Source organism: Pinus tabuliformis, chromosome 2_2 (genome assembly GCF_031772625.1).
Source record: "Pinus tabuliformis cultivar Carrire ecotype Pingquan chromosome 2_2, CPIR1, whole genome shotgun sequence".
Lineage (NCBI taxonomy): Eukaryota > Viridiplantae > Streptophyta > Pinopsida > Pinales > Pinaceae > Pinus > Pinus tabuliformis.
This window is the reverse complement of record NC_142300.1, coordinates 943361224-943433312: the sequence shown is the minus strand read 5'-3', so window position 1 is coordinate 943433312 and position 72089 is coordinate 943361224. Positions and strand designations below refer to the sequence as shown.

Below are 72089 nucleotides of genomic sequence, written 5' to 3'. Positions count from 1 at the left end.
AAAATGGAAGTGTTAACTGGATCAACAATATGGTCAAGTGTTGTGATGCCAGCTTGTTCCAAGAAACGAATGAGGCCAGGAGAGAGGGAGTGAGCATTGCCACAACCTGACCATGGATCTTTTCCAATACGAACCTGTCTGCCTGATCCAATTCTCCAAGCCAATCCATTTCAAATGTAATCAATATAATTTAGAATACAGTGAGCTTCACTGATGTACGATGGATCCACTCGATGGGTCAGAGAGTACTGATATATTTCTTTGTGACTTTACTTTACTTTGTATTTGTTTGATTCTTTCTTAACTTTTCTCAGTAAAATGAAATGCCTTTATATCTAATTCACCATTGGAGTTATCACTTGATTCATGCTCTCTTTCCTTCATCTTATTTGATCATTTAAAGGTTATTTCTTACTTTGACGGCTTCTATTTCTCAATCCTCATGTCATATAACATGAGAATCCTATGTAATTCATCCATTGTCAATTTATCATGATCCTTCATTTCTTCAACAACAAAACTTTAACATCAAATCTTAAGTGGATTGACCATGAAACCTTTTTCTCAATCACTGATTCTTCAACCTTATCACCAAGTCCTTTGATAGTGTTGACAATTTTTTCCATATAGTGAGATAAGACGCAACATTCTGTTTTTCTTTAATTTCTAACCTCTCAAACAAAATTTAATGAGATTGGATATTGTCCTTGTTAACCTTGTCATTTCCTTAATAGATATTTTTAATTTAGTCCCAGATACATTTTTCCAATTCACAAGGCATCACCTTGATAAACCTTGATTCTGATATACTAGACAAGATATAATTCATGGCTTTTGCATTATGTTCACAAGCCTTCTTTTTATCCTGATTAATTGGTGGAATTGTTGGATCTTTATAACTCGTCACAACAAATTTCCAAACGTCAAAGCCAAGAGCCATTATACGAGTTTGTATCCTTATGATCCAAAAAGCATAGTTTTTCCCATTAAACAATGTAGCTTTATTTCCGGAGAAATGTTCTTGAATAGCCATGTCTGCTTTTCATATCTACCTTCCAACAGTTAAACTATTTCTGAAGCAAAATTATTTGATACCAATTGTTGAGAACACACTTATACTAGGAGAGGATAAGGTGGGAATCAATGTAAGTGAATTAGTATAAGATAATTTTTAATTACTTCAATGTTCATGCACAATAAGAAAATAATCACATATGAGATCTATCAATTGTAGAAAATGGAACATGAGATTTATGTGGAAACCATTTCAAGAAAAAAACCATAAAATGTCTTTTTATAATTCTTTGCAGGAACCAACTTATTTTTACAAATATTTGTAGGAACCAACCCATTATAGACTCCAATCCCCACTACTACAAATACTTGTAGGAACCAATGTACTAGAGATGTGAATCCCATGGGGGCTTCATTTAATGAAACTCTAACATATCATGTGCATTCATGTCATACTAAACAATACCCCTAATTTGGCTACATATTGGTAAATATCTTTAAAAACCACATTATTCAACCCCCTGCCAATATGAACCCATTACACCTTCCCAATTTAAAAATCCCCTAGATTCACTAGATATTGTACGTGTCCATTTTTTCATTAACATTTTTTATACCCCTTTATATCTTTCCATTAACTTTGATCTCCATTTCTTATACTTGCCAATATAAAAACCATTTACCCTCTATTATATGCTAAATATATTATGTCATTTTTTATTGAATATATGTCACCCCCATATGAACATATGTGGTATGGTATTGCTTCTCCAATAAAGTCCCCATGGCCAATTTCCACTACTAAAAATATTTGTAGGTACCAACCTACTAGAGACACCAATCCCCAAAGCCAATAATCGATTTAATAAGTGATTTCAATCCCTTTATTTGAGAAACTACCCTTAATTACTATTCTATATTATATATAACTTCCTTGAAAGATGATAACATTCAAATTACCTTAATCGAGTTTGCTTTCTAGTTCTATCTTTAATAGATCCACTCACTGCATTGGCCTTCACCAAGTCTACTTGTTTGTTCTACCTTCATAATACTTACTCATTCCTTCTTCCTTCACTAGGTTTGACCAAAATTTGAATCTCCATATGAAATTTATGGCATCTCTTCTAAATCTTGTTGTTTTTCACCCCTTTCTAAGAGTGAACTTGTACCTCAAGCCATGTATTAAGTTTTTCAAATCGACAATTTGTGGAGTGAACAAGTCATTTTAATTTCAAAATTAAATTTGAAACTAAGATGACTTGAATCTAAATTTCAACTTTCCTTCCAAATTTTATCCTTTTATTTGTTATCACAACCCTTGATGAAACCATATGTTAATTAAAATGTTCACATGAATTCATTAATTAAATAATCAATTCCCCTCATTATTTTAATTTTTTGAATATTATGGGTAAATACCATGGGAAAATACCATCGACTTCCTAAACATGGGATTGAAACCATCATTTCACTTATTGACTTCTCCTTTTTCATGAGAACCCCCATTTTAATATAGTTGGATAATTATATAAAATATCAATGATATAAACCCTTTGACATCAATGACAACAATTTCTTCAACAAAAAGATGGACAAAAATATTTTTTCTGTTATCAATTTTTTTTATTCTTGTTTTCCTTTTATATGATAAATATGTGTTAGACAGCTTATCTATTAGGGTTATATTCAATAATATGAACCTTCGCCAAGCGCCTAAGATACCTTGGTATATGACTGCAATGGTCAGAATGATGTTTTAAAATATATATCGTATTAATGAAAATGCAACACATGCTTATCATTATTCTAAGTTCATCGTGTTATCTCTGCTATATTCTTTGATACTTGATAGATCAAATTAGGTGTTGAGCAGTGTTGGTTTGGTTATATAAGGTTGGCAGCAGTTTTTCATGCTTTCTCCTTCATTTTCCCTTTTCTCCTTATAACTCCCACACCTCCGTCTCCTCCTTCCCCTTAAATCTTCTTTACTCTCCTTTAAACCCTTTTCCCGGGCGCCCACGCGTTTTTTTTTGTTGTATGGCATTACAAAACCCCACTTAAACCCTTCTTTTACCGACTGCCGGGAATTTTTTGATTAAACACTAAAAACCCTGTTAACCCGTTTAAACCCCATATAAACCATTCTTCATTTAGTCCCGAGCGCATAGTTAAACTTATAATCTTGGATTATATAACCGTGTGCATATAAAAATACTTTCGGCGGGCCCTCACCTGTCACATCATTTAATAAGCGCGTACGATTAACCGTGATCGTCTGATTATCCATCAGCATCATCCGACGGTGTTCGCTAGTCATCTCCCCACAAGTTGCGCATGCGATAGCCTGTGGGGAAGACAGTTTCCTGCCAGACCTACCTGCCACGCGGCACTTGCTTACTGGATTACGCCCCGCGGTACGAAAACCACCACAGCTTCCGAAGGGGTGTGCGGAAACTGTTTATTGCCCTTCCTATATGGCTCCCCGCTCGTTAACTCGCACTCACCTCTGTCGCCCGATAGTTGTCGGATCTTCCCTGCTGCGATTCAACGACCCTCATTTGTCTGATCCTATTGCCTTCCGATCTCTTTCGTAGATTGATCTCCGTCGTCCGCCTGATTCATCCAACAGTCCACATTTGATTTCTGTTTCTTCCCAATAACCATTGCAAAATGTTTCCCGTTGGCAATCCATGTTGTCTAATGATGGATTTTCCTCCATGCTACGTGTGCCCACTACCTCTGCCATGCATCCGAGGGAAGAAGGAAATCACCTGCGAGTGTTCTTCACAGTTGAATCCCCAGCAACCATATTTAAAGAGCAGCACGGCCAAGGACAAGAAGGACGATCCTCGAGCAATTCAATTACTGTAGTAGTTATTGAAATTCATTCAAATCATACTTCACCTGTCCAGGAAGGACAACAAAGTACCAGTAAATGTCAAATTGATCCATTAAAGCAATCAAATTGTATCAAAGCCCATATCTAATTGTAAATGCAGTTGGTGGTCAGTTATGACCCCTCCATGCATAGGTTAGCAGAGATTTTTTGCCTTCAACCTCCATATATACCCACAAAGAGGATGTAATGAGGTTGATGAATGTTATTTTGGTGTAAACTTCAACTTCTGGAGACTGCAACTATTGTGACACCTGTAGCTTCTGGTCTTCACTTTCAGCTAATGCAAGCTTCTTTTGTTGTTAATTGCTCACTTTCCACTTCTGTTCCTTTCTTTCAGGCTATGCCTGTTATGCATTTATTCATGTGTTATAGATGCTTTAGCATTAGAGGGGCTGTCATCCCACCTTTGTGTTAGAATCTAGTTCGTATTATTGAATGTGTATGCAGGTTTCTGTTGTTTTAATGCTAGAGAGCTGTCATCCTGTTTGTGTATTGGGAAACAAATTTACAGACCTTTTAATTTGTTACAGCTGGCCATCACAGGGTCTTCTGCATCTGCTGGTGTGATCAGTATTCTCCATCTTCACATTTTCCTTAAACTTTGAGTAATTGGTGGTCTAAAGCCCTGTATTCTTGGGGTGTTCACCCATGTCTGGGGTTAAGCATAGTAGAAGTGGTTATCTGGCTTTAATATGCAGCATTTCTTTCATTCTTCCACCATTTACCAACATTTTTGTTGAGTTTGTAATGTTCTTGAGCATCTCTGATATACAACCTAGGAGAGTTTCTTGGGGTGATAACATAAATTGGCGTCGTTGCTGGGAGAGGAGAATTGAAGCTGAGCTTCCCTGGGAGAACGACACAACTTCAAGCTTTGATGATAGACAAGGTTTGAACACAGTTTCTAGTTGTAATCATTTATCTGGTGACTCCACTAGAGGAAGACCATCCTTTGGTGACTCCACATTGAAGTTCTAGCTCAGTTTGTGAGACATACTCGAAGAAATCCTCAGAAATCACCAGATGAACTAGTGCCTGAACCTGAGAGGACTATCAAATCGAAGAAAGCATCACAGAAAGGGGCATCAGGATCAGGTAAGCCTAATAAATCAAATTCATCTCTGAAAGATAAAGTTGTAGCTAAATATATATAGATTGGGGATTTAGAAATCAGCACTGCTAGTAAGGAAATTCCTTCAGAGATTAAATCAGCCCCTTGTGTAGTTAGTTCCCCTTTGAATCTCAGTCCAAAGAAAGGTTTCCATTCAGTCCAAAACATCCCTTTGTCGCTACCATTCATCACATTACTCCCTACCATTCAATCTGCTAGTATTCTTCCAAATATTCCAGTCATGGTAGGCCAACAAGAAGCCATGAAGATTGAGAAAATTGTTGCTGCTAGATATGGAACTTTAGTCTTGCCTGTTCCTTTAAATCCTATGCCTATGGGAGAATATCAAAAATATATGCATAAACTCACTAGAACAGAGGGACTGACAACAAAAGAACATCTTGAAGCTTTTTACAGTTATGTTGATAATTTAGATATAAGTGAAAATGATGTGTGGATGAGAGTTTTTGTCTAGAGCCTTGATGGAGAGGCTAGGAAGTGGTTCAAAGAATTACCCCAGAGATCTATAACTGATATTGAAGCATTAGATGATGCATTTTTGAAGCACTGGGGAGATAAAAGAGACTTGTTGTATTACCATACTAAGTTTGGTAATCTGAAGAGAGAAAATGGTGAATATTTGCCTGATTTTAATAAAAGATTTAATTGTATGTATAGTAAGATACCAGCTGAGGTAAAGCCTACTCCTACCTCTGCCAAACTCACTTATGCCAATGATTTTGACTCTGATTTCTTCCTATTATCAAGAGAAAGAAGATGTGCCACTCTAGCTGATATGCAGGATGCAGCATTAGAAGTGGAATCTAACATTATGGCTGCAGAAAAACTCAAAAGTCAAGCTGACAGGAGGAGGTAGAGAGGTCAGACTTCTACTTCCTCTGCATCATCTTCAGATCCTAAATTGGACAAAATGACTAAGATGATAGAGTCATTGGCTACCGAAATTTCTAAGTTAAAGGTTGAGCAGAATTCAGGGAAAATAAGGCAGCAAAACACATTTGCTCCAAGAAATCAGAATCCATTCAGAAGAGAAAATGAGTAGTTACAAATTATGCAGAGGGGTGAAGAATCAAAAGAAGATCAGAAAGTTAAATCTCCTTTCCAAAATGTAGTCATGGAGGAGGAACAATTTGAAGAATATGGGGATGAAATTCACTGCATGGAAGATAAAGGTAGCGCTGCATTTTTTACTTTGACTGCTTATGAAGAATCATTGCTGCAGGAACAAGACAGTCAAGAATGGGATAGAGAAGCTGTCATACAATCTGAACAGCAACAGAGGTACAACCTGAGGTCAAATGCAAAAAATGTCAAAGAGAATCCTGTACAAAGAGCTATTGTCCAAACAAAACCATAGAATATCAAGTAGAGAAGACTAGGAACTGATCCAGTCATCCTCAAAGCTCTAGTTCAAGAGGTAAAAAGTTCTGATAAGTCATCTTCTTCTTTCACCTTTGAGTCAGAAGTTCAGAAATTGAAAGTATCTGTGCCTCTGGTAGAGTTTGTGAAGGGTGAAGTATTTAGAAAGCCTATCCTTGAAGCCCTTGAGCTAGAAACCACACAAATCTCCACTGACTCTGTCAATTTTCAAGATGACAAGCCTGCCATTGTGCTCAGCCCCATGATTGATCCTACTGATAATAATTCTCCATATTTTTATGTCTCATTGACCATTCATGACAAAATCCTCCGCAATTGCCTGCTAGACATAGGGGCCAGCCACAATTTGATGCCTAAAGCTGTCATGGAAGAGTTAGGCCTTAATATCACCAGACCCTATCATGATTTATTCTCTTTTGATTCAAGGAAAGTGAAATTCCTAGGATTAATTAAAGACCTGGCCATTACCTTAACTCAGCTTCCCATGAAGAGTATGATGATGGATATTGTGGTGGCAGATGTCCCTCCTAAGTTTGGCATGTTGTTGTCCAGAGGGTGGATTAAGAGACTAGGTGGGACATTACAGAATGATCTATCTTATGCCACTGTCCATGTTTTTGGAGGAGAAAGCAGGAGGTTATATAAAGAAGAACAACTAGCATACATCATCAATGATGAGAAGAATCCTACCAATCATCCCATATATGTGGTGGACACTGATTTTGGAGCATGTATTCTCCAAATAGAAGAATCTCAGAAGGCCTCATTATAGATCAGGAAACCAACAGTTCAGGCTAAGGAAGAGAAAGGAAGTCAAGATTGGGAAATGTTCTTTGATGGAGCATGTTCCGTGGAGACTGCAAGAGTAGGGGTGGTGCTAGTGTCTCCAGAGAAAGAAAGCATTCAGCTGTCTTTTAAGTTGGTTTTTCAAGTCACAAACAATATAGCAGAGTATGAGGCTCTGTTGTTGGGCCTTAATGCAGCAAAAGACAAAGGGATTAGGAGAATAAAGGTGTTTGGAGATGCTGATTTGATAATTTAGCAAGTAAATAAAACATTTCAGGCAAAGCACACAATGCTAAAGGCATACAGAAATGAGGTATGGAGAATCAGAGATTCTTTTGATTATTTATGTATTTCATACATTCCTAGAGCCCAAAATCATCTTGTTGATTCCCTTGTTGTGTCTGCTAGTCTATTTAGCCCTCCAATGCCTCTGAGACTAGTTTATGAAATGCAAATGAAATACAATCCTTCCTTACCTGATAATTTCCACCATTGGAAAGTTTTTGAAGATGATGATGAGATAAATAGGTTTCTACAAGTTATTGATGAGTTTTCCAAAATGCAAATTGACCAAGAGAATGATGCGTTGCAAGAAAGCCCCCAATCCTAGCTTAGAAATAAAATTGGTAAAAACAACATTGTCCAGCTTCCTAGTAACCATATTCCTAAGGGTCTAATTCCTCTTGAAAGACTGTTTGACCAAAATGATGTGCCTTACAAAGCTGCCCAAAAAGAAGGCCAATCTGCAATCTGTAAGCATGATATATGAAGTCCAGGCTAGCCTAGATATGTAAATTTTTCCACTCGTTTATTAGCTTATCAAAGTGCTAAATACTGCAATTTGATGAGGCAATTTGTTGATGTGTTTGCCTGGGAGTATAGTGATCTAAAAACGTATGATAAGAACATAATTCAGCATAAGATCCCTCTGGAGAAAGACACCATTCCTTTCAAACAAAAGCTGAGACCGATAAATCCCATGCTTCTACCTCTAGTTGAGAAAGAAATTAAAAAATTGTTGGCTGCCAAGATCATTGTTCCTCTTAGATATTCCAAATGGGTTGCCAACTTAGTGGTAGTAAGGAAGAAGAGTGGAGAAATCAAACTGTGTGTTGATTTTATAAATTTGAACAAATGCACGAAGAAAGATAATTATCCCCTACCGAAAATGGAGCATTTGCTGCAAAAGGTCTCAGGAGCCACAGTAATGTCCTTCTTGGATGGTTTTTCAGGCTTTAACCAGATTGTTGTGCACCCAGATGATCAAGAAAAGACTGCATTCACCACTCCTTGGGGCACTTTTATGTATGCTAAGATGCCTTTTGGATTGATGAATGTTAAAGCAACTTTTCAGAGAGCTATGGATATAGAATTTGAGGGAGAGAAGGACAAATTTGTGCTTATCTACCTTGATGATATAATAGTGTACTCCAGTAGCCATCAAAATCATTTGTAGCATTTGAAAAAAGTGTTTTTGAAGTGCAAGAGGTTTGGAATTTTAGTCAATCCCAAAAAATCACAATTTGCTTTAGAAGAAGGCAAGCTATTAGGACATATTGTGTCTGATGCAAGTGTTCAGATTGATCCAAAAAGAGTCAAAGAAATACAGACTTTGTCTATCCCTAGATCAAAGAAGGATATCCAATCCTTTCTGGGCAAAGTTAATTTTGTCAGGAGGTTTATGCCAAATTTTGCTGAATATGTGAAGCATATTACCTCCATGTTAAAGAAAGGGGCAGAAATCAAGTGGACTGATATAGCAAAAAAATCATTTGAGTCTATCGAGAAAGCCATTATGGAAGGTCCCACACTAAGCAGCCCAGATTATAGCAAGGAGTTCCATATTTTCTCATTTGCCTCTGAGGACATCATTGCAGCTATTTTATTGCAGGCAGATGAAGAAGGTTCAGAACATCCAATAGCATTTTTTAGCAAAAACTTGAGGGATGCTGAACTGAGGTATGATATTATTGAGAAACATGCATATGCTCTTATCAAATCCTTAAAAGCTTTCAGAGTTTATATCTTGCATTCAAAGATAGTTGCATATGTACCCTCTGCTGCAATTAAATATGTCTTGACACAACCTGATGTTGATGGAAGAAGGGCAAAGTGGATTGCAAAGATGATAGAATTTAATATAGAACTAAAGCCCACCAAGCTTGTCAGAGGTCAGGGGCTTGCCAAGTTATTGGCTAAAGAAAATTGCAGGTCTTTAGATATTGATTTCTTGTGCACAATTGCAGAAAATGATCAGGCAGAAAAAGAGGAAGCAGCTGAAACAGAGAGGAAGCAGTCAGTGGCCGAGAATCTAGCTTCTTGTAATTGGTATTCTGCAATAATTAAATTTTTGCTGAAGCTAGAAATCCCTTCAGGCTTAAGCACAAGTCAAGCCAGAACTTTAAAACTTAGGGCAGCAAAATATTGTATCAATCAAAATCTGCTCTACTGGAGGGATCCGTCTGGAATATTTCTAAGGTGTCTGGACAAAGAACAATCAATAGAAATCATGCAGCAATTTCATTCCAGCATGTGTGGAGGGCACCATTATTGGAAAACCACAACCCATAAAATTCTCAGAGCTGGGTACTATTGGCCCACTTTATTTTTTGATGTATTTGTTTTTGTTAAATCTTGTGATAGGTGCCAAAGATTTGAAGGAAAACAGCAGTTGAAATCCCTGTCCCTAAAACCAATTAAGGAAAAAGGACCTTTTCAGCAATGGGGCTTGGATTTCATTGGAGAAATCAATCCACATTCTAGTGGCCAGCACAGGTGGAAATTAGTGGCCACTAATTATTTCACCAAGTGGATTGAAGTAATTCCTACCAGTAAGGCTGAACATAATGTGGTCATGAAGTTTTTGACAGAGAACATCTTCAGCAGATTTTGTTGTCCACATAAATTAGTCACAGACAATGCAGCAGCTTTCAGGGCAAAAGAACTAGTGGAAATGTGTGATTCAATGGGGATTCAACTTGTTCATTTCACCTCATATTATCCTCAAGGAAATGGTCTGGCAGAATCCTTTAATAAAAGCCTGATCAGGATAATTAAAAAGCTGTTAGAGGACAATAAAAAGAATTGGGACTCAAAGCTCAAGTCTGCACTATGGGCTGACAGAGTGACCATTAAAAAATCTACAGGGAATTCTCCTTTCAAGCTGGTATATGGTATTGAAGCTGTATTTCCAATTTAGCTAACTCTCCTTGTGGAAAAATTCCTTCAAGAAGAGCAGAATGAGGAAGAAGAAATGGCAAACACGATCACTGATTTAACAGAAATACATCAAATCCAAGAACAGCTGGCTGAAAAGGCTGCAGCACATTAGAAAAAGATCAAGGAAGCCTCTGACAAGAAGGCAAAAACAAATAATTTTCATATTGGTGACTTGGTTTTGAAATGGGATGCACTAAAGGAGAAGAAAGGCAATCATGGGAAATTTGATGCTTTTTGGATAGGGCCTTTCATCATTTCACAGGTTCAAGGGAACAACACCTTCATACTAAAAAGTACGAGGGCAGAAGCAGTTTTTGATGGCCCAGTTAATGGGCGGTTTTTGAAAGTTTATGTTGTTTAAGGTCTTTGGCCTTAAAAGTTGTAAATATTGTGTTTTTATCGGTTTTAGTATAGATGCAGTAGACTCCATGCCTAATGGAACACTAGGAATTTTGGCTAATTTGTTTTTAGCTGGAAGGCATTGATCTGCATGTTCTTGAGACCTCATAGGGAGGATCTCATCCCCAGAAGGAGCCAGTGTTAGCTCTGCTATGTTCTTTGATACTTGATGGATCAAATTAGGTGTTGAGTAGTGTTGGTTTGGTTATATAAGGTTGGCAGCAGTTTTTCATGCTTTCTCCTTCATTTTCCCTTTTCTCCTTATAACTCCCTCACCTCCGTCTCCTCCTTCCACTTAAATCCTCTTTACTCTCCTTTGAACCCTTTTCCTAGGTGCCCGCGCGTTTTTTTTTGTTGTATGGCATTACAAAACCCCGCTTAAGCCCTTGTTTTACCTACTGCCGGGAATTTTTTTGATTAAACACTAAAAACCCTATTAACCCATTTAAACCCCACATAAACCATTCTTCGTTTAGTCCCGAGCACATAGCTAAACTTATAACCTTGGATTATATAACTGCATGCATATAAAAATACTTTCGGCAGTCCCTCACCTGTCACATTATTTAATAAGCACACGCAATCAACCGTGACCATCTGATTATCCATCGCCATCATCTAACGGTGTTCGATAGCCATCTCCCCACAAGCTGCACACACGATAGCCCGCGGGGAAGGCGGTTTCCCACTGGACCTACCTGCCATGCGGCACTTGCTTACTGGATCGCGCCCCGCGGTACGAAAACCACCACAGCTTTTGAAGCGGTGCAGGGAAACCACTTACCGCCCTTCCTGTATGGCTCCCCACTCGTTAACCCACGCTCACCTCCGCCGCCGATAGCTGTCGAATCTGCCCGGCTGTGATCCGACAACCCTCATTTGTCCAATCCTGTTGGCTTCCAATCTCCTCCGTAGATTGATCTCTACCATCCACCTGATTCATCCAACGGTCCACATTTGATTTGTGTTTCTTCCTGATAACCATTGCGAAATGTTTCCTGTCGGTGATCCACAATGTCTAACGGTGGATTTTCCTCCATGCTGCCTGCGCCCACTACCTCTGCCATGCATCCGAGGGAAGAAGGAAATCACCCACCAGCGCTCTTCACAGTTGAATCCCCAGCAACCATATTTAAAGAGCAGCACAACCAAGGATGAGAAGGATGATCCTCGAGCAATTCAATGACTGCAGCAGTTATTGAAATTCATTCAAATCATACTTCACCTGTTCAGGAAGGACAACAAAGTACCAGTAAATTTCGAATTGATCCATTAAAGCAATCAAATTGTATCAAAGCCCATATCTAATTGTAAATGCAATTGGTGGTCACTTATGACCCCTCCACGCATAGCTTACCAAAATTTTTTTGCATTCAACCTCCATATATACCCACAAAGAAGATGTAATGAGGTTGATGAATGTTATTTTGGTGTAAACTTCAACTTTTGGAGACTGCAACTATTGTGACACCTGTAGCTTCTGGTCTTCACTTTCAGCTAATGCAAGCTTCTTTTGCTGTTAATTTCTCACTTTCCACTTTTGTTCCTTTGTTCCAGGCTGTGCCTATTATGCATTTATTCATGTGTTGTAGATGTTTTAGCATTAGAGGGGCTGTCATCCCACCTCTATGTTAGAATCTAGTTAGTATTATTGAATGTGTATGAAGGTTTCTATTGTTTTAATGCCAGAGAGCTGTCATCCTGTCTGTGTATTGGGAAACATATTTACAGACCTTTTAACTAGTTGAATCTGGCCATCACAGGGTCCTATGCATCTGCTGGTGTGATCAGTATTCTCCATCTTCACATTTTCCTTAAACTATGAATAATTGGTGGTCTAAAGCCTTGTAGTCTGGGGGTGTTCACCCATGTCTGGGTTAAGCATAGTAGAAGTGGTTATCTGGCTTGAATATGCAACATTTCCTTCACTCATCCACCATTTACCAACATTTTTGTTGAATTTGTAGTGTTCTCGAGCATCTCTGATATACAACCTAGGAGTGTTTCTTGGGGTGATAACATAAATTTGGGGTGAAAACACATCCCAATAGTGGTATCAAAATAGGTATCACTCAAAAACATGTCATATCTATCTCTATAGATTTGTTACATCTTTTAATGTGAGCAATCCTAAACCCCATGTTGTTTCTCTACCTAGTGTCAATTTTTATGTCATTTTTTATTTCTTTAATCATCATGTTGTAATTGTGGCCATTCCATCTAATCAATTTTCTATCATGCTTAGTTTTCCTAATCTTGTTTCACTCAAATTTGGTATCTATTTTATCAAAAATCCATTATTAACCACCAGAATGGTATTGTGCTAATGATGAGCATCATGGGAAATGAGAAAAATGTAAAGCTAGTTGAAATATATGATTCCCTAATTGTGAGCATCTTGCAAAATGCTGCAAATTCAAGTATAGTTGAAATGTATGATTCCTTTATAAAATCATGGAGGATTCCATGACATATTCCATAGGATTTGGTTATAAACTATGAGATTGTGTTTTGTGCTAGTTATTTCTAATGTTTATTGTAAGAATATCCTACCAGTATACCCAATATACACTATTCTATTATCAAAGATCGAGGAGAAATACAGACATCGTTCTCACCATTACTAGATTCTTTAGTAAATAATGAGAATCAAATACTTTGTCACATCACTTGTGCATCCTCGATTCTAATGATGTCATCCTGACATGACATGAATGGGTTGATTATTATTTGGGAATTTCATGAAAACTCCTAAAACTCTTCATGGTTTTTGGAGGATACTATTGAGATTCTTAGAACTCTAAGGGAGCATTTGGTGATGCTTTCTGTCATCAAGTGTGAAGGAGTGGGATATTATATGTGCTTCATATAAATATATGGAATGGTTGTAGTGTTGCATATTTACTATTTAAATCAAAAGTTATGTAATTAGCTTCCCAACTATGAATTAGAACTCAAGGAAGATCACAGCATTGATAGTTTGGCATTTCAACTAAGGCTCAATATGATCACATGTAGCAAAGTACAAAAGGGATTAAAAAGATTAGATCATCAAGTTCAAATACTATATACTACCATTGAAGTATCAAATTAATTTAGTTTCATGTGGTTGTATTATCTTTTCACAAATGATTAAATGTGTATGCGTTATTTATTAAAAAGAAAAATCTCTTGTAAAGAATGGCTGATTTGAAATAATTGGAGGTTGTCAATTCTCATTATTTTGCAATCATATAGAAGATTATGAAAAGTAATTTTTATTTGAAATATATGATCAATATTGTAACATAGAATTCTTGGGCAATATATTCCTTTGTCTAGCCATCAAAGTGGCATATTTACTTCCTTGGATAATTCTTTTTGTCTAAATTGTGTTTTCTCTTAGGCCTATAAAATTTCAATATTTTTCTCTAATACGACTTGTTTATGGACTTGGGAATAAATAACTAGAAAATTAATCAATTATGAGAATAAAGAAATAACATTCATATAGTTTTATCTTTTATTCTTACTAGTTAGATTACATTTTAAGTGGGTTCATTTTTAATACAAGTCAACACACTCATCAATTTTTCCATAGGGAGAATCTTATTTTTTTATGTTTATCCTTGTGATCATTATGTAAAACAAAATCTGATAACCTTGTATTTTATGAGGAATAATACGAATAATTTACTGTGAGGCTTCTAGTGTTAAATATCTATGAATCAAGTATGTAAAAGTGAGTATTGGCCACAACAAGAACTAGATATTGAAAATTGAGCTAGGTTGAAACCTATATCCAAAGCCAAAGCCAAAGCTGTAAGTGTGATTTCATCATTCAATAAAATACTTACAAGAACTTCTGCTAAACAATAATTTGAGGTAATCTTAAAATAACAATTTATTAGCACTTCCAATTAGCATAAGACATCAAATTCTAGCTAAAATAAAAAAAAATCTCTTGGAATTACTAAGCCTTAGAACTAAGTTTGAAAGTTGGTTGTGAGCCTCAAACCAACATTTAGTAGAAGACATTAGCTTCTGCTAACCATTGGATTTATGGTTATCCCAAAACCAATATATTTAGAGAACAATTTCAGCCATTGGTAGTTATCATAGTCTTTCTTATCACACTCACAGAAACCCTTTGAATTAGATAGGGTTATGGTGAAGAATATGAACCTCCATTTGGAGTCCAAAAGGCCTTAAAAGATAAATCAAATAATCACAATAATATATTGAAATATGTGATTGCACTAAGAGGCGCATTTTACAGCCGAATATGACCCCAATGTGTAAGTATGCCACATTCTCAAAAAATAATAAAAATAATTTTCGCTAATGTCGGCCAAAAAATTAGCTTGAATCTTAAATTATATATAACTTGAATCCTTAGATATTATATATAACTTTTTAATCTTATTAATAGGATAAGATTAATTATTAAATTATAACTATGCATTATTTATATAATTTGAATGGATAATAAACTATATCATCTATTAAATAGTTCCTTTATCATATAGGTGAATTTGAATGCATCATAAATTTACCTTTAACTAATTTTTTTACCAAATTAAAATTCCAAATTAGGTAAAATTTTAAACATATTTACTCTTTACTAAGCCAATATAATTTCTTAAATAAAAGGAAAATGGTTAATTCAACACAAAGAATTAAAATCCTCATCCAAAATATTTTAATATTTCTTTTAATTAAATATTTGTAAAATAAATATTCAAAAGGAACAACCATATTCTGTGGATATATTAAAATATTTAAAGACATAAATATTTCCACATCAAAATTGTAATATATGAAAATATTAATTAGATGTAGTTTTGTTATAAATTTTGTTATCATGCCATGGTAAAAGAATCACTAAATTCAATATTTATATTAAAATATTAATATTAATATTAATTTCAAATATAATATTAATATTATTAAATTTAATAACTTTGGATTAATACAATATTAAATTCAATATCATATTCAATTTATTATATTATAGTATATATATATCATGATATATATTAACTCTGGATATATATGGAGGAAACAACAAAGACACAAAGTGATAGAGGTGGAGAGATAGATGGAGTGACAAGGGAGAGACAAAAATAAAATGAAGGCGAGGGGAGAGGAGGAATGAAGAGAGAGAGAGAGAGGGAGACACAAAGATGGAGTGGGGAATGAGGGGGAGATAGAGGAGGAGAGAGGGATGGAGATAGTGACAAGGTTGGAGAGAGAGAGAGAGAGAGAGAGAGAGAGAGAGAGAGAGAGATGTGGGGAGAGAGAGGGAATTAGGAGAGAAACAAAGAGAGGTGAAGGAACAGAGAGAGGATTTGAGAGAGAGGAGGAGAGAGGGAGGGATAGGGATATGGATTTAGAGGGGGATAGATAGGTAGGTAAGAAGAAATACATAGAGAGAGAAAGGTGAAGAGAGAGAGAGGGAGTGATAAGGGAGATAGAGAGAGAGGGAGATAGGAGAGGAGGATGGAAGGGAGATAGAAGGGGGAGACAGGGAGAGAAGGGGAAGAGAAAGGGAGAGGGAGAGAAGGGGAAGAGAAAGGGAGAGGGAGAGAAGGTGAAGATAAATGGAGAGGGAGAGGAAGAGGGAGGGAGAGATAGATAGATATGGAGAAAGAGTGTATATGTTTTGGGGGTGATATAGAGAGACAAAGGAGATGCAGAGGGGGATAGAGATATAGGTGGGGGGTGAAGAAAGGGAATAAGCAAGAGATAGAAGGAGGAGGGAGGAAGGAATAAATAGATAGGTATGGAGAAATATAGTGTGTTTGTTTTGGGGCGATGAGATAGAGAGATAAAGAGGGAAAGATGGAGGGAGATATAGATAAACATGGAGGGGGGACAAAGGAAAGAATATTTCTTGCACTAGATGCACTGATTTGAGTGTAGACGCAATTATATTTAAATGCTTGCACTAGATGCATCGATTTCATTGTAGATGTTGATTTATAATCCTATTTGATTTCTTATTCTAGATGCATTGGTTTTAGTGTAGATGGTTATTTCTAATTCTATTTGATTGTTTGCACTAGATGCATTGATTTCAATGTAGATGTTGATTATTAATTATATTTGATTGCTTGCACTAGATGCATTGGTTTTAGTGTAGATGTTGATTTCTAATCTTAATTGATTTCTTGCATTAGATGCATTTAATTAAGTTTAGATGTCGTTTTATAATCCTATTTGATTGCTTGAATTAGATGGATTAGATGTTGTTTTTTTTTTTTTTTCTAATTAAGGCTAACCTAAGTACCCATGGGGATTTGAACCGGTGACCTATCGCAAGGAGTGCCTTAACAAGGCACCCATTCACCATCAATCCAAAGCCCCATGGGCTTAGATGTTGTTAATATTGAGGCTATAAATTATTAAAAAAAAATCAAGATTAGAAGGGGGGCGAGGGGAGAAGGAAGAATATTTCTTGCACTAGGTGCATTGATTTCACTGTAGATGATAATTTCTATTCCTATTTTATTGCTTACACTAGATCCATTGATTTCAGTGTAGATGTGGATTCCTAACCATATTTGATTTCTCACATTAGATGCATTGATTTCAATGTAGATGTTGATTTCTCATCTAATTTGATTGCTTGCATTAGATGCATTGATTTCAATGTAGATGTTATTTTCTAGTCCTATTTGATTTATTGCATTATATTAATTATATATTATTAGTCTTGAGGCTATAGATTATTAAAAAAATCAAGATATATTTAGTGATACCTCGAGGGACACTGTTAAGAATTAATTCACTGTAAAAGGTTGCAATACCTAGAATTAAAATGAAATAGATGTGCAGAATCAATCCTCCTGCAAAGTGCAAATTAATCCTTGACAAGATCATCTCCCTTCTTCATCACAAACTATAAAAAGTGTAAATTAATCCTTGAAAAGATCGTATCCATTCTTCATCACCAACTAATTACTAATAGACAATTACATATATTAAAAATTACTAATAGGTAATTGCATACAACAATGTATTCAAAATATTTATAAAAGGAAAACATGTATTTATAAACATTCAAATCAAATAAAAATATCCTTGAAGGAGATGTGATAATTCTTTGGAGAAACAAATAATGTAAAGATTTTATAAATCTAGCCATTCATTAAAAAAAAAAAAAAAATGCATTATTTCTTGACTTTACAAAATAAACTATAGATAAAAAAAAATCATCAAAATATGTTTGAAGAAAATAAATTATTTCAAACATTAGCAAAGAAACGAATTATTTCAAGAGTAATCTTGACATAGTAAATTATTAAATGTCAAAATTTGTGATACCTAAAATTAAATGAAATAAATGTGCAGTGTCAATCCTCTTGCAAACTATTGATGAGATTGTCCACCTTCTTCATCACCAACTAATTACTAATAGACAATTACATATACATATAAAAATATAACACAACATCAGTAACATTCACAAACATTACCATCAAAATCCAAACACATAAACACACAAACCACTAAAAGAAACTCAACATAAATGTACAAACCATTCAAGCAAACCAAAACACACTAAAGTAAAGAAGAGAATGATATGGTCATCCAAAGCAAAGAAAATATAGTGTGAATTTTGAAATGAATCTCAAACATATACATAATAATGATAATCTAAAAATGTGACATTATTTCCCTCAACTAGAACCAACTTGGATCCATCTAACACGAGATCTATCATGCGCTGAGAGGGATCAGATTCATCAAGGTGCAAATATTTCCTCAAGCTCTACATTCAAAAAGAAGGTTTTCACCTCGAAAGATTTGACCCTCCCATCACATGATAAAACTGGTGTTAGATGGACCTAAGTTGGTTCTAATAAAAATACAACTCAAGTCCCCACGGTGCAGTTCAATTGGCGATGACCATGAAAATGAAGTTTTATGTGCCAGGAGGTTTGAGGTTTGAATTCCCCTGATTTATCTATGCTGGTAGAAAGAGCCTACCTAGGCACTTAGAAGTTTTAATAGTGAGCTGGAATAAACATATCACGAGTGTATGGGACAACTGAGTTATATATATATATATATATATATATATATATATATATATATATATATATATATATATATATATATATATAAGCCTACCTAGGCACCTAGAGTGTATGGGACAACTGAGTTATATATATATATATATATATATATATATATATATATATATATATAAGCCTACCTAGGCACCTAGAAGTTTTAATAGTCAGTTGGAATAAACATATCACGAGAGTATGAGACAACTGAGTTATTAATTGCTATATATATATATATATTTGTGACATGTCACTTGTGCATTCCTCTAAACACTTTTTTTATATATATATATATATATATATATATATAAAACTCGTTTTCTCAATATGACACATCACTACATGGCAATAGTTACCGATATACATTTTAACATAGCAGTTGTTACTCACAAATACATTTTTACATAGAAAGAGTTACTCACACAAACATTTTGACTACCTAACTTTTATTATAGAGTTTCTCCCTTAAAAATACCCCAAGTGTATTATTGAACATAAAATAGTGAAAAAATACAATTTTATAGATAAAATGGAAAAGAAAATCTTAAATTAAAGTGAAGTTGAAAATATAAATTCTGCAAAGTCTAATTAAAAAATCTAATTAAAGAAAGATGTAACATGTTTCCATTCTAGATATATAATCTAATTAAAAAAAGATGTGACATGTTTCCATTCTAGATATATAATCTAATTAAAAATTCTAATTAAAAAAAGATGTAACATGTTTCCATTCTAGATATATAATCTAATTAAAAAATCTAAAAGATGTAACATGTTTCCATTCTAGATATATAATACCTATCGAATTGATTTATTAATTTCAAATTTGTCAATTCTAAAATCTTTTCAATAAAAAAATCTATATAATCTTTAAAAAATAAAATTTATATAAATATATAATTAAAATTAAAAATTTTTATTAAAATTATAAAAAATATAATATACGTTCATTTTTATTTAAAATAATCTTAAGAGTAATTTTGTACATGAATGTAAGAAAATCTAAAATCTTCCAAACTATAAAATAAATAAATAAATAAAATGAATATTTTAAATTAAAATAGAGTTGAATATATATAAACATTTATTATACGGATTACTAATTATATTTAGAAAAAGAAAATATATGAAGGAAACATATTACATTTACATATATATTATTCAATCTATATATATATTTACAAATTTAAATTTAAAACTACGTTTTAAATTACATATTAAATTTATCATTTTTATTTATAGATTATTAAATTTAAAATTATTTAAAAAATACTTAAATTAAACTTATATTAGAGAGAAATACATATTATAACTAAAACACGTCTCTTGTAAATTGTGCTAAATCAATTTAATAAACATTAAATTTCAAATTATCTTTTAAAAAATAACTAGAAAAAATAATAGATGGGCATCTCATCATTTGTCCATTACTAACATTATAGGTTTACCCATTTCCTTTACTTTTTCATTACTAACATTTTATGTTTAGGCATTCTCTTTACGTCCTACAAATGTAATTAGTATTTTTTCAGTGGGGGAGAGAATCCCCGCTGAAGAATCATAATACAACATATATCGCCGAAGCAAGCAGATTTCATCATACAATATTTATCGCTGAAGCCAACAGAATACGTCATCATCCAACAGAATACGGCATCATCGAAACACAAGCTGCTGCAACAACCGCAGCTCCCGCAGGAATCGAACGTGGTGGGGATGCGAAAGCCAACCACCCCAGCCAACACATCATGCACATCCCCTGCATGTAATTAGTATGCACAGACGAAAAGGCATTCGTCTTTCATTCAAATAGTTTTATTTGCACACTCCTCTTATATGTATTTATTATACACATAATTAGTCACCTTTTTAACACTATCAGCTACTGGTATTTACACCAATTAAAAAGTTTCAAATTTGTGTGAACGTAAAATCGGAATCTAAGTTTTATGAAAGTGAATTACAGGGAAATTTCTGTGTTTAGGCTTCTATTTATATAACGCAGATTAATTTTATAAATATTTTTTAATTAATACAATTAACATATTTTAAAATCTCAACCAAAACCCATATTATATAAAAAATTAAATATAAAAAAAAAAAAAAATTGGTATAAATATATGGTAAACAATCTCTCTTATTTATATATATATATATATATATATTCATGCTAACTAGTGAATACTTAATTTTTAATGACATGATTGCCATATAAACTAACATGTCTGTACAGAGAGAGGGAATTAACATGTATTTGCAGAGAGAAAATTAAACTAACTAGTTACAATTAGTGGTATTGTCCTTTGACAGCACATTTTTTTTTTTTAAAGCAAATATTAATATCTAATTTACAAATATTTAATAAAATATTTTTTAAATATAAATAATAAAAATTTATAAGTTTAATATTTTTATTTAGGTATTATATATAATGTTGAAGAAGAATAAAAATAATGTGAAGAATAAGAATAATGTTCACAAAAATTTAAACATGGAATTCTTTAATATTTTATTTTTATTTAAAAGAGAAACATTTAGAGAAGTGTTCAAAGATCATTATAGCTTTGTTGACTTAAATGGTCATGAAAGTTGATAGTGTAACACATATTTTGAAAAATAGATAGGGCGTGACTATAAGATGGAAAATGTAAAAGAAAGTGTTTTTCTTCTTTCACTTTCCTAAAAGGTTTTTTATCTTTCACATGTTTTTTATGTTTTAATTTAATATAAAGCTCATTGCAATATTCATTTTTTATTTTATTTTCAAGATTAGGATTGATCATCTTATTAAAATATCTTAGTTTTTTTTGCCTCTAATTCTTTATCATCTCCACAATTTATCTTTAATTTTTGAAGTAATAATATTTTTAATTAAATAAATGAAGTGTATATTTATAAATTAAACTTCAAAAAATTTAATTTAATTATCAATTATTATTAAATAAATAATAAAAAAGTATATATACACAATTAAAAAAATTTACAGATTCAAAAATTGAGATTTATATTTACATCGATAAATATAACTGGCATCTTCCGCAAACTGTTTTAACCTATTAACAATCTTTTAACCTATTAAGGTAAATAGATTCAAGAAAGAAAATACAACTAATTCCTTAAATTTATTTATAACTTCACATATATTTTAAATAATTATAAATTTCTATGGATGTGAAGTCATGACTTGGCACATAGCACTGTGCGTTTTAGGCTATTAACACCCTTTTGAACCTATTAATGTATGAAATAATACATAAATAGATTCAATAAAAATAAATAAAAATAGAACTAATTCCTTAAATTTATCTATACTTCATGTATATTTTAAATAATTATAGATTTCTATGAATGTGTAGTCATGACTCGACACATAGCACTGTGCGAGATGCTCTCAGTTTTTTCGAATCACGTGTACACTGTTGAACTTTAAAACGATAAAAACATGAAGAAATATCTAAAATAACGGACCTTTTCAGTAGTTAAAATCGACTAGCCGTCTCCCCCACCATGAAATTCACAACAATCACATTTAATTTATACACAGACGAGAATTATATTTAAAATTGAATGAGAAGATCGCTCTCTGTATTCAGGGAGTGATAGTATAAATAAGTGATTGTTGCACACAATCGGTAGATTCAAACTCTCAAGAAGCTTAATATAATCATCCCAATTTCTGTCGTTGGGCTGATAGCTGGTTGTGTTAATACAGAGGCGCAAGTGAGGAGATCGAATAACTGAAAAGGAAACAACATGCCAATATGGATGATTTTCAGGTATGCCGATTGTGCAGATGTTTTGATGATGCTGTTTGGCACCTTGGGTTCCATTGCTGACGGATCTCTGGGCGGCGCTGGTGTCTTGATCATCCTGAGCCGACTAATAAATAGTCTCGGATCTGATTCTCCGGCTCTGGACCATGGTGATTTCGTGAATTCAATCGACAAGGTAAGACCTTTGCAGAAATTTTAATTCTGAGTTTTATATTATCAGTTGGGTTCATTGAATTTAAGCCTGAGTATATTGTGTCGTCATGATGCAGCAAATAGTGCCCTTTCTGTATTTGGCAGCTGGAGTATGGATTGCAGCATTTCTAGGTACTTTCAAGCTATTTACTTTGTTTATTCTTTAATGATATGATGTATGGGAGGGTTTAATGCTGAGCAATTCATTGAACATTTTTCAGAGGGTTTCTGCTGGACAAGGACGGGAGAAAGACAAGCGTCTCTGCTGCGCAAAATGTACTTGAGAGCTGTTCTCAGACAGGACGTTGCATTTTACGATACCAGCCGCACACATATTGCTGAGGTCGTCAACAGTGTTTACAACGACACCCTCGTCATACAGGATGCCCTCAGTGAAAAGGTCTGACTCCTGCTGCATACATATTTTAGTTTAGTTGTTTAAGTTGTAATACATGGATAAATTTATTTATTTTTAAAAGATAATTAAATGGTTGGTATAATAGGATGTTACTGTTTTCAGTTTTTATACACTTTTAAATTTTATTAGGGATATCTTTTGGACATTGCTTATTGTGATAATGGTTTTAGTTGTAATAGATGATAAATTTGTTTATTTTTTTTTTGATATAATTGAGTGGTTAGTATAAAAAATAGTTATGGTTTTTATAGTTTTAAATTTAATTAGTAAAATCTTTTGAGTATTATGCAAATTTAATTGAAGACATTTTTTTTTGCGCATTAAACAATGCCATTTTAATGTCTTAAGGATCAAGGATCCAGATTCCTATACCAAATTTATATGAAATAATTGAGTGACTGGTATAATAAGATGGCGTAGCTTTTATGTAGTTTCCGATTTTATTGGAGACATCCTTGTGCATCGTGATACGTATCAAGAAATAAGCGCCCACACTAATAAAATATAAATATTAGCTATTGCTATAAGAGTTGGCTAGTTACCATTGTAAAATAATAAAAATATTTCTCAAATTTCTTATGAAGGGGTTGCAGTCACAAATCATACATTTGACAATTTTGCTATGAATGGGGTTACAGTCACAAATCATAGAACTCTCAGGATAGGCTATTCCATTTTCGCTGAGATAGTGTTCATAGATACTTATAGCTGGGTGGATTCTAATATATGTCTTCTCGGAGGGTTTTCAGGTTCCGAATTTCATCATGAATTTGTCAAATTTCATTGCCTGCTATGCGGCCAGTTTATATTTGTCATGGAAATTGGCGCTGGTGACACTACCCCTAGCAAGTTTACTAATCGTAGGAGGACTTCTTTACGGTCGAACGCTGATAAGGATAGCGAAAAAGATGCACACAGAGTATAGTCGGTGTAATATAATTGCGGAGCAAGCCGTTTCTTCTATTCGAACAGTCTATTCTTTCGTTGGAGAAACGAAGGCTATGGCAAATTTTTCATCTGCACTTGAAGCAACAGTGAAACTAGGGCTTAAACAAGGGCTTGCAAAGGGGATTGCCATAGGTGGTAATGGATCAGTGAGTTTTATCTTGTGGGCATTCATTTCATGGTATGGGAGCAAGTTGGTGATGAATCACGATGTGAGTGGTGGGAAGATTTTTGGTGTAGGCTACTGCATAATCCTCGGTGGACTGTAAGTCTTAATAAATTTATGCATATTTCTTTAGTTATTGTAATTTTATTTGCTTCCCATTTATTCCTTATCTGGAAAACATAACAATTGTTCTCAAACTCAGGTCTCTGGCTAGCGGGCTCCCAAATCTCAAGTACTTTTCCGAGGCAGGTGTTGCTGCTATTCGTATATTTAAGATGATTGACAGAGTACCAGAGATAGATTCAGAGGATATGAAAGGAAAAGTATTGGAAAAGGTCTCTGGTGATCTTGAATTTCGGAACGTTCAATTTGCATATCCATCCAGACCTGATAGCATGATATTTCAAAATTTTTGTCTAACTATTTCTGCACGGGAAACAGTGGCTTTAGTGGGCGGTAGTGGATCTGGAAAATCGACAGCCATTTCATTATTAGAACGGTTCTACGATCCACTTAAAGGAGAGGTCCTTCTGGATGGAGAGAATATCAAAGGCCTCCAACTGAAATGGCTACGTAGCCAAATTGGTCTGGTTAGTCAAGAACCCGCTCTGTTCGCCACTTCTATTCGAGACAACATTTTGTTTGGAAAGGATGATGCAACTATGGATGAAGTCATTCGTGCTGCAAAAGCTTCCAATGCCCACAATTTCATTAGCCAACTCCCAAAAGGCTATGATACACAGGTGCTCTTTCAGAAATCTAAGAAACACAATGGAAAGGAATAGTTATATTTTATTACCGAAAAATAGTTTAATTTAAGTGGAAAAATAGTTTAATTTAAGTGGATTGTAGAATTTTTGAATATTTCGGAATTTCATGAATCAAATGGATTGAAGTGTTAAGTTAATTACTTGTATATTCCAAAAATCTACAAATCTGCAATAAAGATAAGGATGCCCAATGCCCTAAACTTCATTTTCTGATCTTTCCAAATACAGGTAGGAGAAAGTGGAGTGCAAATGTCAGGAGGGCAAAAGCAGAGAATAGCTATAGCTAGAGCTATGCTGAAAAACCCGTCAATTTTGCTTTTGGACGAGGCTACCAGTGCCCTAGACGCAGAATCGGAGAAGATTGTTCAGGACGCTCTTGGTACAGCTTCAATTGGGCGCACTACGGTGGTTGTGGCTCATCGACTTTCCACTGTTCAGGGAGCTCATAAGATTGCGGTAATGCAAAAAGGTGAAGTCATTGAATTTGGTGCACACCATGAACTGATTTGTAAACCAGATGGGGCATATACAGCTTTACTGCAACTCCAGCAGAAGGCACCCTCCCATGATACTAGCGCTCTAAACATTGCATCAAACTCTTCAATGTCATTGGAAATAACAAAATCCCCAGCTACTTCAAGCAGATCACCAGCTACTTCAAATGAATTCGATAATTGCATATCCGGAATGGAACAAGAAGATCTAAAAGTTAGGGGAGAGTCCAGAGCATCATTTCTCAGGTTGCTTGCAATGAACGCTCCAGAATGGAAACAAACTCTCATGGGTTGTGTAGGAGCCTTTGGATATGCAGCAACTCAAATAGCTTATTCCGTCACTGTGGCAAGCATGATTTCTGCGCTCTTTCTGAAAGACGGAAACGAGATCAGATCTAAAGTAGGAATTTATTGCATTCTTTTTATAGCCCTAGCAGTGCATGTTTTTGCAGTGAATTTGGTTCAACATTATAACTTTGCAGTGGTGGGAGAATTTCTTGCAAAAAGAATTCGTCAAAGAATGCTTTCGAAAATTCTTACATTTGAAGTTGGCTGGTTCGATCTAGACCAAAATTCCAGTGGAGCTGTTTGCTCAAAGCTGGCCAAAGAAGCTAACGTGGTAAGTATCCAATCAAATTTCCATTATATTTGTTTTCAACATTTTTATCTATCTGCAACAAATTTACTTGTCAATAATTTAACATTGTGAGGGGCCTATTTATATGCAGGTAAGATCCTTGGTGGGAGATCGTGTTTCTCTTCTAGTGGAGTGTCTCTCTGGAGTAATTATAACGGTGACTCTAGGAATGTTGGTAGCTTGGCGACTTGCTATTGTCTTGATCGCTGTGCAGCCGTTGATGGTGCTTTGTTTCTACACTAGAAACGTCCTCCTTAAAAGTGTTTCGGGTAAGTCTATTAAAGCGCAGAATCAAGGCAGCCAAGCGGCCTTCGAATGTGTCACGCATCATAGAACCATAGCGGCTTTTTGCTCTCAACAGAAAATTATTAATATTTTTGACTCCACACAGACAGGCCCACGCAGGGAGATCAATAAACAGTCATGGTATGCAGGATTGGCCCTGGGAACTTCTAAGTTTCTTGAAATATGCTATTGGCCATTTGAGTTTTGGTACGGAGGGAAGCTCATAGCACAAGGTGTTATCAGTTTCCATGCTTTTTTATTGAACCATTTTATTTTTGGAAGATTGGGTCGAATGATAGCGGATGCTGGAAGTATGACTTCGGACCTGGCCAAAGGGTCTGATGCTGTCACGTCTGTGTTTGAAATTTTGGACAGAAATAGCCTTATAAACCCAGAGGACCATGATGGGGTTAACCCTGAGAAAGTCCAAGGCTATGTAGCGCTCAATAGTGTGGACTTTGCTTATCCAGCTCGTCCAAATGCTATGATCTTGAGAAACTTCAGCCTGAAAATCAACGCAGGGAGCAGCGTGGCACTAGTTGGAAAGAGTGGGTGTGGTAAGTCCACCATCATTGGATTGATAGAGAGATTCTATGATCCACTGAAAGGGACGGTACTCGTTGATGGGCAAGATATAAGGAGCTTCAATTTGCGGTCTTTGAGAGAACACATAGCTCTTGTAGGGCAGGAGCCAACTCTGTTTGCTGGGAGCATCCGGGAGAACATTGCCTATGGTAAAGAGAACGCAACTGAGGCGGAGATAATAGATGCTGCCAAGGCTGCCAATGCCCATGAATTCATTTCGTAAGTTGGCTGACCTAAACTCGTTAACTATAATTTCACTTGTAAACTTTTCTCTTTAAGGGTTATTAATGAATGGTGTGAATTGTGAATATATACTGCAGGTGCTTGAAGGATGGATATGAAACCAACGCAGGGAACAGGGGAACGCAGTTGTCTGGGGGGCAGAAACAAAGAATTGCGATAGCAAGGGCAATTATAAAGAATCCAAGCATCTTGCTTTTGGACGAGGCAACCAGTGCATTGGATGCTCATTCGGAGGTGGTGGTTCAGGAGGCATTAGATCGAGTTACGGTGGGACGAACGACTGTAATTGTAGCTCATCGATTGGCCTCAATTCGGAATGCAGAGTGCATAGCAGTTATTGAGAAAGGGAACGTTGTCGAGCAGGGAAGTCACACCCATCTCATGAGCAAAGGTGAAGGCGGTGCATATTTTGGTCTTGTTAAGCTGCAGCAACAGCACTAGGCAATCATATTCAGATTCTAAAAAACCTATGTTCTAACCATGAAATGTTAGGCAACGGGTTGAGGTCTATTCATGTTTCTGGTTCGAGGATGCAAACGTCTCGTGAGTTACCATTTTCTACATAAGGTTGTGGGACAACCACATCAGTCTCTCTTTATATAGCTTCTTTTTAAATGAATAAATGCATGCCAAATGTAATTTTATGAGAAGATAATTGATGGGTTGTTTTAGATTTTGAATTTTGTAGTGAGATTGTGATATTTAATAAATGCATGCGAAATGTAATTTACAAGAGGATAATTGATCGGTTTTAGATTTTCAATTTGATTGTGAGGTTTAACTGTAAAATGCATTTCTTATTGTAGATTCAGCGCCACAGAAATCCTAAAGCATTTGAACTCAAATTTGTAATTTCCACAAATAGCTACCAAATTTACAACCAGACTCACCAAAAAATACTTGCGTAAAATTTACAACATCGTTTTATATACGTTACAAGATAGGGCTGTCATTTCAAGCCCAACTGTGTTCGAAGTAGTCACCAACAAATTCCTAATCGGCCTCTTGCCTGTCATCCCGAGTACTTTTTCTTTCCAAAGAAAGTCTCACCTGTCGAAATTTGGTGTCTTGTCGCAGGAATCTCAAACATATTGAAAAATATATCCCTTGTCGTAACGATTTAAAGTATCAATTTTCTAATACATGTAAATTGCGTCCAGGTAAGATTCCCTGATTACATTAGCTTTGAAGACGCGTTGTCTAACGAAGCGACTTTCACGAAAAATTATATTGTGAGAAATATATATCTATATGAAGTTATTTAAAAAAAACACAAACTTAAATTTTTAATGGTATTGTTTCTGATCTTTTATTTAATTTTTTGTTAAATTAAAATTTCAATTGAAAATTGATTAGATAGTGTGAGTGTATTGTAAACTAAATATTAATGAAGAATGATAAAGAGACTAAAAAGAGTTAAATGGAAGTTTTTTTAGTTTGGGATTCCACAATAGATATTAATTTTATTTGAGTTGAATCTTTGTGATATTATGTGATTGTCTAAATTGATGTTTTGTAATTTCAATAACTACTCTATAGATTTATTCGATTTTATTTACTTATTGAGACGAGCATTCCCAATTATATTCTTGGAGGTTTGCTTCATACTTAGAGCATTTTTTATTAAATGAATAACTCTAACATTTTTCTACCTTCCATTTTTTAATCAAGTTTTCGTTAACAATTTTCACAGAAATTGGTTGAAGACATACTCAAATTTTCATTAATAAAATCAACATTTTTTTAGCCATTTTATAGTGAATACTTTTCTCAAATTTTTACTTGTATTTATGAACACCTTATATTGAAAATTGCAAGTATATCTGAGTTATATTTTTCAGTTTGATGCATACCTTAATGGTCTACTAACTAAAATGGTGCTTTTATAAGTTCACTCATAAATTTATCTTTTATTTCAGTGATCTTTTGTTCATATATTTATTTAATTATGGTTGGATTTTATCTCTTTACATACCTTTCTTTTCAAGAAATTTGTATAAAATGTATATACGTTCCTTTTGTTTATTTAACATTTTTGTAATTAAAAAAAAAATAAGATAACATTAATGGCAGAGAAAATTAGGCTAATTCCCATTATCTCACTTACCCTCTCAGATTCAAGGTTTTGTCTGTGAAGCATAAAATTTATTGGCTGAGCAAGTAGGACATATATCAAACAAATGTATGAAATTTTAATCACACTTACTCAAAGATATCTCATCCACCTACTCAAAATGTCACAATCTAAAACATCCTATAAAATAAGTTTTAGTGAAAACACTAAACTGACGTGTTTGAAACTAATTCAAGAGCATTTAAGAACCCTAATTTGCATAGGGTATATCTCAAAAAGTACAAAGAACCAATATATGAAATATTGATCATATGTACCCAGAGATCTTGCCTCCATTTCCTTAAAATTTTTCAATTTGGAACATCCCATAAGATCATTTATAGAAAAATCCCAAGATGACTCATTTGATGCATATTTCAGAACCAACCACAAGGCCTAACTCCCACAAATTATATCTTTGAAGGTATAGTAAACTTTTTAAATCAATTTTCCCATCAATATCTCCTCCATATGATCAAATTTTCACTATTTGAGGTAACACAGAATAAATTCATAATGAAAATACCAAGTTGACTTGTTCACTCGGGAAATTGCATTTTTATTCACGCACACAATCTTTTCAATGGTTTCTTCTTTTATATGTTATTACAACCCTTAGTGAAAATACATGTTGATTGAAATGATCATATCAATTCACTGATTAAATAATCAAATTTTCCTTTTAAGTTTACTTTTCCAAATACCATGGGCTTCTTAAACCATTGGTTTGAAACCATCATTTCACTTTCTTACTTCTCCACTTTCATAAGAACACCCTTTCAATATAGTTGGATACTTATTATATATAATAGCAATGGTATAACCCATTTCACATCAATGACAACAATTTATTCAACAAAGGGATAGACAAAAATATTATTTCCATTACCAACATTTCCTATTCATGTGTTCCTTTATGTTATATATGTGTTAGACAACTAATTTGGTAGTATTATGGTGAAGAATATGAACCATCATTAGGAGTCCAAGATACCTTCGAAGATGAATCCAATAGTGACTGCATAATGCACAGTTACAAGAGGCAAGGGGTGTTGACTGGGGCATGAGACTGCATAATGCATAGTGTAGGGAGGTAGACTAAGGGTTGGATGGTTGGGTAAGGTGAAAAGAAAAAAAACACTATAGAAATTAACTGAACGTGGGACCAGTGCAACTAAGATGGAACGAGAACATTACTTCAACACCATCACACACTCCTAAATGATTAACCACATTACAATGAAACACTTAACACCAAAAATCAACATGTACCGATTGAAACGACAACAAAAAGACAGTAACTCCAAGTGCAACACTTAGGATACACTTCGCGACACAATTGACGACGGAAATAAAATAGTACATGACTTTGGGAATGAGTTTCCTCTTAAAGATGCGTTATAACTCTCTTTCACAAAGTACCACACTTCCCTTAACAAAAGAAAACACTTGGGTTTTATTCACAAAGGGACTTGGAAACTTAGAGAACAAGCAGGGAATGCTTTTTATTACTAGAAATGATAGCTCACATGATTAAGGGAGACTCGAAAGTTTGAATATAAGCTAAAATTTGCAGGGTGTTGTAGTAGGGACAACACTTGGTGACATACTCGTAGAATTCCAACTTCTCTATTTTCATATAGCTTTATGAAAAGGGTCTAGTCATTTAGGAAGTATTAATTCATTATGTGGATTACTTCGACTTTTCCATTTAACTTGGTTATAGATGTAGTCTCCTCTATTCCCTTTCTCCGTTACACACATTCATAAAATTTTCCATATTACAATTGTTTCGATCTAAGAGAAGGGTGATATGTAGTTGTGAGTTTGAAATGATCAAAGTTTTAATTTCACCTTCATTGTTTCTCCAGTGTCAGCGGGCATGTCCAATTCTATGGTGGAGTCACTGGAGGAACACACATATTTATTTGCTACAAGAAAACATTTTTAGTACCCCGGAAAAATATCTTTCTTCACCCTTTTACGCAGGAAGGGTTTCTCTTATTTCACCTTTTATTTTATGTCAATATGTTCATTGAAAATTTATGAATATCTGTATCACCATGGTGGAAGAGGGATAATGAATTATTGAGAGAGAAAGAGGTTGTTTCTTCAAACATTGTTATATACATATGCAATTAATAGGCTCACTATTATTTTTCCAGTTTCCCTTCTCTACTCAATTGGATCAACATACAAAAATCCATTTAATTATAACATTGATTCAAGGAAGAATATCCTAGAAAAGATGCAAGTGTCATGGTTGTGTTCGAAGCTTCCCGTTCAACTGGATCATATTTTATGTTGAGACATCGTTGACCTTAAGATATAAAAACAAGACAAGGAAGAGGGATCGAATGTAAACCAAGTGTTGTTGTATGTCACAGAGCCATTTTTAACTTTTGCCACATCTCATGGATCCAGACAAAAAAGTTTCATGTAAAGTTTTATTGACAGAAATGAAAAAACAAAGGATGATGGAAAGGATACATCATGACACAAAAAACAAATAAATTAAGAAAAGTAAAGAAATATGCACATAGGCTAGGGACATAACCGTAGTCTGTTATTGAAAAACCATTTGAGATCTTGGCCATTAACAGGAGGAGAGTCTATCTTCCCATCTAAAGATTGAAGATGATAAGTATGGTGGCCAAGCTTGTAATGCGCAACACAAGGTTTGATCCACATGGATTGAAATTTATTGTGTTTACCTTTTTCTTCGTCGGCTTTATCCCACTTAAATACTAAATTTCCCATGCCGAACTCCTTTTTTCCTACAAAATCCTTGTTAAACCAACAATTGATATGACTCTCATGAATACCAAACTTTTCTTTTGATTTCTTCCTTTCTTCATCTAACTTCAACAAGATCTCTATCCTACTCTGAACTAGAAGACATGGTTTACGTCAGAATTCTTGAGAAAGTTGAAGGCATTGGAGGTATATGTTCAGTGGAAGGATAAATTATTTTCCATACATTTGAAAGTAAGGGGACGTATTAAGAGAGGGTTTTGGTCTAACATGTCATCCCACAAAGCATTCACCAAATCATTAAGTTAGTTCCATTGCTCAGAGTAAATGATTCTCTTGTTGATATAAATTGAATTATTATTGGTAGACTTGGCTAAAATATTTCCCTCATGGCAATAGTTAAATGAATGTTTTAAAAAACAATACCATTTTTTAATGCAAAATCAAAAAGTTTGAGAAATGAAAAATAGGTTGAATTTTCGAAAACAAGTGTCGTAGGAACACAAAACCTAGTGATGATATTATGCTTGAGGAAGTTGATGACTTCCAACTCATTCACCTGTTTCATTATAACTACTTCAACCCACCGAGTAAAATAGTTTGTAGTGGTCAAGATATATCAGTGTTGATTTGATGAATGTGGAAAAATTTGACCAATAACATCCAACCCCATTGTTAAAAAGGTTCCTTAATTATAATGGGTTGCAATGGGGCAAATAAATTCCTATTATGACCAACACATATTTAACAAACTAAACGCTTATGGGCATAGGCATGCTCATCCTTGAATATTTTTGGCCAATAGTAAACAACCTACATAATATTGTGACCAGAAGTATTACCTGTGTAGTGTCCACCCGGCCCATCATGTAATTCTTTTAATACCCTTTCTGAATCTCGTGCCTCCAAAAATCTAAGCAGGAAGCCATTGTGATGCTTTTGGAAAAGCACACCACGCGCAAGCTGATATGATAAATATTTAAGTCTAATAGTCATCTTCTTTTTATTTGATAAATGTGAGGCCAAGGTACCATGCTCTATATACTATCGCGCATCCATGTACCAACATTTGGCTACATTTGTGGGGGTAGTTTGTTCTATATTGCACATATCAATTTCTTGTTCTCATCCAGAAGATTCCTCTTCTGTTGCATTAACCAATTCTGTTGCAATCTAACAAAGACCATGACCTTTTGTTATATGGAATGTCTTAAATTAAACACCATACTCTTGAAGGCTTATCGTCTAGTTCACCCTCCTCTCATCCAACTCTTGTTGTACAAACAATGATCTAACCATTAGGTGAGGCACAAAGACAATAACATGACTTTTCAAAAAGGAAGGCCTCAAGTGCTTCACTACCTTGTACACTACGTAGACTTGCTTATCAATGGTATGCTAGTTTAATTCATATCCCTGCATGCCAACACTCATGAATGATATAGGTCGCTTATTTCCTTGATCATATTTTGAGTGAGAACAACTACAAGAGAATTGTAAGAAGTAAAAGTATATAACAATAAATATTTTCCAAAATATGGGCTATACAAAGCTAGGGCTTCAACAAATACGTGTTTGATTCAGGCGAAGGCATATTTCTCCCTTTTATCAATTTTGTAAACAACATCCTTCTTGATCATCTCATATAATGGCTTAACTATATGTGCATAGTATGATATGAACCTTCAAAGGAAGTTAATTTTCCCCAAGAAGGATTGCATGGTTTTTTTATTCATGGGAAAGGGAGTCTTAGAAATAGTCTTAACGCATTATGGGTCCACTTTAGTTCCGCTCTTAGCTATGATATGGCCCAAGGGATTACCCTTGGACACTCCGAAGATGCTCTTCTTTGGATTTAAAGATATACCGTATATTTTAAATCGCTTTAAAATATATCTCAAATCAAGAATTTGATCAGATCTTTTCTTTAAAAATATTGTATCATCATCCAAGTACCCCACTACACATTGTTTGACTAAATCAAGGAACATGACATCCATAGATGTTGAAATGTAGCACCTGCATTTATGAGTCCAAAAGGCATCCACTTAAAATCGAGTGTACCCCACTTTTTCCTAAATGTATTCTTATGTCTATTGGATTCTACTACAAGAACCTCGTTGTATCCAGAAAATCCATCTAGTAATGAGAACATCTCTAACCCATATAGTATTTGATGTATCTACTACATAGATAATGCATGATAGTTGTCCTTATCTGAATCCAATTTCAAATTGTGGAAATAAACTCACAAGCATATCCCCCTGAACTTATTTCTTACAGGAACCAAATTAGAGACCCAGGTGGAAGGACAAACTTTGAATATGATCTGATCATCAAACATTTTTCTTAATTCTTTTTTAATGAGGGGTTCAACCATAGGATGAACTTTTCTTAATTTCTATTAAAAATTATTTACCCCTTCCTTGATAGTTATTACATGTTGGATGATACATGTATCATAATTTTTCAAATAATCATACCTCCACGTGAACACATCTCGATACTTCTTGAAAAGAAAAATAAAATCTTGTCGCTCTTAAGGTGTAAAAAATGTACAGAGATTAACATACTTCGAATCTTCTTTCATACCCAAATTTGCTTGTTTGTGTGACAGTGTGGAACTATGAGTATTTGTGTTAGTGGGTCCATTGAAATGATTATGTGGGTCATACAACTTCTCTTAAGGGACCACACCCTTTGGCATGGGTTTCCTTTTTTTCTTGAGTTCATTCCAGGAGGGCCTTCTTGTGCTCATCTTCATTAATTTATGCATCCTTAAATGCATCAACATTTTCCATGAAGTCCAGTATACGTTTTCATCATTTAAAACACAAAAATTACTAACCTTATTGGTCATAGATGGCTTATAAATAATATCCACTAAAAACCATCTCTCAAAGGTGTAGGAGCATTAGTTAATGTATCTACAGTTGCATTATGAACACGAGGAAAAAAATTAATATTAAATATTGGAAATATGAAGTGAGATGCCATATCTATTGTTGGAAATTCTTAAGATTATGTGACAAATAGTGGATTTTATTTCGTACCTGGTGTGTAATAATTTTTGCATCTCCTATTACCTTAAGCACTTTCACTTTATGGTCAATTACTTTATTTAAACCCAAAATGGTTGCTTCATATTCAACAACATTGTGTGTGCAATTGAATTCCAAGTGACATGATATCATATGTTTATTCTTTCATGGGTCTACCCAAATACAAACAAATCCAAAACCCTCTCCTCTCTTTGAACCATTAAAATACAAAGTCCAAAAGTTAGAAGCAATAGGGTTAGTTCCTACACTAGTACTATTTACATCTATAAAACAAAAATCATTTGCACCACTTGGATTACAAGGAAGGAGTTCCAACTATGTGTCTGGTATTACAGGTGAAGGCTATGCAAGATAACACCTGTGATTGACCTCTAGAAATCAATTTCCAAAAATCATCTGTACATAATTGATAGGCTCATTAGTGGCTTCAAGCACAGTGACAATATTTTTCATGAAAGGTTCAATATTGAATCGAATTTGATTATTCTTGCACTTATACGTAAGCCATAAATGTAACCAATCTATACCAAAGTAACCTTGCAACTTGCTAGACTAGTCTCTACTCAACAGTAAGCCATATACTTTTAGAATTTCCACAATGACAATATCAATACATTGATGAACTCTATGGTCCAATGATAATTAGATTATAACATTGTTAAGCTCACCAACTTCCTATACTAAACATCTATCTAATTGAATGGTTATGGCATCAGTGTTTCAGCATTTAGCATTGATTTTGTTTGCAACAGATAGTGGCATGACATTTGCAGATGTGCTAGAATCAACTAGGAAATTATGGATGTTATAGTTAAATATTTCAAAAGTAAAAAGAAAAGGGCTGAAGGTGAACTTAGCATTTACATTAGTTGTATTAACAACTGATTTGAGAATGGTTGCAATCTTACCAGAAAATGCTTGAGAAGAATAAATGTCTCTACGTGGCAGAGGCTAAGATCCAAACAATTGGATGATCAATTCACATTGCCCCGCTATATTGGCTAGTTCATATATGGAAATATTTTCACGATCCTTCTTTATAACTTCAATAATATTGGAGTCAATATCTTCATTTTGAGCAAGTTTTGATGAAGTGGTAGGTGGTGTAACTTTGTCGAACTCCCAGATTTGTTCTAAGTACCTTGAGTAAGATTACTAAGAGATAAGATCTTTGTTAACAATTTTTTTCTCACATCTTGTTGAGGCACCGATCCTTTGATCCTTAATTTATATTTCTTAGCATGTGTTATGAAAACAACTCAAAGAACAGAAGAAAATATAGGTCAACGACTTAAAAATTGTCCTCTTCATGGGGGAAACCTCATTTGCATTACTTAAATGAACAATTATTGGATGATACAAATGATAAGACCTCCTTGGTATATATAGCAGTCTAAGCTGTCAAAATATAATCAGATCCTACATAAAAATAATAATGTAAGGGCACAACAATAACAATAGTGGGATTCTATGGGGAACAATAAAAACAACATTGTGGATACATGGGTAGAACAATAACAATTGGGGGCTACACTAAAATAAAGAATAAGGGGAATACACTAGTATTATAGGGACATAACATGCCCCTCTCCTTGAAAAAAGTGTTGTCCTCAATGCTTGAGTAATTCTGGATACTTTTGTATAAAATTATCATCCTCCCATGTGGAGTCTTCATCGGGTAAGTTCTTCTACTTAATAAGATACTCTGAAATTAATCGATTCCATAGTTGTCTGGTTCTTGTTTCCATGAGCGGTTCAAGCACAAATATGATTTTTCCTTCTTCGTCAAGTTCTGGCAATAGTTTTTGAAGTGGGAACTTGTAACCAATAACCTTCTTTAAGCATAAAATATGGAAAACTAGGTGTACCTAGGAAGATGCAGGCAACTCCAATTTGTATTCCATAGTACCAATATTTTGCAACACCTTGTAAGGACCATAGTACCTGGGTTATAATTTATTATCCTTCTTAGCTTGCTTGAGGGACATTTGTTTGTATGGTTGTAACCGTAAAAATACCAAATCAACTACATCAAAACTTCTTTCACTGCGATGTTAATCTTCCTGTCGTTTCATTCAATTTTGAGCCTGAGTGAGGTTATTCTTTAAGAGTTACATAACTTGTTGTTGATGCTCAATGTGATATTCCACTACTTGAACCTTCGAATTGTGTCTTAAGTATGATGTGATGGATGGTGGATGATATCCATAAAGTGCCATAAATTGGGTCTTTTTTGCTGCAGTATGGAAAGAAGTGTTATACCACCATTCAACTAGAGGTAACCACTTGAACCATTGTGTTTGTTTATCAGATACAAAGAAACAAAGATATCCTTCCAAAAATTTGATCATTATCTTAGTTTTCCCACCAGATTGAGGATGATAAGATGAGGCGTGAGATAATAGAGTACCAAGGCAAGAAAAAAATTCCATCCAAAAATTTCTAGTGAAAATGGGATCTTTTTCACTTACAATATTATTTGGATTTCCATGTAGATTTAGAATTGTTTCCATAAATGCAGTAACAATTGTACAATCTTTAAAGGATGAGATAATGCACAAAATTGTGCATACTTGCTAAGTTTATGAACTAGCACCATGATGACACTCTTTCCTTCAGACTTAGGTAAACCTGTGATAAAATCCTTTGAGACCTCATCCCAACACTCACTTGGAATGGCTAAACATTGTAACATAACATTATTTTTTAGGAAAACACTCTTAATTGCCTAAACTGTATTTTGTTGGAAAACCAAACATTATGCCTCAAACATCTAAATATCAGATTTAAGGCCATCCCAAAAAATACCTTCTTGACCTTGTGGTAATTTTTTTTAAATCCTGAGTTCCCTCCCAAAGGGGAGTTGTGCAATTAAAAAATAATATTTTTCTTGAGTTTGGAATCCTTACAAAGATATAAACTATCTTTGTACCATAATGAATAATTTTTCGAGTTAAATGTATCAGATGTATTGGGATCTTTCTGAAACTTTTGAATGAGTATTGTCCACACCTCTTCATCATTCTTCCATTCACACCTTCCTTTGGTTATCCAATCATGTAGGATAACAAAAATGGCACAAAGCAAAGGTTCCATATCCTCATCCTAGTTTGAGAGTGCATCTGCAACAAAATTTTGCTTCCCTTTTTTGTAGATGATTTCAAAATCATAGCCCAACATCTTTGTGACCCATTTCTACTTCTCTTCTAAAGATAATCTTTGTTCCAAAAAGTAGCGTTGCCAACATTTCCTTCTCCTAATAGATTTGTGTAAATACTTTCCTTTGGTTGGATGACTTTCAAAACCAATGAGTCTTCCTTCATGCATTAAAACAATACCAATTCCATTTCCTGAGCCATCATATTCCATAATAAATGATTTTGTGAAGTGGAGGGCAGCTAAGACTGATGCTTGAAACATTGCCTCGCTAAGATGTTCAAAGGCCTTAGTTGTTGTTACAATCCAAGAAAATGCATCTTTCTTCAGTAATATTGTTAGAGGTGCTGCTATTCTCCCATAATTCTTAACAAACTTATGATAATGCCCTGTCAACCTGAGAAATCTTCGAAGATTCTTTATGGTTGTGGGTATTTTCCATTCCTTTATGGATTTAATTTTGTTATGGTCTACCTTAACACAATCATGAGATAAAATATGACCCAAATATTCCACCGCCTATACTCCAAAGAAACATTTGGAGATTTTTTCATATAGTTATTTCTCTTCCAATAGTTTGAGCACCCTCTCAACATGTTGAACATGATCCTTCCAAGACCTGTTGTAGATTTGTATATCATCAAAAAATACTAACACCGATTTTATAAGGAAGTGTTTGAAAATGGAATTCATCAAACCTTGAAATGTCGGAGGTGCATTAGGAAGGCCAAAAGGCATGCTAAGAAATTCATAATGACCATCATGAGTTTTGAATGTTCTTTTCATAATCTCTTTAGTCTTCATCCTAATTTGAGGATATCCTGAATGAAGATCCAACTTGGTGAAGTAAATTGCTCGATGTAATTCATCTAGCAATTCGTCAATGACAGGAATGGAAAATTTATCTTTAATATTGAGGTTGTTGAGCTCCCTATAATTTGAACATGCCATCCTTCTTGTGCACCAATACTACTGGAGTAGAGAAAGAACTTTGTCTAGGTTGAATTATACCCTCCTCTATCATTTCTGCAACAATATGTTCAATTTCACTCTTTTGGGCATAGGGATATCTATAAGGTATGGTGTTTGGAGGAACACTTTCTGGAATAAAATGAATAACAAGATCATAATCACGAATAGGTGTCAGGCCTTTAGGTGCCTCAGATACCTTGTAATGATTGTCTAAGAATTTTTGGAGATCATGAGAAATGGATGATTTTGATGTTTGAAATTCTAGTGAGCATGATTGTGCAATTAAACCCCAATGTTCTTTGTTCAGAAGTTTTGTCATGCCATTAGATCTAATTATCTTTCTTGTTTTCCTTTGTGATACCCCTTAATTCAACTTCCTTTCCTTCCTAAAAACATTTTAATAAAAGTTCTTGAAAATTAAAATCTATCATCCCCAAATATTGTAAGCATTGGCCTCCTAGTAAAACATCAACACCACCCATTGGAATGGAAATAAATGGACTATTCAATACATATTCCCCCATGGTTAGCTTGATATTATGACACCTTCTAAAGTAATTTATAGTTCCTCCATTTGCAACCATCACTTGAAATTTTGGTGCTCGATATAGGAAGAAATTCAATTCCTTGGCTATATTAAATGAATAAAAATATGAGTACAACCTGAATCAATCAAAACTATTACCATTTCATTATTGATATATCCTTCTCTCTTGAGCATTTGAGGAGTGGTAATTCCTACCAATGTAGTGCAAGATATGTTCGAATTCATTTCTTATTTCTCAGGGGTTGTTTCCTTATGTATATCCTCCTCTTTTGATGTTTCTTGTTCCTATTCTTCCTCCTCTTCACAATGTATGTAGAATAATTTCTTCTCAGCACACTTATGACCTTTATTGTATTTTCTATCACAAATGTAACAAATTCCTTTTGCTCTTTTTTCCTCCAATTGCTTTGGTGTCAACCTTGTAGGTTGTGGAAGGCTAGGAGTAGAAACACTTCCATCTTTATAGTTGTGAGTGGTAGCCTTCCTTGTTGCCATGATTTTTCTCTAAACTTTTCTTACCACCTTGAATGCCTTCTCCAATGAATCAGGTTCCCAAAGGGGAACCCCACGTTGGATTTTATCCTACAAATTCCTTATGAAGACGTAAATACAATGCTCTTTGGGATATATGTTAGCTTGATATTCAATTTTTGGAAATCCTCAATGTGCTTCACCATTGAACCCTTTTGTTTTAGATTTATCAATTGGATAAAGAAGGTGTTTCTCTTTGTATCCTCATAATGTGCTATCATTTCCTCTGTAAAAATTGACCAAGTTACAATTGGTTTACGAGAAAAATGCCATCGATAACATAATAAATGATTGTGTTCTAAATATAAAGTTGTAATGTGTACCTTTTGTGAGTGTTTCACAACATGGAGATCAAAATATTGCTTCATTTGGAATGTGGTGGTTCTTAAACCCAACATTAGAGTCTCTAAAACAATAATTCATATTCCATTTGTCCTCATCATAATTTTCATGGATTACCTTGTCATCACTCAAAGGCCTTTCTTCTAGCAACATTGTCAAACCTTCATTCAACCCATTTATCTCAACATTCATTATTTCTTCCAAGTCTTCTTTTAAACCATCATTAAATACTCCGATGGCCCTTTTTATACCATCTACCTTAACATTCGTCATGGCTTCTATTTCATTTTTTGTTACTTTTTGCGAGAGCGAAATTTATTGCTCTTGGTCTCGTAATTTTGATATATCATGTTACATTTCTTCCTCTTCTTCATGTGTCATAGGAGAGCTTTATGGTTTATTACTAGGTGTATGCATTTTTTTTTTAAGGAATCTTGCAATCAAACAATGATATATATGCTTCACTATGCCCTTTAAATCACTTCAAACCGATTTTTCAAACAAAAGTTATGCAAAATTTAAAAAAATACACACCTTTTCTTGCTTTTTAGGAGCTCAATATTGCAACTATATATATATATATATATATTTTCAAATCTCCAAGATTTGAAATTTCAACTCGTGGTAATCCTTTGAGTCATCTTTATAACCCCACAAGTTAGATCAGTATTGGATTCTTTAATAATGAGTTATGCCCAATATTCCATGATTACATGATTATAGACTGGTTCTGTAGAGTTAACCTGTATGGAGTTCCACATGTAATTATTTAAACCTTTGGCCCTGAAAATTATACACAACAAAATTCAGTCCTTCCTCTTTCTGTCACTTTTTTCAAAATCAAAATCTGATGCTCGGAGGAACATTTATGGTGATTTTAAAGTCACCTATTTGAGATATAAATTTGGAGCCTGCAAAAACTTTATTTTCCTTGGATCATATGTCCAAAAATATAGTGAACCAAGATCTAAATTTTGTACACACAGTTCACTAATATTTCAGCTCCATGTGGTTGAAATTTCTACTTCTAAATCTTTGTATGAAAAAGTTATAGAGAAACTTACAAGATGGCTTGTTTGAAGAAGCGAAATCCTAGAATCCCAAAGCTCTGATACCAAATGTCATGTAACGAGCTTAGAGAACATAAAAAAAGAGATCAACGGCTAAAAAATTGTCCCCTTCGAGGGGGAAACCTCCTTTACATTACATAAACGAAAAATTCTAGGATGATACAAATGATAAGACCTCCTTGGTATATATAGGAGTCTAAGGGATCACAATATAATTAGAGCCTAGATAACAACAATAATGTAAGGGAACAACAATAAAAATAGTGGGATTCTATGGGGCACAACAATAATAATAGGGGGCTACACTATCAATAACAATAAGGGGAATACTCTAGTATTATAGGGACTGAATAACAAGTTGTTGACGAGGAGCATCACCCGTTGAAGCCTCACCAACACCTTGTGGACCATTTTTAATATGAGATCAAAAGTGAAGATTGAATCACCCACATTTGAGTTTTCATCTATAAGGGCAGGTTCTTCAATATCTTGTGTCTTCTCGGAATGCTCTTCTACTGTGAATATTTTTAAAATTTTCATGCACAACATCCATGATGTGTCTCTATAGGGGGCATGTTTTCTCTCAATGAGCCTCTTGATTAAAGTTATAGTAGTTTTCGATGCCCAATTTTTCAACAATGAATGCAACATTGGAGATTTGTGCACATTTAGTCAGTTGATTGAAATTATTCTTAAGAATTGGCTTAAAAGACTTACTTTTATTAGAAGCCTCATTTGACTTCTTCTTGAGTTATGATACTTCATTTTCTAACAGCTTCAAGGATTTAGTCAAGTTCTCCATGTCAAAAGGGTCTTTCTCTTTGGCTTTGCTGGAAGAGGCTTGGGACATTTTACTGGTGTCTTTGGAGTCTTTTGAATCTCCTTGATCAACAATGACCCAAACAAACCTTAAATATTTCTCAACAGTTATTTCTTCAACAAACTTAAGTGCCAAAGTATCTTGTGTAGTGCATTTGATGAAAATAGAAATGTTAGTAGGCCAGGTAGAAATATAATAATCTTTATTAATTGAATCATGCAGTTGAACATCAATGGGGAATTTACTCAAAATATGTGTAAATATTTGATTAAAATCTTAAATTTTTTCTTTATCCCCCATCTTAATATTTCAAAGTTCTTTTAGTGACATGGATTGAGTTTTATCGTTTTAAACTCCCTCGAATTGTGGATTGAATTGGGTGGAAGGATATGGAACCAAAATGATGGTCTAACTTCTATAGTGTACAGGAATAATATGCCAAAAACATCATCAAAACGTACCTCTAACATATGTAGATGCAAGTAGAAGTCAACAATGTGATCTTCAACCTTCACTTTCTTATCAGGATTGTACTTTGTATGCAACCTTTTTGGGTGCTTTAGAAAGTGATGAAGATTTCCTAGAAGATAAAGAGGACCTTGGGTCATCCAATCCAATTGGTAATTATCCATGTCTTCCTTCTCCTCTTCCTCACTTTATAATTCATAAGACTCTTCTCCTTCCCCGTTCAAATTCTCATAATTATTAGGCAACTCTTCTTGCCTCAGTTGTTTGTTGTCAGAAAAGTAAAAAAATTCCCTGTCTCCCTCAATATTTCCCCAATATGTGGCAAATGGCACCCTTTATGATGTATTACTTCAAAATAATTATCTAAATAATCAAGGGTTTCATTAACCAACTCTTCCACTCACGAAACCAACACACTGTGTTGGGTTTCATCTTTCTTTATTTTCTTACGAGGAAGAAAAGATGAGACAGGAAGCAATCTAATAACTCTAGAAAAATACCATTTAATAGGCTGAAGTGTTTAGAGTGGATCATAAGTGACTTCATATGCAAGCTATGGAACTTGATGATACAACCCTCCTTTGTCAGATATATGAGTTGGATATAGACTCGGATGATTACTGCCTTGCACGAAAGGTTATTTGTTTGAATATTGTAAATTATTGGCCATAAAAAACCTACCCTCCTAGAACCATAATTGCTAACAATGTTAGATGCCACCAATAGTAATAGGGTTTCCCTGATGTGAAGTCCCAATGAAACCTTAAACTGTTTGGATTAGGAGCCCCAACTAGAAGGTATGGAGGATTTCCATTATGTTAGATATTTTCCTTGGCTACAATAAAAACACAAGAGAAACACATGTATGTTCAAGATAAACAAGTAAGTTATCCTTGTGATGTATTCAATTATGAAGTGTATTAAGGTTCTTTCATGAAATTGAAAAGAAAGTGAGTCTTTAAGAGAAAAGTGTTAGTATTATCCTAATATAGACACACATGTATATCTGAAAGAATCGTTAATAATCATGTGAAATAGTTCATGAAGAGATAATGATGATGAAAGCATAAGATACATGATTTAATGGTGCACAGAAAAGCCAATAAAATAGTTCATTTTCATTAGTATGTGTTTGCATAAAAATATACTGCAAATAATGAAAGAATAGTCTCACGATCATTCAGGAAATATGCATGAAAAGTGTGCTAGCTCCAAGAGCTTCAGATTATTGAGTGAAAGTTCCAATATACACCATTATAATGATACAACACTAGTTCAAATAGTGGAACGTTAAGCAACTACTTTCTCCTCAAAATCCTAATCTTCTCTACTATTTCTAGCTAGAGAAGTGAAGGTGAAAAGTCATTCAGTTTAGCTATGAGGGTGTATATATAACAAATGATATGACTTTCCACCTCCCTTGTGACACTTGAGCTCCCCTCATGACTCTTTGGCTTCCATGTGATTTTTCAAAACTCCTTTGGGACCTTTAGGCTTCTACATGACTTTTCACATTCCATGAGTGACCTTTCGACTTCCACACTCTTCACATTTCTCATTTTTTCTCCAAATTACATAAATACATCCTCAATGATGTGACAAATATAATGACACAAACAACTCTTGATGTGACACTTCGACAAGCCATGACTTGGCATTGATGACATGGACTTCACTATAGAATGCTTATGCCAAGCTTCTTTTCTTCTTGTTATCTTTGTATCTTGAGAATAAGTCTTGCATGTGTCTCATCTTCATCCTCCAAGAGATTGAATGATAGGTACTCTTCCTTCTGATCTTGATCTTTAATCTTATAATTTAATCTAGCATCCCTCCATCTTCTTTCTTTATGTTCTTTTGTCTCTCCAGCTTCAAAAAAGTCTTCTTGCATGATCTCCTTGAAATCCTCCTTGAGCATAATTATCTCATGTCAACAAAGAGTATGTGAAAATGTAATTCACTCATGATAAGATCACATTAGTACAAAAATCTCCTAGCCTAACTTCTTCATGCAATTCACTCATTAGTTCTCGAACTGAGTGCAGGACTGAGGATGAGACTCAGGGATTGTGTAGTGAACAATTCTAGAAGGCATTCATGGAGGTCATGACACCGTGATTGCGTAAGAAATAGTAGATGAGAGTATGGTAGATATGAATGCACAATTAAGGGAGATAGTGACATAGTAAGACAAATTTGCTCACTATGATTGTAAAATGTGCATTTTAGGTAAGAATGAGCCATAGAATTGCATAGTTATGTAGGCTATGGAGGAAAAGGGTCCAGAATATTGCCTGAGACTATGTAGTGCAGAGTGGAGGACTAGATGGGAGAGATAATTGCACATTTTTTCAGGGGCATGACGTAAAAACTAGGAATTGTGACTACACAATCTGTAGAATGACTGCGCAATGCGCAATTCTAAGAGGCAAGGGATGCTAACTAGGGCCTGAGACTGCATAATGCACAGTTGAGGGAAGTAGACTAAAGAGTGGTTGGCCGAGTAAGGTGAAAAAACAGAAACACTTCATAAATTGACTGTGTGGGATCAATGCAACTAATATAGAACCAAAACATGACTTGAACATGATAACGCACTCCTAAGTTATTAGCCACAGAACAATGAAACACTTAACACCCAAAATCAACATGTACTCATTGAAATGACATCAAAACTACAATTACCTCCAAGTGTGACACTTAGGATACACTTTGTGATACAAGTGACAACAATAACAAAATAAAGCACACAAAATAAAGAATGAGTCTAGTACATGTCTCTATGATAGATAGGACCCATTAGTAACAAAGTTTCCTCTTAAGGATGCGTTATAACTCTCTTTCACAAATTTTGGCACTTCACTTACCAAAAGATGACACTTGGATTTTCTTCACAAAGTGACTTGGAAACTTAGAGAACAAGCATTGGATGTCTTTTCTTAATAGAAACGATAGCTCACATGCTCGAAGGAGGCTCCAAAGTCTTAGTATAGCCAAAAATTTGGAGCATATTGTAGCAGTGACAACACAATATTAAAATAATAGTGGTTAGTGGTAAAATCGATTGCTAGAGTGCTACCTTGGTAGGGACTAATAAGGACAATGCACGTCATGTGAGAAAATGTGGTCATGTCATCAAATATGGAATTGGGATTTTAACAAACCAATTGTGTAATCTCTAAATCAAACTTAAATTTTGTTCTTAGAGTATTGATAAATAGTTTAAATAGTTATACAAAAAAAAAACAATGTGTGTATGGAAATATAAAATCTGTACTCCACTAGTAAGGTAATATATTTATAACATATGAATCATATCGCAAACTTGTTTACCTACCAAATGTATTGTAGAGTGTTAGGTCCCTATAATACTTGTGCAACCCCATTATTACTATTGTTAGTGTAGCCCCTTTCTTGTTATTGTTGTGCCCATATAGCCCCTATATTGTTATTGTTGTGCCCCATAAAGGCCCACTATTGTTATTTTTGTGCCCTTACATTATTATTGTTATGTAGGATCTGGTTATATTGTGACCTCTTAGACTCTTATATATACAAAGAAGGTCTTGTCATTTGTATCATCCATGAATGTTTCATTTATATAATGTAAAGGAGGTTCTCCCCTCAAAGAGGATACTTTTTAAGTCATTCATCTATCTTTTTGTGAGCTAGTTTCTTAACATTTCGTATCATAGCTTTGGATTCTAGAGTTTCGTTGCTTCAAATAGGTCATCATGGCATTTTTTCTATAACGTTTTTTCTACGACGATTCAGAAGCTGAAATTTCTACCACGTGGATTTGAACTCTTGGCGAACTTTTTGTCAAAATTTTAGATCTTGGTTAAATATATTTTCTAAGATATGGTCAGAATAAGTGAGAATGTTTTCATGCTCCAAATTTCAGTCTCAAAAAGGTGACCTAGGGAAAATCATCATAACTTTTATTTCAGGCATTGCATTTGAATTTTGTAAAAGATGTTTGAAATTACATGATTTTTTTTTTTTTTGTGTAGCAATTTCTGGGCTGAAGGTTGAAACAGTGACACGTGACATCCCATACAACTTCTCTCTACTGAATTAGTCCATAATCAAGTCATCGGGGGAGATTTGGCATAAATCTATATTGAAGAATTCCAATATTGGTCTGACTTGTAGAATTGGAAAGAAGATTCAAAGTTCTACCATAGGATTGAAGTTCAGACCTTGAATCCAAAATTACAGAGTTACAAACTTTTGAAGATCGAAGTCCTAAAAAGCAAGAAAACGGTGTGTATTTTTTAATTTTGCGTAAATTTTATTTGAAAAATCAATTTCAAGTGATTCAAAAGGCATATTGGAGCATAAATATCAGTATTTGGTTCTAAAATTCCTCCCAAACAAAGGAATTTTATACCCATTAATCCCTGAAAAATATCTACTATGACACATGAAGAAGAAGAATTGCAACATAATATATCAAAGTTATGGGACCAAGTGCAACAAATTTCGTTCTCACAAAGAGAAACCAAAGATGCCATGGACGGATTAAAAGGGGACATGGATGGTTTAAAAGGAAACATGGATGTTTTTAAGGTAGACATGGATGCGATGAATGTCAAGTTAGAAGCATTGACAAAGTTGTTGCAAGAAAAGGTTCCTCGTGGTGGCAAGGTAACCCATGAAAATCATGATGAGGACAAAAGGAATATGCATTATGACTTTAGACACTCTAATGTGGGGTTTAAGAACCACCACATTCCAAACATGCATATGAAGAAGTTTGATGGCAAGGATCCGGTAACATGGATATAACAGATGGAGCAATATTTTGATGTACAAGATGTGAAACCCTCACAAAAGGTATGTATTGCATCTTTATATTTACAATCCAATTAGTTTGTATGGTATAGATGTTTTTGTTCTCATAAACCACTTGTCCCCTAGTCAATTTTTATGGAGTCAATGATAGCGCATTATGAAAATACAAAGAGAAACACCTTCTTTAGCTAATTGATAAATCTCAAACAAAAAGGTTTAATGGAAAAGCGCATTGAAAACTTCCAAAAATTGAATATTAGGGTAATCAATATTCCCAGTGGAGCATAGGATTGATGTCTTCATATGGAGTTTAAAATATAACATCCAACATGAGGTTCGCCTTTGGGAACCTGATTCATTAGATAAGGCATTCAGGATGGCAAGAAAATTTGAAAGCAAAATTATGGCAACAAGGAAGTCTACCATTGACAACTATAAATATGGAAGTGTTATTTCTCGTAGGCTTCCACAACCTACAAGGTTGACATCACTACAATCAGAGGAAAAAAGAGAAAAAGGACTTTGTTACAATTGTGATAGAAAATACACTGAAGGTCATCAGTATGATGAGAATAAATTATTATACATAGATTGTGAAGAGGAGAAAGAAAAGGAAGAAGAAACATCAAAAGAGGACAATATACACTAGGAACCAACCCCAAAGAAGGAAGAAATTAATCCGATCATATATTGTAATGCATTGGAAGTAATTACCACTCCTCAAACTCTCAAGATAGAAGGATATATCAATAAGAAGAAAGCAATAGTACTTATTGATTTGGGTAGTACCCATAATTTTTTTCATTGTAAGATAGCCAAGGAATTGAATTTCTTCCTATATCTAGCACGAGAGTGTCAAGTGATGGTTGCAAATGGAGGAACTATAATTGATCTGGAAAGTTCCATAATATGAAGCTAACCATGGGGGAATATATATTGAATAGTCTAATGCTTTTAATTCCAATGGCTGGTGCTGATGTTGTACTAGGAGGCCAACAGTTACAATCTTTGGTGATGATAGCTTTCAATTTTCAAGAACTTTTCTTGAATTTTTTTTGGGAAGGAAAGGAAGTTGAATTAAGAGAAACCAGGAAAGATAATCAACTCTAATGGCATGAAAAACTTCTGAAGAAAGTACAATGGGGTGTAATTGCGCAAATATGCTCACTAGAGGTTCAAACATCGAAATCATCTATTTCGCCATATCTCCAAAAAGTCTTGGACAATCATTCCAAGGTGTTTGAGACTCGCAAAGGTCTCCAACCTATTCATGATCATGATCATGCTATTTCTTTGATTTCAGGAAGTTTTCCTCCAAACACCAGGCCTTAGAAATGTCCTTATGCCCAAAAGAGTGAATTGAACGTATGGTTGTAGAAATGTTAGAGGATGGTATAATTCAACCTAGTCAAAGTTCTTTATCTGCTCCAATAGTATTGATGCACAAAAAGGATTAATCATGGCATATGTGTTTGTATTATACGGAGCTCAACAAGCTCACTATTAAAGATAAATTTCCCATTCCTCTCATTGATGAATTGTTGGATGACTTACATGGAGCAATTTCCTTCACCAAGTTGGATCTTTGTTTAGGATATCATCAAATTAGAATGAAGATTCAAGACATTCTGAAAATAGTATTCATAACTCATGATGGCCATTATGAATTTTTTGTCATGCCTTTTAGCCTTACTAATGCACCTTCCACATTTCAAGGTTTGATGAATTCCATTTTCAAACCCTTCCTTAGAAAATTTGTGTTAGTATTTTTTGATGATATACTAATCTACAACAAGTCATGGAATGAGTATGTTCAACATGTTGACAGGGTACTCAAACTATTGGAAAAGAAAAAATTATATGCAAATACCTCCAAATGTTTATTTGGAATACACGAGGTGGAATATTTGGATCATATTGTATCTCATAAAGGTGTTAAGATAGACCCTAACAAAATTAAAGCCATTCAAAAATAGAAAATCCTCATAGCCATAAAACATTTTCGAAATTTTCTCAAATTAAAAAATGTTATCACAAATTTATTAAAAATTATGAATTTGTATTTTTTTTATTGTTATTATTATGCTAGTTATTATACACATAATAAATCATTTTCTCACCTATCAACTTTTAGTAGATTATCCCTTCGTTTCTTATATATATAATTTCACTAATTACAAGAACTTTTATATATATATATATATATATATATAATTTCACTAATTACAAGAAGACAATTATGGCTATGTTTTTATCTACATAATCTTTCGAACATCGTTTTTCCTTTACAGACATCCCAAGTATCCCATTTTTACTATTCTACATTTACATCATATATACATTTTGATTTTCGCTTTCTCCCATTAGAAAGTTTCGAATACCTAAAATCGAGATTTTTACTTTTATGACTATAAAATTTTGGAAAATTTCTATATATTTAGGCTTCTATTTATATATGGCACATTAATTTATTAAATATTTTTAATTAATATATGGGAGATATTTAAAATATATATTTTAAAATCCTAACAAAAAAACTGTATATTCAATTTTTCAAAGCCGTCGAGTTTAAAATCGTTTCTAACAAAAATAAAAATTTATATAAATAAAAGAATATATATGATAAAAAAAAATCTATTATATTTTTTTCTCATGATATTCAGTGAATTGGTAATTTTGAAACACAGTGATTTTCACAACTTGATTTAATTTACAAATATTTAATATTTTTTAAAATATAAATAATAAAAATATACAGGTTTTAAACTTTTTTTTATAAGTTTAAGATTGAAATTTTTATTTTATATATTTATTTAGATTTATCTTAACTCTAGATCTAGCAAACCTTAAAAGGAATCAATTTTTTTTCACTCTAAAAGAGATTTGCATAGATCAAAAATTAAAATGCTTAAATCCAAAATTAAAATGGATCTAAACTAGTTTAACTATTTTATTTTATTTTATTTTAGTTTTATTTTAATGTTATTTCTAATTGTAATTTTTTTTAATTGTATTTTATTTTTATGCTTATTGTTATGTAATTTTAGGGAGTCAAAATGTTTACATAATATAACTTTACAACATCTTCCATATTGGGAAGGAGGGTGCTTCTTGACCCAATATGACCCAATAAAGAAGATGATGATTAATGTCCTCTAAGACCTAAATATGGTTCAATCGAGCTTAAGAAAGATTTTTTTAGCATTTTATTTCTAAAAAAAATAAAAAAATCTGAGAAGTCTTCAAAGGTGATGAAAGTTGATAGTGTAACAAATATTTAAAAAATAGATAGAATGTGACTATAAGATGGACAATGTACGAGGAAGTATTTTTCATCTTTCACCCTCATAGCATTGCAAGGGTGACACATTTCTTACTATGGTATTTTGCAAAGTAACCAATGTCTAGTTTAGTATAAATCTCATTAGAATTTGTTCTGATATTAGAAATATTCATTTTCCTTTTAACACTAATCAAAAGAGAGATATATTTTTTTTCAAGATTCCTATTTATCACCTCCTCATAATATCTTAGTTTCGCTTTTCCCTCTAACTCTTTATCACCCCAGAATTTATCCTTAAATTTTGAACTAATAATATTTTTAGTTAGGCAAATAAGGTGTACTTAGAAATGAGGCATAGAACATTGATAGTAGTGTACACAATTAAACGTTTAGATTTGTCCCCAAAATAGTTATACCATTTTTTCCTTCTTAATTACTTGTCATATGAACAAGTCTAATATAATGTGACTTACTACTTTCTAGGGAGGTGGTATTAATGATTCGTGCAAATAGCCCATGCTATTTAACAAAGTGTATTAATACGTTGAAATATCCAGTATAAAGTGGGTTAAATCTCCATTGTTAAGGATCTTGTTCCATGTTTTTTAATTTGTATTAATTATTTATATTATTTATTATTAATAATAATTAATAATAAATTTATAATTTAGTTATTTTGTTTACTATTTTTAATTTTAGCAACGTGGAAAGTATCATGTAGTAAGTATTATTTATCCTTATTATGAATTAATATATATATAAGTATCTTCTAGCGATTTAATTTATATAGTTGTTCGAGTATTAAAGTGATCTTCTTCTTCATCCTCCAATGGTCTAGCCTAAGCGTCCCTAGAGAAAAAGGTGGGAGTTTTGGCTAGAGTTAGAAGCAATTTTAAGGAACCTCTTGGCTTCCATGTTGTATAATAAGTTACCTAGTGCTAGTCATGTTTTCAATGGCAGAAAGACTTGTTTCAATCCTTGGAATATTTCCTTTACTCTTGAGATTGTAGGTTATATATTTCTTTTGAAGGTGTTCAATCCTCCTTCATGACTCTATGGAAATATTACAACCCCAAACCTTAGATCCATGTAAAATAAGAGTAGTGACAAGAGTCTCAAAGATGATTTCTCTTTATGCCATATTTAAGCATTTATTGACTTATAATTGTTTTCAAACCCACATTAAACTTTCCATCCTCCATTTATCCTTTTCCTAATGTAATAATTTCAATTGATATTACCATGAATGTCACTAACAAGAAATTTCTAAAACATCTCCTTCCAACTAATTATTATCATATATGAAAATATCATATATAATCATTTTTAAATTTAATTATAATAACTTCATTTTTATTAATATTGATACTCATACTTATCATCTAAACCCACAGATGTTGAAAGATTCTTCCTAATCATTTCTCTTCAAAAATAATATCATCACCGTAATGAAAAAGAGTTAGGACTATATCAATCAGTATCAACCAATATAATTTGCATATCTTTTAACTTATTAATATATAAAATAATATATAAATGGATTCAATAAAAATAAAATAAATTCATTAAATTTATTTATAACTTATATATTTTAAATTATTGTAAATTTTTATGAATGTAAAGTGATGACTTTGTAGTGTCTAGATTGTTTCAAGTCACATAGCACTGTGCGAGATGATTTGCATCTGTTTTAACTTACTAATATATAAAATAATATATGAATAGATTCAATAAAAGTAGAATAAATTTATTAAAATTTATTTATAACGTGTATATTTTAAATGATTGTAAATTTTTATGAATGTAAAGCAATGACTTTGTAGTGTCTAGATTGTTTAAGTCACATAGCACTGTGCGAGATGCTCTCAATTTTTTCGAATCACGTGTATATCGTTGAACTTTAAAACGATAAAACCATGAAGAAATATCACAAGCAACCAGGAATTTCGGTAGTTAAAATCTCACCGTCTCCCCCACCATGAAATTCACAACAATCACATTTAACTTGGACACAAACTTATAATATCATGAGAATTATATTCAAAATTGAAGGAGAAGATCAATCAGTCTCTGTATTAAGGGAGTGATAGTATAAATAAGTGATTGTTGCACACAATCGGTAGATTCAAACTGTCAAGAAGCTTAATATCATCCCAATTTCTGTCGTTGGGCTGATAGCTGGTTGTGTTAATACAGAGGCGTAAGTGAGGAGATCGAATAACTGAAAAGGCAACAACATGCCAATATGGATGATTTTCAGGTATGCCGATTGTGCAGATGTTTTGATGATGCTATTTGGCACCTTGGGTTCTATTGCTGACGGATCTCTGGGCGGCGCTGGCGTCTTGATCATCCTGAGCCGACTAATAAATAGTCTCGGATCTGATTCTCCGGATCTGGACCATGGTGATTTCGTGAATTCAATCAACAAGGTAAAACCTTTGCAGAAATTTTAATTCTGAGTTTTTTATTGTTAATTTTGTTAATTTATTTCTGAGTTTTATATTATCAGTTCGGTTCATTGATACTGTGTCGTTTTGATGCAGCAAATAGTGCCCTTTCTGTATTTGGCAGCTGGGGTATGGATTGCAGCATTTCTAGGTACTTTCAAGCTATTTACTTTGTTTATTCTTTAACGATATGATATAGGAGGGTTTAATGCTGAGCAATTTATTGAACATTTTTCAGAGGGTTTCTGCTGGACAAGGACGGGAGAAAGACAAGCGTCTCTGCTGCGCAAAATTTACTTGAGAGCTGTTCTCAGACAGGACGTTGCATTTTACGATACCAGCCGCACACATATTGCTGAGGTCGTCAACAGTGTTTACAACGACACACTCGTAATACAGGATGCCCTCAGTGAAAAGGTCTGACTCCTGCTGCATCCATATTTTAGTGGTTTAAGTTGTAACAGATAGATAAATTTATTTATTTTTATAAGATAATTAAGTGGTCGGTATAATGGGATGGGATGTTAGGGTTTTCAGTTTTTTATAGAATTTTAAATTTTGTTGGGGATATCTTTTGGATATTGCCCATTGTGATAGTGGTTTTAGTTGCAATTGATGATAAATTTGTTTATTTTTTTGGTATAATTGAGTGGTTAGTATAAAAAAAGTTTATTGTTTTTATAATTTTAAATTTTATTAGTAATATCTTTTGAGTATTATGCAAATTTGATTGAAGACATTTGTTTGCGCATTAAACAATGCCATTTTAATGTCACAAGGATCAAGGATCAGATTGCTCTCCCAAATTTATATGAAATAATTGAGTGACCAGTATAATAAGATGTCGTAGTTTTTAGGTAGTTTCCAGTTTTATTCGAGACATCTTTGTGCATCTTGATAAGTATCAAGAAATAAGCGCCCACACTAATAAAATATAAATATTAGCTATTGCTATAAGAGTTGGCTAGTTACGATTATAAAATATAAAAATATTTCGCAATTTTGTTGTGAAGGGGTTGCAGTCACAAATCATACATTTGAGAATTTTGCTATGAAGGGTTTACAGTCACAAATCATTGATCTCTCAGGATAGGCTATTCCGTTTTAGAAAGTATCTTAGCTGAGATAGTGTTCATAGATAGTTATAGGTGGGTGGATTCTAATATATGTCTTTTGTGAGGGTTTTCAGGTTCCGAATTTCATCATGAATTTGTCAAATTTCATTGCCTGCTATGCGGCCAGTTTATATTTGTCATGGAAATTGGCGCTGGTGACACTACCCCTAGCAAGTTTACTAATCGTAGCAGGACTTCTTTACGGTCGAACGCTGATAAGGATAGCGAAAAAGATGCACACAGAGTATAGTCGGTGTAATATAATTGCGGAGCAAGCGGTTTCTTCTATTAGAACAGTCTATTCTTTCGTTGGAGAAGCAAAGGCTATGGCCAATTTTTCATCTGCACTTGATGCAACAGTTAAACTTGGGCTTAAACAAGGGCTGGCAAAAGGGATTGCCATAGGTGGCAACGGATCAGTAAGTTTTGCTTTGTGGGCATTCATTTCATGGTATGGAAGCAGATTGGTGATGAATCACGATGTGAGTGGTGGGAAGATTTTTGGTGTGGGCTACTGCATAATTCTCGGTGGACTGTAAGTCTTAATACATTTACTCATATTTCTTTAGTTATTGTAATTTTATTTGCTCCTCATTTATTCCTTACCTGAAAACATAACAATTGTTCTCAAACTCAGGTCTCTGGCTAGCGGGCTCCCAAATCTCAAGTACTTTTCCGAGGCAGGCGTTGCTGCTATTCGGATATTTAAGATGATTGACAGAGTACCAGAGATAGATTCAGAGGATGTGAAAGGAAAAGTACTGGAAAAGGTCTCGGGAGAGATTGAATTTCGGAACGTTCAATTTGCATATCCATCCAGACCAGATAGCATGATATTTCACAATTTTTGTCTCACTATTCCTGCACGCCAAACAGTGGCTTTAGTGGGTGGCAGTGGATCTGGAAAATCGACAGCCATTTCATTATTAGAACGGTTCTACGATCCACTTAAAGGAGAGATTCTTCTGGATGGAGAGAATATTAAAGGCTTGCAACTGAAATGGCTGCGTAGCCAAATCGGACTAGTTAGTCAAGAGCCTGCTCTGTTCGCCTCTTCCATTCGTGAGAATATTTTGTTTGGAAAGGATGATGCGACTATGGATGAAATCATTAGTGTTGCAAAAGCTTCCAATGCCCACAACTTCATTAGCCAACTCCCAAAAGGCTATGACACACAGGTGCTCTTTCAGAAATTTTAGAAACACAATTCAAAGGAATAGTTATATTTTGTTACCGAAAAATAGTTTAATTTAAGTGGATTGTAGAATTTTGGAATATTCTGGAATTTCATTAATCAGAATGGATTGAAGTGCTAAGTTAATTTTTTGTATATTCCAAAAACCTACAAATCTGGAATAAAGATAAGGATGCCCTAAACTTCATTTTCTGATCTTTCCTAATACAGGTAGGAGAAGGTGGTGTGCAAATGTCAGGAGGGCAAAAGCAGAGAATAGCCATAGCTAGAGCGATGCTGAAAAACCCTTCCATTCTACTTTTAGACGAGGCCACCAGTGCTCTAGACGCAGAATCAGAGAAGATTGTTCAGGACGCACTTGGTAAGGCTTCTATTGGGCGCACTACGGTGGTTGTGGCTCATCGTCTCTCCACTATTCAGGGAGCTCATAAAATTGCGGTGATGCAAAAAGGTGAAGTCATCGAATTCGGTGGACACCAAGAACTGATTAGTAACCCAAATGGGGCATATACAGCGTTATTGCAACTACAGCAGAAGGCACCGTCCCATGATACTAACGGTGCATCAAACTCTTCAATGTCATCAGATATAACCAAATCCCCAGCTACTTCAAGCAGATCACCAGCTACTTCAAATCAATATGATAATTGCATATCCGACATGGAACAAGAAGAAGATCTAAGAGTTAAGGGAGAGTCCAGAGCTTCATTTCTCAGGTTGCTTGCATTGAATGCTTCAGAGTGGAAGCATACTGTCATGGGCTGTGTAGGAGCGTTTGGATATGCAGCAACTCAAATAGCTTATTCCGTCACTGTGGCCAGCTTGATTTCTGCGCTCTTTCTCAAAGACAAGGACAAGATCAAATCTAAAGTAGAAATTTATTGTGTTCTTTTTATAGCCCTAGCAGTGCATGTTTTTGCAGTGAATTTGGTTCAACATTATAACTTCGCAGTGGTGGGTGAGTTTCTAGCAAAAAGGATCCGCCAAAGAATGTTTTCAAAAATTCTTACATTCGAAGTTGGCTGGTTCGATCTGGACCAAAATTCCAGTGGAGCTGTTTGCTCAAAGCTGGCCAAGGAAGCTAATGTGGTAAATATCTAATTTCCATTAGATTTGTTTTCAACATTTTTATCTATCTCCAACAAATCTAGTACTTGTCAATCATTTAACATTGTGAAAGGCGTATTTGTATGCAGGTAAGATCCTTGGTAGGGGATCGTGTTTCTCTTCTAGTGGAGTGTCTCTCTGGTGTAATTATAACTGTGACTCTTGGTATGGTGGTAGCCTGGAGACTTGCAATTGTCTTGATCGCTATTCAGCCACTGATGGTGCTTTGTTTCTACACAAGAAACGTCCTCCTTAAAAGTGTTTCGGGTAAGGCAATTAAAGCGCAGAATCAAGGCAGCCAAGCAGCCTTTGAATGTGTCTCGCATCATAAAACCATAGCAGCCTTTTGCTCTCAACAGAAAATTATTAACATTTTTGACACCACACAAGCAGGCCCACGCAGAGAGATGAATAAACAGTCATGGTATGCAGGATTGGCCCTGGGAACTTCTAAGTTTCTGGAAATATGCTATTGGCCTTTCGAGTTTTGGTATGGAGGAAGGCTTATGGCCCAGAGGGTTATCAATTTCCATGGTTTTTTGCTGAACCATTTTATTTTCGGAAGATTGGGTCGAATGATAGCTGATGCTGGAAGTATGACTTCGGACCTGGCCAAGGGTTCTGATGCGGTCACGTCTGTGTTTGAAATTCTGGATAGAAAGAGCCTTATAAACCCAGATGAACATGATGGCGTTAACCCTCAGAAAGTCCAGGGCGCTATAGAGCTGAAAGATGTGGACTTTGCTTATCCAGCGCGGCCAAATGCCATGATCTTGAGAAACTTTTTTCTGAAAATCAATGCAGGCAGCAGCATGGCACTAGTTGGAAAGAGTGGGTGTGGTAAGTCCACCATCATTGGACTGATAGAAAGATTCTACGATCCACTGAAAGGGACGGTACTGGTTGATGGGCGAGATATCAGGAGCTTCAATCTGCGGTGTTTAAGAGAACACATAGCTCTTGTAGGGCAGGAGCCGACTCTGTTTGCAGGGAGCATCAGAGAGAACATTTCATATGGTAAAGAGAACGCAACTGAGGCAGAGATCATAGATGCTGCCAAGGCTGCAAATGCCCATGAATTCATTTCGTAAGTTGGCTGACCTAAACTCGTTAACTATAATTTCACTTGTAAACTTTTATTTTAAGTGTTATTAATGAATGGTGTGAATTGTGAATATATATTTCAGGTGCTTGAAGGATGGATATGAAACGAACGCAGGGAACAGGGGAACGCAGTTGTCTGGGGGCCAGAAGCAAAGAATAGCGATAGCAAGGGCAATTATTAAGAATCCAAGCATCTTGCTGTTGGACGAGGCAACCAGTGCATTGGATGCTCATTCGGAGAAGGTGGTTCAGGAGGCATTAGATCGAGTGACGGTGGGACGAACGACTGTCACTGTAGCTCATCGACTGGCCTCAATTCAGAATGCAGACTGTATAGCAGTTATTGAGAAAGGGAGCGTTGTTGAGCAGGGAAATCACTCGCATCTCATGGCCAAAGGCGAAGGCGGTGCATATTTTGGTCTTGTTAAGCTGCAGCAACAGCACTAGGCAATCATATTCAAATTCTAAGAAACCTATGTTCTGACCATGAAATGTTAGGCAACGGGTTGAGGTCTATTCATGTTTCTGGTTCGAGGATGCAAACGTCTCGTGAGTTATCATTTTCTAGAGAAGGTTGTGGGACAACAACATCAGCCTCTCTATATATAGCTTGTTTTTAAATGAAAAATGCATGGCAAATGTAATTTATAAATGAATAAATGCATGCCAAATGTAATTTACAAGAAGATAATTGATCGGTTTTAGATTTTCAATTTGATTGTGATGTTTAATTGTAAAATGCATTTCTTAGTGTAGATTCAGCACCATAGAAATCCTAAAGCGTTTGAACTCAAATTTGTAATTTCCACAAATAGCTACCAAATTTACAACAAAACTCACCAAAAAATACTTGCGTAAAATTTACAACATCGTTTTATATACGTTACAACATCGTTTTATATAGTCATTTCAAGCCCAAGTGTGTTCGAAGTAGTCACCGACAAATTCGTAATCGGCCTCTTGCCTGTCATCCCGAGTACTTTTTCTTTCCAAAGAAAGTCTCATCTGTCGACATCTGGTGTCTTGTCGCAGGAATCTCAAACATATTGAAAAATATATCCCTTGTCGTGACGATTTAAAGTATCAATTTTCTGATACATGTAAATTGCGTCCAGGTAAGATTCCCTGATTACATTAGCTTTGAAGACGCGTTGTCTAACGAAGCGACTTTGGTCAGAACTAGGCGACTTTAGGCAGCCTTTCTCGTAGGTTCTGAGTTATGATTTCACGAAAAATTGTATGCTGAAATATCACCTTTCAGTGTATGTTCTATGAGGGGGAAAATATACCCCTATTAATACTATGTCCACAGTCTTGCTTATTCATATTTAAAATCGATATATTTTTTAATTTACATTATTTATTATTAATTTTTAATTAAAATTAGAATAAAAGAAAATAAAGGCTGTATTGATTATTATTATTTTATTTATTTTTATAGAGATTAAGAGTTAGTGAGAAATATATATCTATATGAAGTTATTTAAAAAAAACACAAACTTAAATTTTTAATGGTATTGTTTCTGATCTTTTATTTAATTTTTTGTTAAATTAAAATTTCAATTGAAAATTGATTAGATAGTGTGAGTGTATTGTAAACTAAATATTAATGAAGAATGATAAAGAGACTAAAAAGAGTTAAATGAAAGTTTTTTTAGTTTGAGATTCCACAATAGATATTAATTTTATTTGAGTTGAATTTTTGTGATACTATGTGATTGTTTAAATTGATGTTTTGTAATTTCAATAACTACTCTATAGATTTATTCGATTTTATTTACTTATTGAGACGAGCATTCCCAATTATATTGTTGGAGGTTTGCTTCATACTTATAGCATTTTTTATTAAATGAATAACTCTAACATTTTTCTACCTTCCATTTTTTAATCAAGTTTTGGTTAACAATTTTCACAGAAATTGGTTGAAGACATACTCAAATTTTCATTAATAAAACCAACATTTTTTTTAGCCATTTTATAGTGAATACTTATCTCAAATTTTTACTTGTATTTATGAACACCTTATATTGAAAATTGCAAGTATATTTGAGTTATATTTTTCAGTATGATACATACCTTAACGGTCTACTAACTAAAATGGTGTTTTTATAAGTTCACTCATAAATTTATCTTTTATTTCAGTGATTTTTTGTTCATATATTTATTAATTATGGTTGCCTTTTATCTCTTTACATACCTTTCTTTTCAAGAAATTTGTATAAAATGTATATACGTTCCTTTTGTTTATTTAACATTTTTGTAATTAAAAAAAATAAATAAGATAACATTAATGGCACAGAAAATTAGGCTAATTCCCATTATCTCACTTGCCCTCTCAGATTCAAGGTTTTGTCTGTGAAGCATAAAATTTATTGGCCGAGCAAGTAGGACATATATCTAACAAATGTCTGAAATTTTAATCACACTTACTCAAATTTTAATCACACTTACTCAAAGATATCTCATCCACCTACTCAAAATGTCACAATCTAAAACATCTAAACTGACGTGTTTGAAACTAATTCAGGAGCATTTAAGAACCCTAATTTGCATAGGGTATATCTCAAAAAGTATAAAGAACCAATATATGAAATATTGATCATATGTACCCAGAGATCTTGCCTCCATCTCCTCAAAATTTTTCAATTTGGAACATCCCATAAGATCATTTATAGAAAAATCCCAAGATGACTCATTTGATGCATACTTCAGAACCAACCACAAGCCCCAACTCCCACAAATTATATCTTTGAAGGTATAGTAAACTTTTTAAATCAATTTTCCCGTCAATATCTCCTCCATATGATCAAATTTTCACTATTTGAGGTAACACAAAATAAATTCAAAATGAAAATACCAAGTTGACTTGTTCACTCGGGAAATTGCATTTTTATTCACGCACAATCCTTTCAATGGTTTCTTCTTTTATATGTTATTACAACCCTTAGTGAAAATACATGTTGATTAAAATGATCATATCAATTCATTGATTACATAATCAAATTTTCCTTTTAAGTTTACTTTTCCAAATACCATGGGCTTCTTAAACCATTGGTTTGAAACCATCATTTCACTTTCTTACTTCTCCACTTGCATAAGAACACCCTTTCAATACAGTTGGATACTTATTATATATAATAGCAATGGTATAACCCATTTCACATCAATGACAACAATTTATTCAACAAAGAGATAGACAAAAATATTATTTCCATTACCAACATTTCCTATTCATGTGTTCCTTTATGTTATATATGTGTTAGACAACTAATTTGATAGTATTATGGTGAAGAATATGAACCATCATTAGGAGTCCAAGATACCTTCGAAGATGAATCCAATAGTGCCTGCATGATGCACAGTTACAAGAGGCAAGAGGTGTTGACTGGGGCATGAGACTGCATAATGCGTAGTGTAGGGAGGTAGACTAAGGGTTGGATGGTTGGGTAAGGTGAAAAGAAAAAAACACTATCGAAATTAACTGAACGTGGGAAGAGTGCAACTAAGATGGAACGAGAACATTACTTCAACACCATCACACACTCCTAAATGATTAACCACATAACAATGAAACACTTAACACCAAAAATCAACATGTACCGATTGAAACGACAACAAAAAGACAGTAACTCCAAGTGCAACACTTAGGATACACTTCGCGACACAATTGACGATGGAAATAAAATAGTACATGACTTTGGGAATGAGTTTCCTCTTAAATATGCGTTATAACTCTCTTTCACAAAGTACGACACTTCCCTTAACAAAAGACAACACTTGGGTTTTATTCACAAAGGGACTTGGAAACTTAGAGAACAAGCAGGGAATGCTTTTTATTACTAGAAGTGATAGCTCACATGATTAAGGGAGACTCGAAAGTTTGAATATAAGCTAAAATTTGCAGGGTGTTGTAGTAGGGACAACACTTGGTGACATACTCGTAGAATTCCAACTTCTCTATTCTCATATAGCTTTATGAAAAGGGTCTAGTCATTTAGGAAGTATTAATTCATTATGTGGATTACTTCGACTTTTCCATTTAACTTGGTTATAGATGTAGTCTCCTCTATTCCCTTTCTCCGTTACACACATTCATAAAATTTTCCATATTGCAATTGTTTCGATCTAAGAGAAGGGTGATATGTAGTTGCGAGTTTGAAATGATCAAAGTTTTAATTTCACCTTCAGTGTTTCTCCAGTGTCAGCGGGCATGTCCAATTCTATGATGGAGTCACTGGAGGAACACACATATTTATTTGCTACAAGAAAACATGTTTAGTTCCCTGGAAAAATTACTTTCTTCACCCTTTTACGCAGGAAGGGTTTCTCTTATTTCACCTTTTATTTTATGTCAATATGTTCATTGGAAATTTATGAATATTTGTATCACCATGGTGGAAGAGGGATCATGAATTATTGAGAGAAAAAGAGGTTGTTTCTTCAAACATTGTTATATACATCTGCAATTAATAGGCTCACTATTAGTTTTCCAGTTTCCCTTTTCTACTCAATTGGATCAACATACAAAAATCCATTTAATTATAACATTGATTCAAGGAAAGAATATCCTAGAAAAGATGCAAGTGTCATGGTTGTGTTCGAAGCTTCTCGTTCAACTGGATCATATTTTATGTTGAGACATTGTTGACCTTAAGATATAAAAACAAGACAAAGAAGAGGGATCGAATGTAAACCAAGTGTTGTTGTATGTCACAGAGCCATTTTTAACTTTTGCCACATCTCATGGATCCAAACAAAAAAGTTTCATGTAAAGTTTTATTGACAGAAATGAAAAAACAAAAGATGACAGAAAGGATACATCATGACACACAAAACAAATAAATTAAGAAAAGTAAAGAAATATGCACATAGGCTAGGGACATAACCCTAGTCTGTTATTGAAAAAACCATTTGAGATCTTGGCCATTAACAGGAGGAGAGTCTATCTTCCCATCTAAAGATTGAAGATGATAAGTATGGTGGCCAAGCTTGTAATGTGCAACACAAGGTTTGATCCACATGGATTGGAATTTATTGTGTTTACCTTTTTCTTCGTGGGCCTTATCCCACTTAAATACTAAATTTCCCATGCCGAACTCCTTTTTTCCTACAAAATCCTTGTTAAACCAACAATTGATATGACTCTCATGAATACCAAACTTTTATTTTGATTTCTTCCTTTCTTCATCTAACTTCAACAAGGTCTCTATCCTACTATGAACTAGAAGACATGGTTTACCTCAGAATTCTTGAGAAAGTTGAAGGCATTGGAGGTATATGTTTAGTGGAAGGATAAATTATTTTCCATACATGAGAAAGTAAGGGGACGTATTCAGAGAGGGTTTTGGTCTAACATGGTCATCCCACAAAGCATTCACCAAATCATTAAGTTAGTTCCATTGCTCAGAGTAAATGGTTTTCTTGTTGATATAAATTGAATTATTATTGGTAGACATGGTGTTATAGACAATTTTGTGCCTTACAGCATCAGGCATGAATTGTCAATAATCCAAGGGATCCAAAGTCCCTAAACATGATGTTCCTACCCCTAGAGGAACAAGGTCAGCAAACCAACAGCTCTCAGATCAGTTCTCCACCTGAAAACACTCAAAAACAAGCAATCCTGAAATCAAAGCAGGTGCTCCACTAGGCTTCTGCGCTGAAACTCAACTCCTCCATGGTGTACCTACGTTGCAAAGCAGGTAGAACAAAGGCCACCTGCGCTGAGCGAGATGGGACAAGTGGCACACTGAGTCATTGCTCTGGAATCTTCCAAAAATGACACTTGGATCAGGGATTTCGCCTTGTGATGAGTCAGAGGCTGTGTTTCTCCAAGTGGAAGCAAGGTTCTCCAAGTGGACTCAAGAACTGAAGATAAACTGAAGAGAGAGAGGACACAAGGCAGCTACACACCAGTTGCAAGCTGACTCATCCTTTCTCAATTCATCTATATATTGAGCTCTCTCCTATGAGCTCAGGAGGCTGGAATTTTGTGCAAAGTAATGATATGATGTTGGTTTCATTATAGAACTATTGGGTGATTGCTTGAAGGAGGTGAAGAGGAGAAATTCTTTCTGCTGGGAGGTGTTGCTGGATTGGGGCCTTCAATGGTTGTAACCTTCTCAGAACTTTACTTCTTCCATTAATAAAAGCTATTGAGGTTCTTCTATATGCACTTGTTTCAATGATGTATTGTGATAATTGTATATTTGATTTATGCTAATCCTTGAATCAGTTATGATTGCATGCTTCTTGTAGTTTCCTTCTTTGTTATTTTGCAGGATCTCATTGTAGCTGGGCCAGCAAAAGAGCAAGGAGCTGGGAGCAAGCAGCAAAGAGAAGAGTTTGGATTCGACATTAAGCGCAAGGAAACGGTTAGTGCATTCCTTCATTCTCTCTTGCTTTCATAAAGAAGTAAACCTTAAGTAGTTTTCTTTACAGTTGTTGCTGAGGTACTATCACCCTTAGAGTGGGATAGGGTCATCCGAGTCGGATACTTTTCCCTACAACAAACTGGCGACTCCACTGGGGATCGTATCTGTTTGATTGTTTGTAGTATTTTTCTATTCATTTCCTGAACAAAAGAGTACCAAATCGAAAAGCTTTTGACTATATCAAAAGCGAAGTAGAGGGCAACTACTCTAGCTCATTTCTGAGCATGTTCATGATTTGAAGAGCTGATCTACAAGGATCCTTGTAAGCTCTTAGTGATAGCTTTTCATCTTCCTTGTCATCCCTTAGTGTGTGCTTGACTGATAGCTTCTGATTTGAGCAAAAACTGTGAATTTTTGAGAAAATTGTGACCCAGAAACTGAGAAAACGCAACTTTCGTTTTCCAAAGCAGGTAGTACACAGGCTACCTGCTTTGCAACGCAGGTCCCGAAGGGGCTACCTGCGCTGAGAGCCAGACTGGCTGTGCAACACCTGCGTTGGCCCAATTTTGCCTTGTGCATTTGGGGTTTCCTCCCTTTTTCTTGCCTGTTTTCACTATAGATTTTGCAGCCAGTTACCAGTCTTGTACCTGTTCTGAAACCAACCTTACTTGCCATCATTCCGCCTCTGTTATATAACGAAATTGTACTTGTTCTTTTGTATTTCTTACATCATTTACAATTTCCCATAACGAAAGTGAACTAGTCTTGCTTTGGCCTCTTAGATCTGAACCTATGTTAGGCATTTTGCTGGTCTAAAGAGTTAACTTGTTTGTTGTCCATAGCTGATTAGTCTTTTTACTTTCGTCATTATGGTTTGATTTCATGCATTTCCAGTGTTTAAACAAGTAAATCTTAAGGTGTCTTTTGATTTTAGACTAGCTTGTTTACTTTCGCTTGAAATCGAAATCAAAGTTATATAACAACTTTCTTTTTGTAATACATCAACATTAAGAAAGGGAAAAGAAAATACATGCATTGTGCATTTTGCATTTGACTGTTTGCATGCTGATTTAGGAAAAATTGCATTAGTGTGTGCTCTATGATCTGTGTGAAAAGATTTGTCTTTCTTTTCCCTCAGTAGTTAAGATTTTCAAAGTTGAAAGATTGAAAAGTTTGCTTCTCATCTTAGACTGCATTCAGGAATTTGTTACATACATCTCGTGGTGATCCTTAAAGGCAAACTGCTAAACAAGATCAACATTAAAATAAATTCAATTTACATAACAACGCTTTGTAACATAACGCAAACACATAGAGGTCTAGGTAGAGACGTGTTCTGGCGTCGTTAAACATAGTGACTGTCGATCTCTACGAAGGTGGGTGATTCCTCCTGAGAGTCGGTGGCACTAATACGGACTTGTGCTCCCACGTACCGTCGCGTATATATTGGGAGACCCCTATAGGAACAAAGCCTTTATCCATAGGAAGCCATGTCGGCCGCCCTACTGATCGCGATGCAGTGAACACAGCATTCACGAAGATCGACCACCCGTACCGTAAAACGTATTCTGTGGTTTCGCGAAAAGTTTGGCACACCCTCTGCCTAGAACTCCAGAGTAGTTTCTTTTGGCCTTTTTCAAACTCTATAACTGAAAAAGTCCATCCGAGCATTTGTCACTTCGGGCTCGTTAAAACATCGAAGGAGACTAGAGTCATCTTTAGCTTTTTCTCGACTCTTAAAACATGAAAAAGCAAAGTTGTGTCTAAAGCGTCGTTAATAAAATTTATTTTAATCGGAACATAATCACCTGTTATTCCCACGTTGATCTTTCAGTTGAAAAGTATGGAGCCCACCAACCAAGGAAGTCACCTTGGTGGAAGTCCCAATCCCTTCTCCTCTTGGGGAGATGTTGGTGCGCCTCATATGGCCACATTGTCACTTCCAGGATTGACAATTGGCCTACATGTATGGCTCTTTTCAACTAATGTAGTTCAGATCACCACTAATCCTGAGGAGTCGAATCAACAGTCAGACCAGTCTAGAGCTACCCACCAGCCCTCCACTTCTTACAATTCTTCCTCTGATCCTTCATCTTCGCAAGGTAGAGCCGGCAAAAGTCAGCCTCCCATGGAGAAGAAGGAGAAGAAGAAGAAAGAAAAGAAGCAGAAGGAGCCTAAGGCGAAGGCGACTGGGGGCAAGCAAAAGACATCTGACAAAAATCCACACACTGCACCGACCGGGCCTAAATCGCCATGTGTCATTTGCAAAGGGACCCACTTCCACCGTGACTGTCCTTGTATTCCCCGGATACTAAGGGACTGGTCCCCCAGGTTGCACAATCCGGTAGCATCAACCTCTGATAGACATGTTGATTGCATTCCGTCAACTAGCAAGAGTGAAGGACAAAGAGGGAGACCAAGATCACCCTGCAAACTGTGTGAAGGCGATCACGCCATCCTCCGTTGTCCATTCTTAGATGAGGCGAAGAGAGTTTTGGAAGATCGTTCGGTTTCACCGTTACGACTTCCTCCTGGATACCAAAAACTCGTGCCAAGTCCCTCGATAGTTGAAAATCCAGCTGGCCCGATCAAGTGGTCAGCTGAAGTGTCGGTCATTGAGAATGAACCTACTGAATCCAGACCAGACGAAAGTCTAAAGGTCGAAACGGCAGTTGACCCGGTTCTTCCTTCAGAGGTTTCATCCTCAAATGACACCGTCGTTGAAGATTCATCTTCAAATGACACCCTCACTGAAGAGAACAAGGATGACACCATCCAGATTCTTTTCATCAACACAGACTCTGATGAGCATCAGGGCAACGCGCCCATTCCTTTATCGCAGGAAGGAACATCGTCAGGGTCGTATCTGGCCGTGTATTCGGTCCCACCACCAAGCAACCTGGTTGTGTCCTTTGATTGGAATCAACTAGGCAGACCCCAGTTACCAGCCAGTATCCCATTCAGAATCATCGTCCAAATCTACAGAATGGTGATGGCTGGAACTATCATTGATGAAGGGGCATCTGTGAGTATCCTTTCCTCTGTTGCTTGGAAAGCACTGGGTTCCCTGGCGCTTTTACCTGAGATGAGAAATCTATCAGGTTTTGATAAAGGAACCAGTCGCCCGTTAGGGATTCTCCCCAATGTTCCCGTTACATTGAAGGGGAAGACAGTTCATATGAACGTCGTGGTCGTCCAGGGACCCTTGGTGTATAACTTACTCCTTGGACGAGACTATATATATTGCATGGAGGCGATAGTGTCCTCACTCTTCAGAGTTATGTGTTTTCCGCACGAAGGAAGAATGGTCAAGCTCGTAGACCAACTTTCATTTCCAGGATCACACATCGCAAATAGTCAAATACCATCCCTTAACGGTTTATTCACTCAAGGAATGCCTCCACCCCCGGTTCTACTTCCCGATGAATGCGAGTGATTCGGAAGAAAGAACTGGGACCCAGGGGGCATGCACCCTGGCCTGCCTTGGGCAGAGAAAACCTTGGGTATAAAGTTAATTTCCGCAGAAGAATATGACTAGTCCGTACCCCGTCCGGCATGGAAGAGAGGGTTGTTCTAGGATAAAGTTCTTTTGTCAAAGTTATGTGAGTGAGATAATCAGCTTCTCGCTCCCCTTGTCTAGGTAAGTAGGATGCCAAGGGAGGAGATCCATTTGTGGCGGCAAGTAGCCACCATCTTTGAAGGCAAGCCTCACCCATTAAAACATATGTTTTGAAGGATAAGTAGGGGTAGCCTCCAAAGAAAGAGATGAAATTGCTGCAACAAGTGGTCACCATCTTTAGTAACCTAGTAATAGACATCGCCGGAAAAAAGAGTTTAGTTTGCGGCAGCGAACAAAACCATTTTTCGGATAATAAGTAAGAGGCAAACCTCCCTCCGTAACGCCAATGTTTTATCTGTTGCGATCTTGCAAAAATCAAAAAGTGAACTGATGGGAAGACAAGTACCGTCGGCACCGAAAAATAACGAGAAGACAAGTATCGTTAAAAATATAGCAAGACGACAAGTAGAAAAAAAGAGGTGGGACAGAGGTGGGGTAGCCTTGAAATTATACTTTATACCTGGGGGCATGCGAACCTTTTGGAGTGCAAGCACGGGACGACTATTTATTTTTTAAATTTTTAGGTCCTCCCTTTAAACCTGTAGGTCTAACCCGTTAAACTCGTAGGATTAGCCGTTTCCAGCTTGCATAAAGAAAGGATGTGGGGCAAAAGTTAAAACTTGCCAAATTGGAGTAACTAGTGAGGTATAGCTCCTTAAATATGACTACCTCACCTGAGGCGTTCCTTGTATTAAGACTGGTATAATCGAGCAGTTTTAGCACACAGTTCATGCTCGTTAAAAAATAAACGCAAGATCCGAGCAGTTTTAGCACATAGTTCATGCTCGTTAAAAAATAAACATAAGTTGTGAGCAATCTTCCCCTAGAGTTCAAGCTCACCCAGAAAAAATGAACCGGTAAATAACCTTGGTAAATGTAACCTTTGACAGCCATATTAAAGCCCTTGGTCGTGTTTTTGCAGTCTCACCTCCATCCGTTCATTTGGCCAATCGTCCATCTCCATATGTTTGTTTACCCATTTTGAGGAACAGCTGCGAAGAGTGATTTCACTTAGCCATCCTTGTGACACTGCCGTGATTGGAAAATTCCAACCTGTACCTGGAATCTGCTGCTATCCCTGTTTATCACTCGTTCCTCAAAAGACGAGTCTTCTTTGAGCTCTTTTCTCCTGACTCGTAAAATATGAAAAGTTTGCCGAGTTTTGGCCTTCCAGCTCATTAAACGACCGGAAGAGCTATCCCTCCTCTAGATTTTAATCTTTTTGGACCTGAGGGATTATTGCACAAAAAGATCGAGCGCTTGTTTTGTTCGGCTCGTTAAAGCAATCGAAAATTCATCCCTTTTGTATTGTTTTATACTTTTTCGGACTTAAGGGATTAGATGACGAAAAAGGAATTCTGGAGTTGACTTTATGTACCTTTTCAGACTCTCTAAAAATGAAAAGGACCGAGTTATCCTTGTCGTTAGACTCGTTAAATTCATTAAATAGTGACAAACTTGTCTTTAGACGAGAACGAGTTTCCCTATCGCTAGGCTCGTTAAAACATAGCGATGGGCTTGCCCGAAGGGCAGGTTATAGAACAAGCATATGTTATCCTCCTCAAGCTTAAAAAAAAAAGAGGTACTGGTCAGCAATGACTGGGGAAAAATTGGGAGAACCTCACAGCTTTAATGGTAGCAAGTCGCTCTTGAACATGACACTTTGTCCTCCGTATCACATCGGGTTGGGTTGTTTCATTCACCGGTCTCATCACCATGGTCCTCGCCACACCATCCACATTTGGGGTAATGCTACCGATCCATCACATCAGTGTCGTTATATGTTCAAGAGATGTTGTTCTGCAAAGAGTCAACCGTGTCCCATCCACTGCCATACATTGTCCTTCATCCATTTCATGACCGCCACCCTGAATCATACATCACAGTTTGTTTTCACCTCATCACAATCACTAGCTCCGTTCCGTGTCACTGATGTGGGATTCGTTAAGGCCCTCCTTTGACGGATCGCTCCTTGTCGACATTAGCTCATTATCCAAGGAGTCGATCTAGGAACAACCCCTTCAGTACTTTGAAGCTTGCATGCCTCAATGGCAAGTTTCTCACTTCCGGTGACAGGTATACATCAATGACCTTCGACCAGAAGATTTTGCATGGTGGTCGACGCCAAGTCCTTTATTCACACCATGTGAATTGTACTGCCGTACCTTGAGGGTCATCATCCTTATCGGTGATTCCTCTCGTGCTTGTTAACAGTTTACATCATTGACTCGTAATCAAGCGATGTCTTTCCATGTTCGACTTCAAGAAATTCTCACATGGATCGACTTGTACATCGAGTGAAGATCGGAAGAGATTGAAGACCCCGGATCTAGTTTCATCCATCCAGGTTGCGATATATATTCAGGATATAAAGACATTTGATATGTACATCATTGCAGCAGATGATCATCCTTCTCAAAGGATGATAATTTCAGCAGAGAATTATCAGTCTATCATCAGACGATCGTCTGTGCTATGTACCAAAATGAATTTATAAAGCTGAGCATGGGAATGCCCGCCTCAGCTAGATCATGAAAAAGAATGAAAAATAATGTATTGTATTGTATCTTATTACAGGACACTTCTCAGCAGATTGAATGAACTTCGGATCCTCCTAATAAAGCATTTCACCCGATAAACGACCTCATACTTTAGGGGGCATCTGTTATAGACAATTTTGTGCCTTACAGCATCAGGCATGAATTGTCAATAATCCAAGGGATCCAAAGTCCCTAAACATGATGTTCCTACCCCTAGAGGAACAAGTTCAGCAAACCAACAGCTCTTAGATCAGTTCTCCACCTGAAAACACTCAAAAACAAGCAATCCTGAAATCAAAGCAGGTGCTCCACTAGGCTTCTGCGCTGAAACTCAACTGCTCCATGGTGTACCTGCGTTGCAAAGCAGGTATAACAAAGGCCACCTGCGCTGAGCGAGATGGGACAAGTGGCACACTGAGTCATTGCTCTGGAATCTTCCAAAAATGACACTTGGATCAGGGATTTCGCCTTGTGATGAGTCAGAGGCTGTGTTTCTCCAAGTGGAAGCAAGGTTCTCCAAGTGGACTCAAGAACTGAAGATCAACTGAAGAGAGAGAGGACACAAGGCAGCTACACACCAGTTGCAAGCTGACTCATCCTTTCTCAATTCATCTATATATTGAGCTCTCTCCTATGAGCTCAGGAGGCTGGAATTTTGTGCAAAGTAATGATATGCTGTTGGTTTCATTATAGAACTATTGGGTGATTGCTTGAAGGAGGTGAAGAGGAGAAATTCTTTCTGCTGGGAGGTGTTGCTGGATTGGGGCCTTCAATGGTTGTAACCTTCTCAGAACTTTACTTCTTCCATTAATAAAAGTTATTGAGGTTCTTCTATATGCACTTGTTTCAATGATGTATTGTGATAATTGTATATTTGATTTATGCTAATCCTTGAATCAGTTATGATTGCATGCTTCTTGTAGTTTCCTTCTTTGTTATTTTGCAGGATCTCATTGTAGCTGGGCCAGCAAAAGAGCAAGGAGCTGGGAACAAGCAGCAAAGAGAAGAGTTTGGATTCGACATTAAGCGCAAGGCAACGGTTAGTGCATTCCTTCATTCTCTCTTGCTTTCATAAAGAAGTAAACCTTAAGTAGTTTTCTTTACAGTTGTTGCTGAGGTACTATCACCCTTAGAGTGGGATAGGGTCATCCGAGTCGGATACTTTTCCCTACAACACATGGCTAAACTATTTCCCTCATGGCAATAGTTAAATGAATGTTTTAAAAAAGAATACCATTTTTTAATGCAAAGTCATAAAGTTTGAGAAATGAAA

At 35.1% G+C, this 72089-nt stretch overlaps 2 protein-coding genes across 2 annotated transcripts; both read left to right on the top strand.

Annotated features, from left to right (window-relative positions):
- The first annotated feature begins 22407 nt into the window (after positions 1-22407).
- LOC149196290 (putative multidrug resistance protein) lies at positions 22408-28151 on the top strand. Its single transcript, XM_089405498.1, has 8 exons — positions 22408-22837; positions 22932-22986; positions 23076-23254; positions 24022-24482; positions 24586-25126; positions 25382-26266; positions 26376-27373; positions 27475-28151. Exons 1-8 carry the CDS (start codon positions 22643-22645, stop codon positions 27836-27838), a joined length of 3678 nt encoding a protein of 1225 aa, XP_089261624.1. The 5' UTR covers positions 22408-22642; the 3' UTR covers positions 27839-28151.
- A 25199-nt stretch (positions 28152-53350) lies between these two features.
- LOC149196289 (putative multidrug resistance protein) lies at positions 53351-58957 on the top strand. The gene is made up of 8 exons (XM_089405499.1): positions 53351-53744; positions 53859-53913; positions 54001-54179; positions 54952-55412; positions 55515-56055; positions 56283-57161; positions 57269-58266; positions 58367-58957. The coding sequence occupies exons 1-8, from the start codon at positions 53550-53552 to the stop codon at positions 58728-58730; spliced, it is 3672 nt and encodes a 1223-aa protein (XP_089261625.1). The 5' UTR covers positions 53351-53549; the 3' UTR covers positions 58731-58957.
- Positions 58958-72089: the final 13132 nt, after the last annotated feature.

Bases quoted from the DNA above. Each gene is read 5' to 3' on its own strand.
- LOC149196289 (XM_089405499.1), top strand. From the start codon at position 53,550: ATGCCAATATGGATGATTTTCAGGTATGCCGATTGTGCAGATGTTTTG. The intron at 54,180-54,951 runs GTCTGACTCCTG...GAGGGTTTTCAG, and splicing joins AGGATGCCCTCAGTGAAAAG to GTTCCGAATTTCATCATGAA. The intron at 58,267-58,366 runs GTAAGTTGGCTG...TATATATTTCAG, and splicing joins AATGCCCATGAATTCATTTC to GTGCTTGAAGGATGGATATG.
- LOC149196290 (XM_089405498.1), top strand. From the start codon at position 22,643: ATGCCAATATGGATGATTTTCAGGTATGCCGATTGTGCAGATGTTTTG. The intron at 22,838-22,931 runs GTAAGACCTTTG...GTCATGATGCAG, and splicing joins TCGTGAATTCAATCGACAAG to CAAATAGTGCCCTTTCTGTA. The intron at 24,483-24,585 runs GTAAGTCTTAAT...TCTCAAACTCAG, and splicing joins TGCATAATCCTCGGTGGACT to GTCTCTGGCTAGCGGGCTCC.